Source organism: Sciurus carolinensis, unplaced genomic scaffold (genome assembly GCF_902686445.1).
Source record: "Sciurus carolinensis unplaced genomic scaffold, mSciCar1.2, whole genome shotgun sequence".
Lineage (NCBI taxonomy): Eukaryota > Metazoa > Chordata > Mammalia > Rodentia > Sciuridae > Sciurus > Sciurus carolinensis.
The window spans coordinates 442,591-514,679 of NW_025920209.1; the positions used below are offsets into that span (position 1 = coordinate 442,591).

General features: G+C 36.0%; 3 protein-coding genes and 4 pseudogenes across 4 annotated transcripts; 5 read left to right on the forward strand and 2 right to left on the reverse strand.

Moving 5' to 3' along the window:
• Nucleotides 1-890: 890 nt before the first annotated feature.
• On the forward strand, nt 891-1,853 carry LOC124975045 (olfactory receptor 8J1-like; annotated as a pseudogene).
• Nucleotides 1,854-19,479: 17,626 nt separating this feature from the next.
• LOC124975046 (olfactory receptor 8J1-like) lies at nt 19,480-20,443 on the forward strand (annotated as a pseudogene).
• Nucleotides 20,444-29,092: 8,649 nt separating this feature from the next.
• On the forward strand, nt 29,093-30,045 carry LOC124975047 (olfactory receptor 8J1-like; annotated as a pseudogene).
• Nucleotides 30,046-42,087: 12,042 nt separating this feature from the next.
• On the forward strand, nt 42,088-43,046 carry LOC124975048 (olfactory receptor 8U9-like). The gene is given in 2 exon segments (XM_047537934.1): nt 42,088-42,328; nt 42,331-43,046. Coding segments are annotated over 2 exon segments (957 nt in total).
• Nucleotides 43,047-44,610: 1,564 nt separating this feature from the next.
• LOC124975072 (histone H3-like centromeric protein A) lies at nt 44,611-45,677 on the reverse strand. 2 transcript variants are annotated; one of them, XM_047537949.1, is made up of 3 exons: nt 45,485-45,677; nt 45,043-45,108; nt 44,611-44,756 (listed from the first exon to the last, which is right to left on the reverse strand). In XM_047537949.1, the coding sequence occupies exons 1-3, from the start codon at nt 45,675-45,677 to the stop codon at nt 44,611-44,613; spliced, it is 405 nt and encodes a 134-aa protein (XP_047393905.1). The 2 variants fall into 2 exon arrangements, with proteins under 2 accessions (XP_047393905.1, XP_047393907.1); XM_047537951.1 differs by lacking the exon at nt 45,043-45,108 and having other exon boundaries at nt 44,611-44,746; nt 45,487-45,677.
• A 9,333-nt stretch (nt 45,678-55,010) lies between these two features.
• On the forward strand, nt 55,011-55,645 carry LOC124975049 (complement component 1 Q subcomponent-binding protein, mitochondrial-like; annotated as a pseudogene).
• A 3,576-nt stretch (nt 55,646-59,221) lies between these two features.
• Nucleotides 59,222-63,913, reverse strand: LOC124975063 (olfactory receptor 5L1-like). Its single transcript, XM_047537942.1, has 2 exons — nt 63,899-63,913; nt 59,222-60,145 (listed from the first exon to the last, which is right to left on the reverse strand). The coding sequence occupies exons 1-2, from the start codon at nt 63,911-63,913 to the stop codon at nt 59,222-59,224; spliced, it is 939 nt and encodes a 312-aa protein (XP_047393898.1).
• Nucleotides 63,914-72,089: the final 8,176 nt, after the last annotated feature.

Below are 72,089 nucleotides of genomic sequence, written 5' to 3' on the forward strand. Positions count from 1 at the left end.
TAAATAATTATTAAATAATAATTAAATAATAATTAATAATTAAAATTATGATGAAAAATAAAAATACAGGTAATTGAGTGGTAACTCAGTGATGCTTACCTAACAAGCATGAGGCACTGGGTTCAATTCTCAGCACATCAAAAATATAAATCAATAAAAATAAATATACAGTGAAAGAAAAATGTGAAAAACTATATAAGTATGTGAAACAAAATGGGAAAGAGTAATGAGAGAGAATGGGTAGGAAGAAATATTTAGTGAAAAATAATGTCAAGGAATTACAAGAATGATCCCGTGTTCACTGATAAAATATTAGAAAGACTGAAAGAGAATTTGTGGTTTGAAAGCTATTGCTAAGAACATAACTCCATGTGTATTTGTCTGAGTTAATAAAATGAAAAAATAAGAATGAAATGGTTAAGAGACAAGGGATGGTAAAATATGTAAGTCAACATATATTCAGCACAAGTTCCATAAAAGGACAGAATATAGAAAGTGGAGCATCAGGGTGTCTAGAATCATCTATACTTGAAAACAAAGAGGTTTCAAGACAAGTAATTGCAGAGAAACATTGGATTATTTAAGATAAAACTATTCATTGACCCTATCTCACACATCATAGACATGAATTAAGAATCAAGGCTTCAAATCCTTATAAGTCAATAACAGGAGGCCAGACTATCTCTTTAACTCATTATACTTACTTTCCCTGACTCTATAACATCACAAGTTTACTTCCTGGACCTAGAACCTGAATGGTAGTAACTAAACAAATCAATGCATGGTTGAAGGAAGGTTGGCTCCCACATTTAAGGGTAGTCATAGAAAATAATCTTTAAGGTTGTAACCACATGTTTTCTACCCCAAACAGACACCTTTCTGACTTCTACATGGCTCCTGAAAATATCACCCAGATCACTGAATTTGTTCTCATAGGTGTCTCCAATCTTCCAGAACTTCAGATTCCTCTTTTCTGTGTTTTCCTGGTCATCTATGGCCTGACTGTGACAGGGAACCTGGGCATCATCACCCTCACCAGTGTTGACTCCCGGCTTCAGACCCCCATGTACTTTTTCCTCCGACATCAGGCTGTCATCAATCTTGGCAACTCTACTGTCATTGCCCCTAAGATGCTGGTCAACTTCTTAGTAAGTAAGAGAACCACCTCCTACTATGAATGTGCCACCCAGCTGGGAGCATTCCTAGTTTTCATCGTAGCTGTGGTTTTCATGCTGGCAGTGATGGCCTATGACCGCTATGTGGCCATTTGCAACCCCCTGCTCTACATGGTGGTGGTATCTTGCAGGATCTGCCTTCTGCTGGTGTCCCTCACCTACCTGTATAGCTCTTCCACAGCTGTTGTGGTTTCGTCTTGTGTGTTCTCTGTGTCTTACTGTGCTTCCAATGTCATCAATCATTTTTACTGAGATAATGTCCCTCTGTTGGCACTGTCCTGCTCTGATACTTATTTTCCAGAAACTGTAGTGTTTATATCATCAGCTACAAACTTGTTCTTGTCTATGACTATAGTTCTCATATCTTATTTCAAAATTGTTTTGTCTATTCTAAGGATGCGTTCATCAGAGGGAAGGAAAAAAGCCTTCTCCACCTGTGCTTCACACATGACGGCAGTCACAGTTTTCTATGGGACTCTGCTGTTCATGTATTTGCAGCCTCGATCCAGTCATTCCCTGGATACTGATAAAATGGCATCTGTGTTTTACACCCTGGTCATCCCCATGCTGAACCCGATGATCTACAGCCTGAGGAACAAGGATGTGAAGGCTGCCTTAAGGAGGTTCATGGGGAATCTATGCTGTTTCCTTAAAGCAGTGCAGTTTTTAAAATTGTAGGTAAATAAAGAGATGGCTAAGGTTAAGTTACTCAAAGAAAAATTTATGTGAGTTACAAACTTTAAGGTATCCCTGGGAAATTAAAAGATCTAGGATATAAGGAGCATCAAATGGAGAAAGAAACTGAGGTTCATTGAGTTGTGAGGGTGATCTAAAACATATGTGTAATTTGATAACTTCGCCCATGAGTGTTGTTGGTCAATATGAAAGGAATTTTTACAGGAGACCAGACAGATACATATTTTTAAAAGTTAAGTAAATTTGAAATGAGCAAAAGCATTTGGAAAAGAGAAATGAAGTGCATCATTTTTGTTCTTTGACCTTTGTTGCTGTTTCTTTGGCTGAGCATAGTTCACATAATGAATTGCTGTACTTTAACAATCAATAATCACAGATAAAAATGTCATTTTTACAGCTAAGTAACCAAAATTGAACTGATTATTAAATTTAAAACTCCCTGTCACTTTCTTAATATTGCTTGAATGAATATTGTATTCTACTCATGAGTAGCATTCAGAACTACATGCTAAGATTGCATTTCAATGCCAGCCTCAGCAACTTAGTGAATCCCTGTCTCAAAATAAAAGTAAAATGAACTGGGGGTGTGGTCAGTGCTTAAGTGCCTCTCAGTTCAATCCCTGGCACCAAGAAATGAAAATAAAATGTAAAGTTTTGTTGTTCTCTGTGTTACTTCTTGATCAGTAAGCATGCACCTAAATCTGTTGTATACAACCTTAAATGTGTGGAGGATGACCAGGCTATATTTAAGAATTATCAAATCAGAATCATAAGCTCTGGGTCATAAAGGTATATTTAAAAAGTTTCAAAAGCATTTCTATATAAGACCATAAGAAGAAATTTTGGCAAATGTCAAAGAACTAAACTGGAATGTTAACATTCATTGAGTGGATTCATTTTACTCATTAAGGATTTTGATATTGAAGAGGTTTTTTTCTTAATTATAGATAGTAAATATTTATTCATAATCATTATGATATAAGAAAAAGAATATAATACTACAAGACATATTAGAATCCAAGACATAGAAAATTTGCAATGAGAATACATTCAGAGTTACCTTAATGTTAATATGTTCAGTTTATTTTTATAAAATAAATATCAGTTGCTATCTCTGGTTCCAGAAGTTATCTCACATTGCTGTTTGAAATGAACAGTTATACATTTTTTTGGCTAATAGGGAAACAGGTTTAAATAAAATTAGAAGTGCAGCTAACTTCACCTAGGGGATTTTTACTTACAGGGAATGACAATGTGTACACATAAATGCACATATACTCATGTTACTGATACTGTAGTCAAAATCATGCAAAAGGAAAATATTTTAAGTGTTTATCAAAAAAATAAAAAGACAAATTATGGCACATTGGTAAATGACGTACTACTCCACAACAGAATGAAATAAATCCCATGCATTCAGCAGTATGGATGGGCTTCAACAGCAATAACCAGACACAGACTTTTCCTGTTATTCCTTTTATATGATGCTCTGGAACAGGTGAACTGATCTGAAGAGAAATAAAGCAATTTTGGTCTGGAATATGCAACTGGGGAATGTACCACAAAGGCCATTTGGAAACGTATACTCTGAATTAGGAACAGAAATAACATTTACATATGCTGTGCATGTATGTGAATTATTATTGTTTTAAGAGAGATCAACAAAATATGACACTTATCCTGTTTTTGATTTGTAACTGTTAAATGAAAATATTATATACGTGAAATGTAAAACTTGATGTTTACATTGGTCTATCTCATTTACATCTCTATCAGCTCACTAGTAAATTTTCTGGTGGGCATAGCAAGAACAATTAATGTCTATGCTGCTAACATAATTTCAAATATACAGTCAAGTAACATTACCTAGCATCACCCTGCTGAGCATTAGATCCCCAGAACTTATTCACTCTCTGTGACTGAAACTTTTTACCCAGGGTCAAAATCTCTCCTGACCCCACCAAGTGGTTATTTGTTGATAAGCACTTGAGACCACCATTCCACTCTCTGATTCTATGAGTTTAAGTATTTTATACTCCATATAAAGTTTGATCATTCAATAAACTATGATGCTTTTAAAAGAATACACACTATATGTATATCTCAATTTATTACATAAAATCTCAAAGTATATATTTTGTTTGCAGTGTTTTACCACATTGAATAATAACCTTGTGAAGATTTTTATTCCTGTCTTTTAATAACCTGTAATACTTCTTCAGAACAGAGTTGTAGAAGACACCTCCACAAGTCCTTTATTTATGGATTTGTATTTGTTGTTGTTGCTGTTGTTGTTTTGTTTTGTTTGGGGGCGTAGATAATGGATTTAAAATATTTACATTTCTCATTTCATCTCATGCTAGATATTTCAATTTACTTTTTTTTATTTTTTTATTTTTAATTGTATACAAATGGGATACATGTTGTTTCTCTATTTGTACATAGAGTCAAGGCATACCATTTGTGTAATCATACGTTTATATAGGGCAATGATGTTTTTTTTTTTCCCTTCCCCCCCACACCTCCCACCCCTCTTTTCCCTCTATACAGTCCTTCTTTCCTTCATTCTTACTGCTCTCCTTATCCCTAACCTTAAACCTAACCCTAAACCTAATGCTAACCCCTCCCACCCCCCATTATATATCCTCATCCGCTTATCAGCAAGATCATTAGTCCTTTAGTTTTTTGAGATTGACTTATCTCACTTAGTATGATATTCTCCAATTTCGTCCATTTGCCTACAAATGCCATAATTTTATCATTCTTCATTGTGGAGTAATATTCCATTGTATAAATATGCCACAGTTTCTTTATCCATTCATCAACTGATGGGCATCTAGGTTGGTTCCACAATCTGGCTATGGTGAATTGAGCAGCAATGAACATTGATGTGGCTGTATCTCTGTAGTATGCTCATTTTAAGTCCTTTGGGTATAGGCCAAGGAGTGGGATAGCTGGGTCAAATGGTGTTTCCATTCCAAGCTTTCTGAGGAATCTCCACACTGCTTTCCAGAGTGGCTGCACTAATTTGCAACCCTACCAGCAATGTATGAGTGTTCCTTTTTCATCACATCCTCGCCAACACCTATTGTTGCTTGTATTCTTGATAATCGCCATTCTAATTGGGGTGAGATGAAATCTTAGGGTAGTTTTGATTTGCATTTTCCTTATTACTAGAGATGTTGAACATTTCTTCATATATCTATTGATTACTTGTACATCTTCTTCTGTGAAGTGTCTGTTCATTTCCTTAGCCCATTTGTTGATTGGATTATTTGTATTCTTCGTGTAGAGTTTTTGGAGTTCTTTATAGATTCTGGAAATTAGCGCTCTATCTGAGGTATGGTTGGCAAAGATATTCTCCCACTCCGTAGGCTCTCTCTTCACATTTCTGATAGTTTCCTTTGCTGAGAGAAAGCTTTTTAGTTTGAATCTATCCCAGTTGTTGATTCTTGCTTTTATTTCTTGTGCTATGGGAGTCCTGTTAAGGAAGTCTGATCCTAAGCCAACAAGTTGAAGATTTGGACCTACTTTTTCTTCTATAAGATGCAGGGTCTCTGGTCTGATTCCGAGGTCCTTGATCCATTTTGAGTTGAGTTTTGTGTAGGGTGAGAGATAGGGGTTTAATTTCATTCTATTGCATATGGTTTTCCAGTTTTCCCAGCACCATTTGATGAAGAGGCTATCTTTCCTCCATTGCATATTTTTGGAACCTTTGTCTAGTATGAGAAAATTGCATTTATTTGGGTTTGTGTCCATGTCCTCTATTCTGTACCATTGATCTACCTGTCTATTTTGGTACCAATACCATGCCGTATTTGTTACTATTGCTTTGTAGTAGAGTTGAAGGTCTGGTATTGCAATACCCCCTGCTTCGCTCTTGCTACTGAGGATTGCTTTAGCTATTCTAGGTTTTTTATTCTTCCAGATGAATTTCATAATTGCTTGCTCTATTTCTGCAAGGTCCATCATTGGGATTTTAATTGGAATTCAATTGAATCTGTATAGCACTTTAGGTAGTATAGCCATTTTGACAATATTAATTCTGCCTATCCAAGAACATGGGAGATCTTTCCATCTTCTAAGGTTTTCTTGAATTTCTTTCTTTAGTGTTCTGTAGTTCTCATTGTAGAGGTCTTTCACCTCTTTTGTGAGATTGATTCCCAAGTATTTTATTTTTTTCGATGCTATTGTGAATGGGGTAGTTTTCCTAATTTCTCTTTCTGAAGATTCATCACTTATGTATAAAAATGCATTGGATTTATGAGCATTGATCTTGTAACCTGCTACTTTACTGAATTCACTTATGAGTTCTAAAAGTTTTCTGGTGGAATTTCCAGGTTCCTCTAAATATAGAATCATGTCATCAGTGAACAGGGATAGTGTGAGTTCTTCTTTTCCTATTCGTATCCCTTTAATTTCTTTGGTTTGTCTGATTGCTCTGGCTAGAGTCTCAAGGACGATGTTGAATAGAAGCGGTAAAACAGGGCATCCCTGCCTTGTTCCAGTTTTTAGGGGGAACGCTTTCAGTTTTTCACCATTTAGAATGATATTAGCCATGGGCTTAGAGTAGATTGCCTTTATAATGTTAAGGAATGTTCCCACTACCCCAATTTTTTCTAGTGTTTTGAGCATGAAGGGATGCTGTATTTTATCAAATGCTTTTTCTGCATCTATTGAAATAATCATGTGATTCTTAACTTTAAGTCTGTTGATATGGTGAATGACATTTATTGATTTCCGAATGTTGAACCAACCTTGCATCCCTGGGATAAAACCCACTTGATCGTGGTGCACTATCTTTTTAATATATATTTGTATGCGATTTGCTAAAATTTTGTTGAGAATTTTTGCATCGATGTTTGTCGGGGTTTCGGCCGGACCCCTGGCCCTAGGTGTGGCAAGGCTAAGATGGCGCCTGGCAGTGAGCCAGAGCAGTTAACTTTTGCACAAACAACTGACATTATTTTGAGGAAGTTCCAGGGATTGGCTAAGCTCCCTGATGGACAGTACAGGTCCACTATATGCCTGCCTTTGCTGCCTGTATCTGTTAATGCTCTCCCCTCGTGCGAAAATGCTGATTGGTTACAAGTACTGTATATATTGGAGTGTAAGTTCCACAAAAAAAAGAGAACAAAGAAAGAACTATGAGGAAGAAGCGCGCAAAATAAAGAGCTCAAAAGAACCAGGCCTGTGTCTTATCTCTCTGCGGGCAGGGAGTGCGATAGCTGGTGCCGAAACCCGGGAATCTACAGATAAAGTAAGAGGTAATTATTTATTTTCATTTATGACCTTGAGTCCGTCATTGGTATTTCATATTAAGACCTTGAGTCCGTCATTGGTATTTCATATTAAGACCTTGAGTCCGTCATTGGTATTTCATTTTAAGACCTTGAGTCCGTCATTGGTAGTTCATTTATGACCTTGAGTCCGTCATTGGTAGCCGGCAGTGAAGGGTAAAGAACCCAGAAAAAATTGAGTCTACATAGATAGATGCAGTGGTACCAAACTGTGTGTGTGGTGTGTTATTTTTGTGTTTGTTGTGTGGCTTGTTTGTGTGCTTGGAGCTCTTAGTGCTGTAAGATTTAATCATAGGAACAGAACTGTCTAAGACTGGAATGAAGCAGCCTCTTAGGGAGTTGTTGGGGAATCACGGAATGCCGCTGAAGGCAGAACAGCTTGAGCATTCCTTGATACCATAAAAAAGGTCTCTCCGTGGTTTTTAGATAAGGGTTGTTAAATATATTCCTCAGTGGAAGCACCTGGGAGAGGATCTACACATAACAAAAAAACAAAAGCTGTTACCTGTTGGAACTTTAGCCATTTGGTCCCTGATTATATCTTGCTTACAACATAAAGATAAACAAAATCTAAAGGGACCCCTGGAAGAGGGAAGTCAGGTTTTAGAAGAGATTAAAGAGAAACGGTTCTGTTCTCAGAACTCAGAAAGAAATAATAACTCAGAAGGGGAAGATTCAAAAGAGGAATTTTCAGGGGAGGAGCTAGACAAGACATTTGGGAAGCTAACAATGCAGTCTAAGCGCCCTATTAATGATGACATTGACACCGGTGAAGACTCGAGACCTGTGGGCAATAGTTAAAAAAACACTCTTTTGTGGAGCCTCTGACTGAGGGCAGTCAGGTTTTGGAGAAAATATAAGAGAAAAGGTCTAAAACATCAAAAAGGGCATCAATAAGATCAGGGACAAACAAAAATAAAATAAAAGTGGGTGTAAGGAACAACTTGTTAGAAAGAGGGAAATCAGTTTAAGGGAGGGTCCCCCTAGGCAGAGAGCTCAGCAGCTCCATTCCTTAAAAGTAGTAAAAAGTAATGTTTTGTGATTTTCTGCATTCAAACCTAACCTGATTTCTCAACCAGGTAAAAAAGGGGTTAAAAAGTCCTGGGTGATCCTCCCTCCCCCTGCCACATTGGAATGTAACTACAGCGTCTCAAGGAGAAAAGGGGGGTAACCTAAAGATAAGAAGAAAAGAAGAAAAAAAGTGTCCGTTTTAAATTCCTGGGCCGCTGCATAAAACTGACTTATTCTTCAGGATTCTTGTTTTGTTTTGTTTTTTTTTCTTTAATGCTGTAATCCTACATACCTAGGTTAATGATTTTATTTTTGATCAGTTCTATTTTTTATTCAACTGAAGTTTTTTAAACAGCTGTTTCATTGCAATGAACATTTACCTATAAAGTTACAAGGCCTTTAATTTTGTGTTATATGTTATGTTGTGCTGTCTAATGTCATGTTTGTCTGCGTCAAGACTGAGAGCTCTTAAATTAAAATTTAAAAATAGATCCAAATACTTTTATTCACGTGATTTAAAAGGGTTCAATTTAAATTGGGTAAACTAATAAAAGTAAAATGTCTTTAAAAATAACTTATAAGTCTCCAGGTGGTCAAACTAATGAAATGTTAATGTTAAACAATGTCTAATATCAATTGCTTCTAGGACTTTTCTTCAGCAGGAAAGAGGCAACAGATCCTGTTCAGGACACTTGTCTGATATCTTGGTTTTTATAAAATAAATAAATTGGAGTTAACATGTATGGGATTACTCAAATGTGTTTGTAGAGACGTCTGGTTAATTTACAAAGTTAAAATGCTAATTGTTAAATAACATCAAGTACTCTTAACTCCTCAAATTCCATGGGGTATCATACTTAAACATTATTGGTGTTTTCATAGGTTGGTAAATAAAAGGGTTTAAACTTGCTTTGTGTCATCACTAAACTAAAAACAAGGTTACTAAGAGTTATATCCTAACAAGTGGAATTCTATATATAAAGGGTCCCAAAAGTTTCAACTGTGTTTCAATTAAGAGTACTATAAACAACAAAATATTTAATCTTATTAAAATAGGGTGATTTATCTAAATTCAAAAATTTCATAAGAGTTGTTTCAGTATGTGAACAAAAAGGGGTCAACAAATAGAAAAGAGAAAATAAAAGGTTCTGGGTTTAAAAATGTATTTAATAAAAAGGAAAAAAATATGTTTCTGGATAAGAAAGTCTATGTGTAATAAAGGACAAGTTTCAACAAGTCTGTGTGTAACTAAGTTGGTTGTGTGTATGTAAAACAGCTAAAGCTATTTAAGGTTTTTCCTAAGGTGAAATACTAATGTTCTGATATAAGCCAAAGTTTAATCTATATGGTAAAATGACATGGTAAAATGACAAGGATTTCTTAGAAACACCAATTCATTCTTAACTTTGTGTCTCTTAAGTTTTATTAAAAATAGGGGTTTATACAATTATGGTTAAGCAACTGTTAAAAATTTGTACTACGTTATAAAGTCTAAATTTTTCTTTAAAAACTAAAATTGGTAAGAACCAATTCCTCACTAAAATTAAAATAACTCTAACCACAGATGTACCTTATAACCCACAAAAACAAGGTATTGTTGAACATACACATCTCACCCTCAAAAATACTCTTTATAAACAAAAAGGGGGAATAGAGGAGACCTTCAGGTCCCCTAAAGATAAACTTTCTCTTTGTCTCTTTGTTTGGGGTTTTTTTTTTTTTTTAACTCTGGGTAATAAGGGTAACCCGGTGCTTTACTGGAGCTGCGGCTCAGTTTGTGTGTTTCCACGGAATAAACTAACTTACTACCTCTTTTTAGTCTCTTAGGAGGAACAGTTCAACTATGTAACAAAACAACTGCTTCTTTCAATTGTACTTTAGATTTGTGCTAAAATGCTTCTAGGTTCCTGCTGGCAGACTTAATGTGTGTTCCTACCTTCCTACCAGTCCCAGTCTCTGTTACAGATGCAAAATTGCCAGTGTTGCTATCAAGAAACAGGAGAGAATTTGACATCACAGCGGCTATGGTCACTGCAATAGTGGTTTCTGCAACAGCAGCACTAGCAACTGCCATACTTACAGCAACAGCAGTCAATCACTTGGCCGAAAATATAGCTGCAGCCTTACAGACTAAAGAGACCCTAAACCAACATCTAACAGCAGGCATACTCCTTATGAACCAGCGAGTGGACTTACTTCAAGAACAAATGGACATCTTACAAGAACTGTTAAACGTGGGATGTATTTATCGTCTGACGGGACTGTGCGTTACACCTGTAGCTTACCATAACCTTAGCTATGCAGCAAACTTGTCTAGAATCTTATCTGCTCAGCTACAAACAAACTGGTCTTATACATTTGATAATCTTACTGCTATTCTTAGATCTCAAATTGTTAGTCTCAATGCTACTAGAGTTAATGTAGCCCCTATGTCCGAAGTGCTAAGTTGGCTATCCTCTTCTTTCAGTTTTGTAAAACAATGGGCAGGTATGGGAGCCTTTTGTATGTTCATGGTTGTTGCTGTTGTCTTCCTCACACGCTTTATCATGCGCATGCGCCGAGATCAAGCTAGAGATCGTATCATCTTCCATCAGGCCATAGCTGCCCTAGAGGCCGGCAGTTCCCCACAAGTATGACTCACGAGGCTGGATCGCTAGCCAGACGGGTAAGGACGGTGGTTGACCACTCCGCCTAAGACAGGCACGGTCCCGAGCTTTCCTTTTCTTTTTAAAAGAGAAAAGGGGGAACTGTCGGGGTTTCGGCCGGACCCCTGGCCCTAGGTGTGGCAAGGCTAAGATGGCGCCTGGCAGTGAGCCAGAGCAGTTAACTTTTGCACAAACAACTGACATTATTTTGAGGAAGTTCCAGGGATTGGCTAAGCTCCCTGATGGACAGTACAGGTCCACTATATGCCTGCCTTTGCTGCCTGTATCTGTTAATGCTCTCCCCTCGTGCGAAAATGCTGATTGGTTACAAGTACTGTATATATTGGAGTGTAAGTTCCACAAAAAAAAGAGAACAAAGAAAGAACTATGAGGAAGAAGCGCGCAAAATAAAGAGCTCAAAAGAACCAGGCCTGTGTCTTATCTCTCTGCGGGCAGGGAGTGCGATAGATGTTCATTAAGGATATTGGTCTGAAATTTTCTTTCCTCTATGTGTCTCTGTCTGGTTTAGGTATCAGGGTGATATTGGCTTCATAGAACGAGTTTGGGAGGGTTCCCTCCTCTTCTATTTCATGGAATAGTTTGAGGAGTATTGGAATGAGCTCTTCTTTAAAGGTTTTGTAGAACTCGGCTGAGAACCCATCTGGTCCTGGACTTTTCTTTGTTGGTAGGCTTTTGATGACCTCTTCTATTTCATTGCTTGAAATTGGTTTATTTAAGTTGTGTATGTCCTCCCGTTCAGTTTAGGTAATTCATATGTCTCTAGAAATTTGTTGATGTCTTGGAGGTTTTCTGTTTTGTTGGAGTATAGATTTTCGAAATAGCTTCTAATTATGTTTTGTATTTCACTCGTGTCTGTTGTGATGTTTCCTTGTTCATTCTGAATTTTAGTAATTTGAGTTTTCTCCCTCTTTCTCTTTGTTAGTGTGGCTAAGGGTTTATCAATTTTGTTTATTTTTTCAGAGAACCAACTATTTATTTTGTTAATTTTTCCAATTGTTTCTTTTGTTTCGATTTCGTTGATTTCGGCTCTGATTTTAACTATTTCCTGTCTTCTACTACTTTTGGTATTGGTCTGCTCTTCTTTTTCTAGTGCTTTAAGCTGTAGTGTTAAGTCGTTTATTTGTTGATTTCTACTTCTTTTTTTGAATGCACCCCATGAAATAAATCTTCCTCTAAGTACTGCTTTCATAGTGTCCCAGAGATTTTGATATGATGAGTCTTTGTTCTCGTTTACTTCTAAAATTTTTTTATTTCCCTCCTGATGTCTTCTGTTATCCATTCATCATATAATAGTGTATTATTTAATCTCCAGGTATTGGAGAAGTTTCTGTTTTTTATTCTGTCATTTATTTCTAATTTCAATCCATTATGATCTGATAGAGTACAAGGTAGTATCTCTATCTTCTTGTATTTGCTAACAGTAGCTTTGTGGCATAAAATATGGTCTATTTTAGAGAAGGATCCATGTGCTGCTGAGAAGAAAGTGTATTGGTTCTTTGTTGGATGGTATATTCTATATATGTCCGTTAAGTCTAAATTGTTGATTGTGTTGTTGAGATCTATAGTTTCTTTATTCAATTTTTGTTTGGACGATCTATCCAGTGGTGAGAGAGGTGTGTTAAAATAGCCTAGTATTATTCTGTTGTGGTCTATTTTATTTCTGGAGTTGAGAAGGATTTGTTTGACGTACGTGGATGAGCCAATGTTCGGGGCATAGATATTTATGATTGTTATGTCTTGCTGATTTATGCTTCCCTTAAGCAGCATGTAATGTCCTTCTTTATCCCTTCTGACTAGTTTTGGTTTGAAGTCCACATTATCTGAAATGAGGATGGATACTCCAGCTTTTTTGCTGTGTCCGTGTGCATGGTATGTTTTTCCCCATCCTTTCACCTTTAGTCTATGGGTGTCTCTTTCCATGAGATGAGTCTCTTGCAGGCAGCGTATTGTTGGATTTTTCTTTTTAATCCAATTTGCCAGTCTGTGTCTTTTGATTGATGAATTCAGGCCATTGACATTCAGGGTTATTATTGTGATATGATTTGAATTCCCAGTCAATTGACTCATATTTGTTTTGACATGATTTGGTTTCTCCTTTATTTGGCTATTCTTTTAGACTAGCGCCTCCTGTTGCTGATTTGCATCGTTGTTTTTCATCTCTTCCTCATGGAATATTTTGCTGAGAATGTTCTGTAATGCTGGCTTTCTTTTTGTAAATTCCTTTAGCTTTTGTTTATCATGGAAGGATCTTATTTCATCATCAAATTTGAAGGTAAGTTTTGCTGGGTATAAGATTCTTGGTTGGCATCCATTTTCTTTCAGGGCTTGGTATATGTTGTTCCAGGCCCTTCTAGCTTTAGGGTCTGGATTGAAAAATCTGCTGATATTCTTATTGGTTTCCCTCTGAATGTAATTTGATTCTTTTCTCTCGTGGCCTTTAAAATTCTGTCTTTATTTTGTATGTTAGGTATTTTCATTATAATGTGCCTTGGTGTGGGTCTGTTGTAATTTTGTATGTTTGGAGTTCTATAAGCCTCTTGTCCTTGGTTTTGCATTTCATTCTTCAGATTTGGGAAATTTTCTGATATTATTTCATTGAATAGATTGTTCATTCCTTTGGTTTGTTTCTCTAAGCCTTCCTCAATCCCAATAATTCTTAAATTTGGCCTTTTCATGATATCCCATAATTGTTGTAGATTCTGTTCATGATTTCTTACCATCTTTTCTGTTTGGCCAACTTTGCTTTCAAAATTAAATAATTTGTCTTCAATGTCTGAGGTTCTGTCTTCCAGGTGTTCTATCCTATTGGTTATGCTTTCTATGGAGTTTTTAACTTGATTTATTGTTTCCTTCATTTCAAGTATTTCAGTTTGTTTTTTTTTCAGTATCTCTAACTCTTTATTGAAATGATCTCTTGCTTCCCGTATTTGGTCTTTTAACTGTTGTTTGGTGTGATCATTTAATGCCTGCATTTGCTCTTTCATCTCCTCATTAGCTTCCCTGATCGTTTTAATTACGTACATTCTGAACTCCCTTTCTGAGATTTCTTCTGCTGTGCTGTCATTGGGTTTTATTGATGTAGTATCTAGGTTTGTTTGGGACATTTTCTTCCCTTGTTTTCTCATATTGGTCAGCTGTCAGTGGGACCCTGAGATATTGCAGTTTTCCGCTATTGGCTTATAGTGTCCCGGTAGATTTCCAGTGTATCACCTCCCAGCCTTCAGTAGCCTGATGTCTTGGAGGAATCTGATAAAGCAGTGCATCCAAAGAAAACTGCCCCTAGCCCCCTACTGGTTCCACAGTTTGGAGCTGGTTCTGTGCGGAAATGCTCTCACTGTGGGCCTGCACCGTGCAGCTGGCCGTGTGGGAGGAGCCCACTGCCGGAGTGTGGAAGGCTACCTTGGGAAGAGTCTAGCTGCCCTGCCCTGCTCTGATAAGCCACCTCTATCTGGGCCTGCCACCCGGGCCAAGCTTTACCCAGTGGGCAGACTCACCTGTGGCTCTATTTCAGTCTGAGTCTCTCAATGCCTCCCCTTCTTAACTCCTGGGTTCTGGAGCGACTGGGGGTGCAGTCTCCCTCTAGGCCGCCATCTTGGATCGCCCCGTGAAGAGAGCCTTTCAATTTACTTTTAATTCCTCCAGTTATAGGCAGAATTTTGTCTTCCCCCAAATTCATATATGATAACAATTACTCCTAGTACTGAGAAGAAATGGTATTTGGAAATCGTCTTTCTAGAGGCAATTGAGTTAAAATGATTTCCTTAAACTGGACCCTATTCCAATACAACTGGTTCCTTTATGAGAAAAGAGATTAGGGTAGAAAGAGGGAGGTGCACCAGACACAAATATAGGCCAGGAGCAGCCACGCCAGGACACAGCTGAGGAAGCAGACATTTGCAGGCCAAAGGGGTGTAGACAAGAAATCTAACCTGCTGGGCATGGTAGTTCTTGCTGGTAATCCCAGCAGCTCAGGAGGCTGAGGCAGGAGGATCTTTCAAAGTCAGCCTCAGCAACTTGACAAGGCCCTAAGCAACTTAATGATAACCTGTCTCTAAATAAAACATTTCAAAAGTGCTGGGAATGTGGCTCAGTGATTAAGCACCTCTGCATTCATTCCCTAGTACCAAAAGAATAAAGGAAATCAAGCCTGCAGACACCCGGATCTTGACCTTTGAGACTCCTAACTGCATGAAAATATATTTACATTGTTTAATTCACTTATCGAATGGTATTTTGTTATGGCAGCTCTTAAAAATTAATGAACCTTGTTTTTTAATTTATTTACCCAATCCCAATCACCACCATCAGATAACCACCCCTGAGCATTTACTGTGAATGCGCCTGTTCCTTATTTTCTCACAGAGTATGCATTATTGTGCAATGTGCTTTTACAAAAAGCTCATCATGCCCTATATCCCCACTTGTAATTTAAATTAAAGTCTAGAGGAGACAAACCTGTGTTGTGTGTGTGTGTGTGTGTGTGTGTGTGTGTACAGTCAAATAAGATTAATCCACAAAGAAGACAATTTCCCCAATGCATATTGACTTTCATATATTTTTATAGACATTATATGCAGGAAGTGCACGTATTTAAGAATCATTTGTACATTAGGTCATTCTTAGTCATTTTCAACAGACCATTTTGCTCTTAAATGCTGTTTGACTCTGTTTCATTATTTGTCCACTGTTCTTTTATCACATGAACAACAAGCATAAAGGAGAGACTAAAAGAATAATTTTATTAAATTAGGACTGCTTTTTAGAGGGAGTATCCTTCTTTTAATATCCACTTTATATCTTTCCAGGAAATATTTTCAATTCCAATTATATTGTTGAAGCAGAAGGGATAAAAACCTAAAAGAGATGGTGGCATATAAACATGTCCCTCATAGATACAGATTGTTCTGATTTGATGGATAGACAACTAGTTCCTAGCTCTTATATATCCCATGTGTGAAATAATGAATTTCTACCTGGAGATGAGTTGTGATAGACACACTTTAATCACTGTATCCCTGAGATGTCATGGAATCGACAGTCTGTGGTTCAGACTGCTACATAGAATACAGAAGTGTTTATGGAGAATTCCTGGAGGAAGGCTCTGTTAAGGAACCAATCCTAGTTGGCGTCTTCCCTGAGGATGTAACAGGAAATATGTGGATCCCAGAGCCACCTGTGCCTCAGAGGTAGGATCCAAGGTATATAGGGCACATGGATCCTCATTGCTGCAATTCAGAGTCTCAAACCTGAAGCAGATTCTCCATTAGAGGTGGGTAGTAACTATTCATCTTATTTTTCATTAAGGACCTTAAAGACATCCAAACCATGACCCAAAATAACCCACTTCACTTTGATTTTGGAAGATACTGTTAATTCCTTAAAATCAAAAAACATAGTACTTACCCTAATTTGTTTGTGATTTTTTTAACTTTTTTCAGAGATACAGTGTGTCAGATAGGAGACATTTACATATGTTTCCAAATTCAAGCTGGCATCATGTCTCATTAAGAAAAGTAGATGCATAGCTACTCAAAGTCAAAATTAAACCCCTCTTTGAAAGCATAACTACAGACAACAAATTTCTTAAAGAAAATTAATAGTAAATTCTGATGACATAAATAAAATGTACATAGAAACAAAACGGTACCGATGCAATAAGGTAACATATTTACATAAACCTTGTATCTGTCAGGAAAATAAATCTGCTAACATTTTAGTACAATTATATAAAAAATGACTTTGTTTAGTTAAACAAACAAACAAAAAAGACTTCCATTTGAGCAGTGGCACTTGGGAGAGGACTTGTCTTCAGTTGAAAAAGAGGCAGATTAAATAAGGAACATGTTAAAATTTTCGGTAACTATTTCAATAAAAACTTTGAAATAGAAGTAAAAAAATATGCTTTCATGATTTAGACTGAAGTTTCTCAAATGCCTGTGAAATTAACTGCACTAATGTGCTCCAGACAGAAATATTAACATGCCCAAATGACTGTGACTATTTTATGAACACCTCAAAATACTGTATTGGAAGCATCACTTTGATTACTCCATTGTTTCGTATTCAAAATATCATCAATATCGACCCAATTGCCAAAATCATCTCACACATGTCTTCCTGACTAGCTCTGTCTTTTGCTTATATATCTCCCACATAATTCTTTGTAAGATTTATATTGAGAGTACCTTGTTTCTGTTCCTAATTGTTCCAATTATTAACCTCTAGGTCCTGCTCCTCCTTCTTGGCTCAGTCAGCATCTGGAAAATCCTATAACTGCTGCTTAACTCTTTGTTTCTTTGAATTTCACTTCTGCTCCATCATTTGTTTTCAAATCACTACAATTCATTATCTTCATAACAGTAAGAGAAATAGTCTTAAAACTTAAAGCTAATCACGTTGTTCATCTATCTTAAAATTTCTCCGGTGTGTAAAATTCACTTAAAATCTTAAAATGTACTATTAAAATCTATTACCGGTTTCTACTAATTCCCCTCTCCTTACTATATCCAGTTACACTCTCTTTCATTGACATCCTCCTCCTCACCACCACCAAAAACTAAGTTCTGTAAGTTATTTTCTACCCCAAAACCGCATTGTACATATTCACCGTGACCTGGATTCCTGAAAGTATTCTTCCTGTGTTTCACAGAAGAGCTGATTACTTCTGATTGTTTAGGTCTTATTTTTCAATTCCAGGATTACCTTGAAAGACCATTTCTTAATCTCAAATGAAATTGTTGTCTGAGGTTTTTTTTTTTTTTTTTTTTTTTTTTTTTTTTTTTAATGTTTTTGCATGACTGGAGATCAAACCCAGGGCATTATGCATTTTCTCATTACGCTTATTACACTCTATGATTATCTTCTTTCAATAATAGACTTTTTGGTCTTTTTTTCCTTTCTTCTTTCTTTTCTTCTTGGGGGAGGGCTTCCAGTGATTGAACCCAGGGGCACTTAACCACTGAGCCACATCCCTAGCCCTGTTTTCACTTGTTATTTTCAGACAGGATCCCACTAGGTTGATCACAATCTCACTAATTTGCTGAGTCCAGGTTTGAACTTATGATCCTTCTGCCTCAGTCTCTTAATCTGCTGGGTACAAACCTGTGACATGGGGCCTGACCTATTTGACAATTTTTTTGTCTGTTCCCTGTAATTGGAATGGCGAGTTCATGAGGTGAAGAGCAAATAATTATCTGAGTCTTGAGTGTTGTCTGGAACACAGTAGAAATTCACTAAATATGTGGTTAATAAATGAGAAAACAACACAAAGAACCTAGTGAGTGAGGGACAGTGGGTGTCAGAGACACACTTAGACAGTCAGCAATGCTGGGGTGCATTGTGGTTTTATTATTCTGATTTTTTGTGTCTTATCACTTCATTTATTTCAATGCTTAAAAATTTGCTCTTTTCCCCCTTTTTATTCCATAAGTTTTAGAGGGAGAGAACATGTCACATTGCTGATTAGACATTGATCAAAATATAGTCTTTGACTCTCATGAACTTAACTTCAAGATTTTAGGTAAGAATTCATAACACATCTTATTCTTTTACATTTCTCAATTGTCAATTGGGACTGTAAAGGGACTCTAATTGGTTTAATTTGGGGCAGGTTATCATCCTTAAGATAAATAAGTCTAGGAAAATATTTAATAATTGGAAATACCATGATATTCCATGGCAAATATAATCATTGCAACAATCAGAGTAAGTACTTAGAATAAAAACATTCATCAAAATCACTATAAAGATTGCAGTCAAATTGCACAAAAAGGTCAGTTAGAGGGATTAACTAAAATTAAGAGCAGAAATATTTTTAAATTATGAAAGCAATATTTTAATTGTATTAATAAAAAGATGATAAAAATAGAACAATGGTAAGAATGTAAGGAATTATACAAGTTTCTGGAACAAGAAAACAAAAGTAATGAGAAGGTAGAAGTAGGAAGAAGTACACAGTAAATCATAATGTCAAGATGTTACATAAATGATTAAAATTTTACTGTTATAATTTTTTTAAAGACTGAAAAAGGAAGCCAGTCATCTAAAAATTAGGTTTTAGGTCATTTCTCTCCATATTTTTTCTGAGTTAATAAAATGGAAAATGAAAAGAAAACAGTTAACAGACTTAAATAGTTAAATATGCAAGATAAGTTTTTATGTAATTCAAGTAATAGAAAAATAGAATACAGAGAATGGGAAAGGATAGGACCTGGAATCAAATATTTCTAGAGAAAGGACAAAAAAAAAAAAAATCCAGAAGTCTCAAATCAAGAGATTGTGAAGGATTCTTGGTTTACTTGGTCCTTCAGGCTCTCCCACACTCAGTATGAAAGACATGGTATAAATCCTGGCTTCCAATGTTTGCAAGTTAACACTCTGATAATTTCATTAGATGGCAAAGAAGTAAACCCTGAAAATGTTCCTCCATGCTGAAGCATCTTATAAGCTATAGGACTTTCTCTCTCCAAGTGGTTGCAAATTTTTAACAAATGAGTAAGATTGTCACATACTTTAAGGATATCTCACCCAAGGAATTGGACTTGCCATATAATGACAACCTTATAAAATAATTCCTGAAAGTTGTAACTACTGTTTCTTTACTTCTGCAGACAGTTGAATTCCACCACCCTCATGGCTCCTGGAAATCTCTCCCAGGTGACTGAGTTCATTCTCATGGGAGTCTCCGATCTTCCAGAGCTGCAAATTCCTCTTTTCTTTGTTTTCTTGCTCATCTATGGGCTGACCATGATGGGGAACCTGGGCATCATCAACCTCACCAGTGTTGACTCTAGGCTTCAGACCCCCATGTACTTTTTCCTCTGATATCTGGCCATTATAAATTTTAGCAACTCGACTGTCATTGCCCCTAAGATGCTGGTCAACTTCTTAGTAAGTAAGAAAACCACTTCATACTATGAATGTGCCACTCAACTGGGAGCATTCCTGGTTTTCATTGTAGCTGAGATCTTCATGCTGGCGGTGATGGCCTATGACCGCTATGTGGCCATTTACAACCCCCTGCTCTACATGGTGGTGGTATCTCGCAGGATCTGCCTTCTGCTGGTGTCCCTCACCTACCTGTATAGCTCTTCCACAGCTGTTGTGGTTTCATCTTGTGTGTTCTCTGTGTCTTACTGTGCTTCCAATGTCATCAATCATTTTTACTGTGATAGTGTCCCTCTGTTGGCACTGTCCTACTCTGATACTTACATTCCAGAAACAATAGTCTTTGTATCTGCAGGAACAAATATGTTTTTTTCTATGACTATAGTTCTAGTATTGTATTTGAATATTGTTTTGTCTATTCTAAGGATGCATTCATCAGAGGGAAGGAAAAAAAGCCTTCTCCACCTGTGCTTCGCACATGACGGCAGTCACAGTTTTCTATGGGACTCTGCTGTTCATGTATTTGCAGCCTCGATCCAGCCATTCCCTAGATACTGATAAAATGGCATCCATGTTTTACACCCTGGTCATCCCCATGCTGAACCCCATGATCTTCAGCCTGAGGAACGAGGATGTGAAAGCTGCCTTAAGGAGGTTCATGGGGAATCTATGCTGTTCCCTTAAAACAATGCAGTTTTTTAAATTTTAGGTGATGAGATGACTGTGACTATCTTAGTAATCTTAGTATTGTTATTGACTTAACAACTTAAATGTATTTCTAGAAAAAAAAAGAGGATCTAGGGTCCAGGAGTTTTTACGTATTACGACTAAGGATTTAGTCATAATAATTATGATATAAGAAAAGCAATGTAATGCTGTAAGACAAATTAGATTCAGAGACATAGGAATGTTATAATTAGGATATATTCAGAGTTGTATTAAAGTTGACATATTCAATCTATTCTTTACAAAGTCTTTCTTCATTTTGCTTAGAGAAAAAACAGCAAGAGAAATCTGTTGTGAGGTGTCATTGTGAGTTAATTGATTCATCTTCTTTAGTCCCACATTCACTTTCATTTTATTTTGTATTAGATTTCCATCTTATGTGTTTGCACAATACATACATATATATACTACATATTTATACATATATAAATACACTTATATGTCTTAAGCTTTCCCAGAATATTATTAAATGAAACACGTATCTAATAAGAATGCTTTTTTTGTTTAACAGTGACAACACTGGGTTCCAACAGTTAAGTTTCCATTTGCAATGTGGAATAATATGGTCACAAGCTAAGAACAAAATTTGTTACAACCTAGTAATCATTTTAGATGGATTTTTTTTTTTTTTTTGAGCAGCAGTGCTGGATGGCCCCCAAACCATGTGTATCCACGTATGGCAAATGAAATAGATTCAAGTTAATCAATACATTTTTAATGAGTTTTCAAGTCAAAATAAAAGGAATATTTCTCAATTTAAAAACAGTTTTTTAAAATTATTTATTTTTTTATTTTTTACAGACTGCATTTTGATTCATTGTACACAAATGGGGTACATCATTTTGTTTCTATGGTTTTGCATGATGTAGATTCATACCATTCCTGAAATCATACATGTACATAGGGTAATGATGTTTGTCTCACTCCACCATTTTTCATACCCTCATCCCTCCTCCCTCTCAAAGTTCCACCATTCTTCTTTCACACCCCACCCATTCTATTACTTTTAAATTTTTAAAATTTTTTTTCCAATTTGTTGTACATGACAGTAGAATGCATTTATACATTTTGATAGATCATACCTAAATGATTAATGCAGTAATAACTTACATTCATGGGTAACATTGAAAAATATTATTTCTGTTCCTAATTCAGAGTATTTTATCACCCTTAAAAATTTCCTAAAGTCTTTTTGTAGTACATTCCGCAGTTGCATATGTTAGGGCAAAATTGCTTATGTTTATCTTTGGAGATTCATTTGCCTACTCTAGAACATTATCTAAAAAGAATGACAAGAAAAGTTGGTGTGTGACTAATGCTATTGAGGCTCCTGCAGTTGCTGCCTGTGTGGGAGTTCATTTCCTTCTGTTGCTGAGTAGTGTGCTCTTTTACATACACCATAATTTATTTTTTACTTGTTGATGAGCAGTTAACATATTATTTTTTCTAGATTATTTTGTGTACAACTTTAGTAACATAAGTGTATGTATATTTTTCTAGATATATTGTGATTCCCTGTAAGTAAAAATCCATGAAGTTAATCCCTGGAGCATAAGTTATTTGTATATTTAACATTATTTTAAACCATCCACCTGTTTGCCAAAGAAGAGTATCAGTGCATGTCAAACAGCAAACTGAGATAACTTCAGGAACCAGAGGTAGTAAACGATAATTAGTATCAGCTTGAAACTAGGTCCTTGGTTAATGGGGCATTTTTTATTTCACTTGAAAAATGTGACTGGGAAAATGTTTTTCATTGTTATTGTTAGTTGATTTTCCAGATACTAAGGAAGTTGAGACTCTATCATGAGATTAATGATAAATTATATTTATAGTTTGATTTATATTTAATGTCTTTCCTATTTTTGCTATATTATCACTTTCATTATTGAATTATAGTTGATAAATATATGTTGCTGAAGTATATATGTGTGTTTATACATTCAAGATGTTTGCATATACAAACACATATCTTGCTATCATTGACATACATAAAATTCTTAATAGATATTTGTAGTCTTTGAATGTATTTTGACTTTAGGATCCACATAAAGCAAAACATTTTCTGGAAAATTCTAGTAATAGAAACATGGCTAATCTAGAATCCAAACTTTTTGTAGATAATTAATTTTAAAAATGGTAATTGTTCTCCTTTGTTAAAAATGCCACATATGGTCTCACACACAAGAAAAATAGTATTATATAAAGTCATGATTACAATGGGTTAAAAACAGTTTTTAGTATGAAAAATGGTGGAGTGAGACAGACATCATTACCCTATGTACATGTATGATTACATGAATGGAATGAATCTGCATCATGTACATAGAAACGAAGAGATGTACCCCATTTGTGTACAATGAGTCAAAATGTAGTCTTTAAAATTAAAAAAATTAAAAAATTAAAATAAACAAATAAATAAACATGCTATATAATTCACTTGCAAAATAAAAAATCAATAGAATATGAAGCTTTTAGTTTTCCAAAAGTTTAATTATTATTATCAAATTAAAATAGTATATGTGTAAAGCCTAAGTCATGTTTATGATGAGCAGTCTTTTTTACATATTCTTCACCTCACATAGCAAACTGTTTCAGGGAGTATGACAAGGAAATTTAATATCTGCTATTAGCTTGATTTCAACTATAGGGTTGAGTAACCTTAAGTATGGCCACCATGCTGAACATTAGCTCTGCGGAACTTAATTGTCCCCCATAACTGAAGTTTTTTCTCTTTGGTCAAAATCTCCAAAACGTCCCCAACCTCTACACCTTGAGACCACCATTCCACTCTTTACAAGTTTAATTTTTTTTTTTTTAGATTTTACCTGAAAATGAGATCATGTAGTAAAACATGACCCTTTATAAAGAATATATGCTATACTACTATGCATGACTACATTTTAAAATTTCCCAAAGTTATATATTTAGTTTTCAGTATTTGGGCATATTGAATAATGATATTATGAAGAATTTTTTTCTGTATTTTAATAACCTGTAATAGTTCTTCAGAATAGGTTTGCAGGAGCAGGTTTTCTTACCAGTGAAGACTTCCATCTTTACCTTTTTCTTTTTTATTTTTTTTTTGACCTGAGATGATTTAAAACACTTACAGTTCTCATTTCATCTGGCAATATCATCATTGGGCCAGTGAAGCACCTGCAATTTTAAATTATTTGTTAATCCCTGTGATTATAGGAAGAATCTAGTCTTCCCCCAGATTTGAATAAATTAGTGTAAAACCCTAACTCCTAGTACTGAGAAGGTGATAGCATTTGGCAATTGGTCTTTCAAGAAGCTATTGAGTTAAAGAGAGATCCTTAAATTGGGTCCTAATCCAAGAGAAAAGGAGATGAGGGCAGAGAGGAAGATGCACCAGACACAAACAGACTAGGAGTATCCATGCCAGGATGCAGCTGAGGAGTCAGCCATCTGCAGGCCAAGGGGTGGCGGATGAGAACGCAAACCCATGGATACCTGGATCTTGGACCTTGGAAATCTTAAATGTAAGAAAATAAATTTACATTATTTAATCCATTCATTGTGTGGTAATCTATTATGGCAGCTAATAAGTCAATCCCAAAAAACCAAAGGCCAAATGTTTTCCCTGATAAGTAGAGGATGATATATAATGGGGGTGGGAGTTGTGGGGAGTGAGAGAAGAATGGGGGAACTTTAGATTATGTAGAAGGAAATGAGAGGGGGGATATGAAAGATGGTGGAATGAGACAGACATCCTTACCCTATGTACATGCATGATTACATGAATTGTGTGAAACTACATCATGTACAACCATAGAAACAAAATGATGTACCCCATTTGTGTACAATGAATCAAAAAGCAGTCTGTAAAAATATATAAATAAATAAATAATTAAAGAAAATAAATAAACCTAGTATTTTTACCCAATCCAAACCACCACCATCTGGTAACTACCCCTGAGCATATAATGTGAATATTCCTCTTCCTTATGTTCTTACAAATTTGCATTATTGTGCAATGTGCATGCATTTACAAAAAGGTCATCATGCCCTATATCTCCACTTGTAAGTTAAAATTAACATCTACAGGACAATCCTGTGTAGCATGTGTGTGTGTGCATGTGTGTGTTTTATGTGCCCAAAGGGAGATTAATCCCCAAAGAAGATAATTTCCCCAATGGATACTGGTTTCTAGATATTTATATTAGACATTACATGCATGAAATGCACATATTTGAGATACAAATCTTTTTCAAAATCCATTCATGTATTAGGAAATTTGTAGTCATTTTCAAACAAACTGCTTAGCTTTTAAATTCTGTGTTTGATTCTTCTCCAACGTTTGTCCATTTTATCACCTGAAGTGTAAATATAAAGGAAATTTTAACAGAATAATTATATTAAATGAGAATCACTTTTGGGAATGGATGTCCTTCTTTAAGTATAAACTTTATAATCTTCCAAGAAATAATTTTAATATCCATTCTGTTGTTGAAGTAGAAGGGATAAAAACCTAACAGAGATGGCGGCGCATAAACATTTTCCTTAGAGATACAGATTGTTCTGATTTGATGGATAGACAACTAGTTCCTAGCTCTTATATATCCCAATTTTGCAATGATGAATCTCTACTGGGAGATGAGATTTGACAGAAACACTTCAATCACCGTATCTGTGAGATATCATGGAATTGACAGTCTGTTGTTCAGACTGATACACAGAACACAGAAGTGTTTATGGAGAATTCCCAGAGAAGGGCTCTGTTAAGGAACCAATCCTAGTTGGCATCTTCCCTGAGGATGTAACAGGAAATATGTGGATCCCAGAGCCACCTGTGCCTCAGAGGTAGGATCCAAGGTATATAGGGCACATGGATTCTCATTGCTGCAGTTCAGAGACTCAAACCTGAGGCAGATTCTCCATTAGAGGTGGGTAGAAACTATTCATCTTATTTTTCCATAAAGACCTATAAAGACATCCAAACCATGGCTAAAATATCCCACTTCACTTTGATTTTGGAAGATGCCATGAATTCCATAAAATAATAAAAAAAAACCCTAATATTTGTTTGTGATATTTTAAGTATTTTCAGAAATACAGGGTGTCAGCTATGACTCAAATATGTTTCCAAACTAAAATTGACTTCATGTCTCATGCTTTAGTAAATTTTATCACCACTGAAACAATGGACTTTTGCTCACTAATTGTGTTTCTATCACTGCTATATTAGCTAAAATGAAAATTCCATGTATACGGAACAGTGAAAGAAAAGTGGATGCATAGCTACCCAAAGTCAAAATCCTGTCCCTCCTTGAGAACATAGCTATAGATAACAAATTTCTTCCAAAAAATTAATAGTTAAATCTGATGACATACAGGAAAATATATATAAAGCATAATTTGGTAATCAATACTATAATGTAATGTATTAGCATAAACCTGTACCTTACACAAAAATTAATCTTCCAGCACTTTGATTCAATTATATCCAAAATGGCTTTGAATAATTATTTTTAAAAAATTTAAATAGAGAATTCCTTTTGGGTGCCCCTGCCCTCCTGGTACTTTCCAGAAGCATAGATTCTTGGTCTCAAGAATGAATCTTCTATGATATTTTCAAGGGGGAAATAAAATCCAGGAAGAAAATACACATTTCTTGAGTTGTCCTTAATTCAACACACCTAAAATTTTTAAATGTTTAAAAAATAAATTCACTTTCTTTGTATTTTTCTCCCTTAAACTAGAATCTCACAGAGGATTGGTCATTAGTGGGAATAGATGAAGAGTAAATGAGGAACACGTTGAAATTATTGGTTACTAGTTCTGTAAAAACTTTGAAATAGAAAAAAAAATACATTGTCATGATTTAGACTGAAGTTAATCAAAAGCCTGTGAAACTAACTGTACCAATGTGCTCCAGACCTAAATATAAAATGTTCAAAGATTGATTGTGAATATTTCATGAGCACCTAAAGCATACTATATTGAAATATCACTTCAATCACTCCATTCTTTCATATTCAAAATGTCATTAACATCAATCCACCCAATTGCCAAAATCAATTTACAGAAGTCCACCTGATCTACCTCACTTTCTTTCCTTCATTTATCTCTCATATAATCCTTGTAAGATTTAAACTTGTTTAAACATGCCCCTAACTGTTCCAAATTTCTGAATCTGTCTCCAGTTTCTCTCCTGGACTCAACCAACATTATCTTGAAAACCACTTTACTGTCCATTAACTAATTTTTTTTAATTCCACTCTTGCTCTACCTCTTACTTTTTAAAATCACTACAATTCATTATCTTCATAAGAGCAAGAGTCAGTTTCTTAAAATTTAAAGCTAGTCATATTATTTATCTATCTTAAAATTTCTGCATAGTTTGTGATTCACTTGAAATTGGAATGAGTACTGTGAGCACTCTAGTCTGATTGTATTAACACCCCACTTCCTTATTACAACACAGTTACACTCTCTTCCATTAAGTTCCCTCCTTTCTCTCCCCTCAAAAAATGAAATAAGTTCTCTAAGTTATTTTCTACTTCAAAGTAAAATTGCACACATTCACTGTGACCTAGAATCCTGGATCATTCTTGCTGAACATGTTCTTGCTTTACAGAATAGCTGATTGCTTGTGATTTTCTAGGTCTTTAGATTTCTATTTCAAGACCTTGAAAGGCCTTTCTTGAATGATGAATGTCTCTTGTGAAATTGTTGTCTAAGGTTTCATTCATACATATATACATATATATATATATCATACATATGTATGATATATATACATCATATATATATATATATATATATATATATATATATATGATTTTCTGTCATTTTCCTTTTCTTTTGCAGTCCTGAAGGTAAAACCCAGGGCCTTGTGCATGCTAGGCAAGCACCCTACCACTAAGCTATGTCCCCAGCACCCCCGCTACTTATCTTAATGTATTTTTTTGTTCTTGTTTAATTCACTTGTTACACTTAATACAAATCTACAGTTCTCTTGTTTTTATGTTTTTTTAAACACATTTTCTTTGCTTCCCTGTAATTGTAATAGTAGGACCAAGAGGTGAAGAGCAAGTAATTTCTCTGAGTCTTGATCATTGTCTGGTACCGAGTTGTAATTCAAACGACATTTGGCTAATAAATAAGAAAATGATGCAAAGAATGAGGAATATTTGGTGTCAGAAACAAACTTAGATACTCAACAGGTCCTGGGCTTATTTTGGTCCTATTTTTCTGATTTGTTTTGTCTTATAACTTCATGTCTTTTTTTTTTTTTTTTTTTGCTTTTTTATTCTATGTGTTTTAGATGGAAAGAAAATGTCAACAGCTCTAGGTTTTAAGTGCTTAGACATCAAAATACAGACTTGACTCTAAAGAACTTCCAGTTTTTAAGGTAAGAATACGGGATAGGACTTACTGGTTTATGTGAATAAATTGTCAATTGTGACTAAATAGGAAATCTAACTAGCTTAATTCAGAGAAGTTGATCAAACTTAAACTACCTGGGAAAACATTTACTAATATTAACGTAGCATGGCGATATATTAATTGTAACTATCACATCAAATAAAATAAGAATGTTTATTATAATTGCAACAAATAGAATTTTAAATTGTGCATCAAGACCACTTAAAATGATTAACTCAAGTTAAAAGCAGATATATTTTTTTCTCCCCTGAGACCATGATTTCTTTTGTTTTTTCTTTTTATTTGTTTTTTTATTTATACAGACTGCATTTTGATTCATTGTACACAAATGGGGTACAAGTTTTCGTTTCTATGGTTAGACACAATGCAGATTCATACCATTCTTGTAATCATACATGTACACAGGAATGCAACATTTAATAAATGAAAATGATGACAAAATAAAATATGATGGAAAGAAATATAGGACTTGTATAAGCTTCTGGAACAAGGAAACAAAGAGTAATGAAGGGAGGGAAGGAAGAAGTACCCAGTAAGTCATCATGTCAGCAAGTTACAGATGATAAAATGTTCACTGTCATATTGTTTTAAAAAATGAAAATGGAAACTAGCAATCTACAAAAGAGCTCTTAGGTCATAACTTCAAATGTTTTTGTCTGAGTTAATAAAATGGAATGTGTAAACAGTAAAAAAACTTAATGGTTGAAAACACAAGTTAAGTTCAGCTAAAACAAATAATAAAAAAAAATAGAAAACAGAAAATGGGGAAGGATGGGGCCTAGAGCCAACTATTCTAGAGAAATACACACACACACACACAAAGTCTCACATCAAGGGGTTGCAAAGGAATATTGGTTTATTCGGTCCTTAAAATTCCTAAGGCCTCCATCAAGTTCATGGAAAAAAGCATAAGTCTTTCAATGTTTTTATACTGAAGACAGTAGAATTCCATTACATTGCAAGGAAGGAAACAAACTGTTCTATGATGCTGGAGCACCTTATAATCTGCCATACTTTCTCTCTCCAAATGATTGCAAATTTTACATAATAGATCTGGAATTTTGAGGTTAATGACTGAGCAAGATTAATGCATAATTTAGGAAATCTCAACCAAGGAATTGGCCTTGCCATATAGTAACAGTCCCATAGAATAATTTCTTAAATTCATAACTATTTCTTCTTTACTTCCACAAACAGAAGAATTTCCCTCGAACTCATGGCTCCTGAAAATGCCACCCAAGTCACAGAGTTTGTTTTCATAGGAGTCTCTGATCTTCCAGAGCTGCAAATTCCTCTCTTCCTGCTCTTCCTGGTCATCTATGGACTGACTGTGATGGGGAACCTGGGCATCATCACCCTCACCAGTGTTGACTCCCGGCTTCAGACCCCCATGTACTTTTTCCTCCGACATCTGGCCATTATAAATTTTAGCAACTCGACCGTCATTGCCCCTAAAATGCTGGTCAACTTCTTAGTAAGTAAGAAAACCACTTCATACTATGAATGTGCCACTCAACTGGGAGCATTCCTGGTTTTCATCGTAGCTGAGGATTTTATGCTGGCGGTGATGGCCTATGACCGCTATGTGGCCATTTGCAACCCCCTGCTCTACATGGTGGTGGTATCTCGCAGGATCTGCCTTCTGCTGGTGTCCCTCACCTACCTGTATAGCTTTTCCACAGCTGTTGTGGTTTCGTCTTGTGTGTTCTCTGTGTCTTACTGTGCTTCCAATGTCATCAATCATTTTTACTGTGATAGTGTCCCTCTGTTGGCACTGTCCTGCTCTGATACTTACATTCCAGAAACTGTGGTCTTTATATCAGCCGCTATGAATATCTTGTTTCTATGACTATAGTTCTCATATCTTATTTCAACATTGTTTTGTCTATTCTAAGGATGCGTTCATCAGAGGGAAGGAAAAAAGCCTTCTCCACCTGTGCTTCACACATGACGACAGTCACAGTTTTCTATGGGACTCTGCTGTTCATGTATTTGCAGCCTCGATCTAGCCATTCCCTGGATACTGATAAAATGGCATCCGTGTTTTACACCCTGGTCATCCCCATGCTGAACCCCATGATCTACAGCCTGAGGAACAAGGATGTGAAGGCTGCCTTAAGGAGGTTCATGGGGAATCTACGCTGTTCCTTTAAAACAATGCAGTTTTAAAGTCTTCAGGTAAATGAAGAGATGCTTATGATTATGTGCTTGTACAAAATAAAGATCTAAAAAAATATAGTTATATAACTGATTTAGTGGCTCCATGGCATTCTTGGATTCATGTGAAATTATAAATTAAATAAAAAAACATTTTTGGGTTCTAAGGGTAATAAAAAAAACAAAGATGCTATTTATCCATTTTGCCCTGTGGGTTTGACAGGTAGCTAATTTGGAAGCAATGTTTTCAGGAGTAAGGAAAGCTATCAGTTAAAGAATTAAATAAACTTGAACGGAGAAAATGTATAATGGACTAGAGAAGTAAAATTGATCTTTTTTATTCTTCAGCTTTCCTTTATGTTTCTCCCCAGGTACAGTTTAGTGTAGTAGATCATCATATCTTGAAATTCTGTTCATTACAGATGAGTAAAATCCTGGATACAAATACGTTACAAAGCTGATCTCACAATTTTACTTAAAAGAAAATTATCCCTATCTTAGTAGTGTTTGTAGTGTTTGAATCAATAGATGATTATCACCACTTGACCTCACATTCTGAATGATAAGCATATTAAGATTGAAATTATTTAATCTAAACAATTTAATGTTACAATTTTTGAATTAAAGACACAATGTAGCACTTTTAATATTCTGGAATTGATCTGAAAGATAGTCAAATCTGTAAATATGTTTATCCTTACACTAAATATCATGTAAGTATCTTAAAGTATCTTGCTATGCAAAATAAATTTACTGTTTTTAATGTTCTTAGGCAATTAATTGACTGTCTTTGTGAAAGTTACTTATACTGTTACAGAAAATATTTCATTGTGCTTTGTAAAAATGTTGTCTTGTCTTCTGGAAGTTCTTGCTCAGTTAGTTTACACCTAAGTCTACTTGACAAATTTAAATTCATGGGGGTAGCCCAGCTGTGTCTCTGAATTATCAAATCAGAATTATAAGATAAAGCCTACACAGTCATATTTTAATAGACTAGATGGTGTATTCTGACAAAGTCTCTTAGGAATTAATATTGGCAAACATCAAAGTACTAGACTGACAACCATATATTAACATTCTGTGCACATGTTCACTTTTCTTATGACTGGGCATTAGTATTGAAGAATGTTAATATAGACATTAAATCTTCAGTCATAATAATTTTAATATAAGTAAGGGAATGTTGTATAACAAAAATATCTATACTCAAAGACATGCAAAGATTGTGATTGCATAACTTCATAGTTGCCTTAATTCTTTGAAGTTTTCGTGTACAAGTCTTACCTCTGGGCTTCTCAGACAGTATTTCTCTTGACTATTAGTTCTCTTTTGTGGATCACAATTTTCTTTTTCCTTGAATATCTACAGTTTTCAGAAGGACACTTCACCTAATATGATGTGGAACTCTGAATTCTGTTCCTCTCTCTCTCTCTGAGATTTGTTGCTCTTATTTTAGTCTGTGGGTTTATTTGGAAGTTCAGTACTAAGATATTTCTCTTGTATACCTTGCATCTGTAAAAGCCTATGCTCTTTTCCTGACTAGCTGATCTGCTAGTCTGTTACGAAATTTCCATTAAATTTATCAGCCAGTTCCCAGTATGTTGATTACTCCAATTACTGCAGTTACCTCACACTCTATTACGACTCCGACCTTTCCAAGAATGACCACTGAAGTAACTTTTGTTTTACAAACACTTCTCTGAATGAGTTTTTAAATGTTATACTCAAATCAATTCAATCCATATCTGAAAGCAAAGTTGTAGGTTTTCTTGGTCTACCTCACTCCCAGGCATTTTAATTTATCCAACATAAATTCCAAGGGTGGACATACATGCCAATTGTATGGATAATTGACAAACTTTGAAAGCAACCAATGTCCTTCAGAGGGCAATTTAACAAATGCATTCATACAAGGGGATACTATTAAGCAAGAAAATCAGTGAGCTATTAATACTACAAAGAAGTAGAAAACCTTCAGTGCATGTTACTAAGTGAAATAAGTGAACCTGAAAGACTACATCATTCCATGCCTAAGTCATTACATGTGAGGAAAACTCTAGAGATGGTGAACAGATCAGTGGTTTCCAGAGGCTTGGGGGAGAAGGTTTGGGAAGGAAGGGTTAAGTAGGAGAAGCCTAGGGTGCATTTTCCTATAGTGAAACTATTGGGCCCAACACTGTTATGGTGGATACATGACACTATGTCTTTTTCTAATACGTACAGAGTCTTACAAAACAAAGATAAATCTTTAATGAATGCTAATTTAGAAACAAATCATTTAAGAGATCCAGAGGACACTGGAAAAGAGTACAGAATGTGACAAGAACATTCTATGGTATTAAAAATATGTGGAATGATTTTTCTGAAGTAGGTAAGGAGAAACATGCTGACTTATTAAACATAGGAAGGACCAGAGAAGTGATACCAAAGTCAAGAGGCACTCTGTACAGCTTAGCACTTGGGCAATAAAACTGTTTCTCATGAGGATGGAGTTTAAAAATTCTAACCATTATACACAGATAAAAAAGAAGTGAACAATTAAGTACATGGTTGGCAGCCACATTTCATACTACTGTAGAAGGAGATTAGACTTTTAGGGAGTGTTCATGGTTGTAATAGATTAGAGGTAGAGACAGAATTGAGACTGAGACCTCCTTAGGACACAGAGAAAGTGAACTGGGCCTTAACTCATGGTCTGAACCACTCAAAGATACTGTGCAGATTCCCAGGATCATAACCTGCTGCTTACTGTGATCTATGCTCTCTTCCATTTCTACCCATGTGCTCTCTTAATCACTATAGGAACTCATCCTTATCACATGACAGAGATGTTTATACAGACTGAGGCAGCAATATGTAAAACTAACTTAGTTCCAGGATAGCCAACTGACTATGCATCTCTTGCAAACAATCCTTTCAGATGAATAAAATTCTCTCTTCCTCTTTCTGGGGAGCCAGTCATACATTCTGGTTAGTGCTTATTTCCCTTCTCTTAGGAGAAGCTCTAATTAAAAAAAACAAAAAAAAAAAAACAAAAACAAAAACAAAAACCCTTGCCTGTAGTTCTCTTGCCTCATTTGCTTTTGTTTCTACTGTTACCAAGTCAAAATTCCTATGTCCAGCATCATTTGGCAACTCTGACAGGAAACTGTAAGATGAATTCAGGGTGAGACCTGCCCAGATGGGGACACTGGATGTGATGCCTGCCGACTATGTTCACCTAATGTAGATGCTCTGAATTTACACACTGAGTTAGTTGTATATATGTTTATATACACATGCACACAATGCTCTGCCAGCTGACACATATTCTAGACACATATTCAGTCCAATAGCAACAAAAAAAACCAAGAACACAAATAATGTTTTCTAATAACATTCTTCAGTAAAAAGACCCAGAAATTCTTTGAAACATGACCAGGAGAGGGAGAGAAGTTTACATGATGATTCCAGAGAATGTTAATAGTGTCAGAGAGTTAGGAACTAAATAAATAAAATCTACCACACAAGTAGAAGAAAGTCGATAGCATAATTATTAAAAAAAAAATAAGGAAACAGGCAAATGTCCTCTACAGAAAAATTCACAGGAATTTATGTAGATCCTCTACCTTCAAGGAGATGAATGATAACTCCCTACTCCTTACATGTGAGTATCACATACTGACTTCCCTCCAAAAATCACAGAAGGGGAAGGAGCAGAGAGTCACTTTGGAGTGGAGAAATCTGACAAACACTACTAATACAGAACTGGGTCTTCCAAGAAGCAGAGGCACCCTGAAGTCCTGCCCTTCAATCTCCATTTCTTGTGATGGAGTCAGGAAGATTTCAGACCTATCCATCAGTGTAATAGGTATGCAATTATTAAAGGGATAAGAAAAGGCAATGGGGACACTCTCAAGGGAGAGTGTGGATCCTCTCATAAAGGAGGACAGCGTGCCTCTCTTGCACTCCAGTTTTACTGGGTATCCCAGAGTAATTTCCAGAGGGTCCTGCCCAGTCTACCTCTTGACTTTTGACTGACAGCAAGACAATTCTAGGTCACCTTGGCCAATGCTGACCCATTCTAACTGTATTCTTAACCATATGTTCCTACGGATGTTTTCATTAGTAGGAATTATCTTCATCAACTTGAATTTCAGGATCTGTTCCCCAAAGTCTTCTTCCTCCCCATTGACACTATCCCAGGTAGTGTTATCTACTGCAGATAACAGGTAGTTTGCTGAGGAATGTGACATATCCTGTCCATTAGCCCAAGCAGGGCTGCAGGTAAATCGCTTTTTGGAAAGGAAAGCATGTGGGAGTCAGCACAATGGGTCCATTTTATAGCATTCTTCTCTTAACCTCTTGTTCTCACTATCCTCGTCTGTCTGTCCCCTAACATACCTTAGCCAGGTGATCAAGATTAATGTAAGCAGGAAGTCACACTGATATTAAGGACAGTTAGTAACTACATTGTTGACAGATAGTGATCACATTTTGTAAAGATGCAGTTTTGAATGTCAGTTGATTTCTATGATTTTTCTCCCCAAGCTTCATGAGCCTAGTCTAATCTTAGAGGAAAAGATCATCAGAGAAGCCCAATTTAAGGCATTTTAAAAGATACTTGATTAGTATGCTCCTCAACATTGTCACATCATAAAAATTAAGGAAAGCCTAAGAAATTCTGACCACCTGGAAGAGTTTCAGAAACTGTGATTACAAGATGCACCAGTCTATTTTGGATGGGATATTCAAACATAAAGGGACATTGGGTGAAAACCTAGGAAATCAGAAAAGGGGATGAAATTTCTTTACAATGGCAACGAAAGTACTAGCACAGCCATCAGCATCAATCAGGCTGCCGAGAGCCACGGTGCTGCCTCACCTTCCTCTTCTCTGGAGTTAAATTGAATTTTACTTTAAAAAGTAAATCTCAACAAAAATCAGCTTATGGAACCAAGTTCAGAATTTTCTTTCCCACAAAAACCTGGGGTCTTTTTATTCTAAAATAAGACTGATTAACAACAAGCTGTCAAGAAGCATGGGCTTGATACCTGAGAAGACTGTAGACTTGGTGATGTTTGCTACCACTGGATCTAGGTGCTGGCAGCCACTAAGGTGCCACTGCGTCTGGCTACTTTCTGCCAATGAAAATGGGAATTATATTTATCTACAATAACAGATATAAATATGCAAATCTGTATTTACCTCTTTCTTGCTACCTACCTACCTACCTATCTATAGAACTTCCTATGTAGAGGAACTTGTGTAAATACTGATAACACTGACTAATCCACCTTCCCAGGATTCATGGAGTTTCCCCACAGATCACGTTCAACTCTTGATCTGACAGTAGAAGTCTTGCTTTTCTCATCTATAACCTTATCCCTTATCTGCTCAAGTTGATATAAAATATCGAAGTTGTCAGCCAGTGCTACCATCAAAATAACTAAAACCCAGCTGGGCGCAGTGGTACATCCCTGTGATCCAGGTGGCTTAGGAGACTGAGGCAGGAAGATCATGAGTTCAAAGCCAGCCTCAGAAACTTAGTGAGGCTCTAAGCAACTTAGTGAGACTCTGTCACTAACTGAAATATAAAAAAGAGCTGGAGATGTGGGTCAGTGGTTAAGAACCCCTAGAGTTCAATACCTGGTACCAAAAACAAAAAACCAAAAACAAAACAACACAAAACCAAAAAAAAAAAAAAAAAACTAAAACCCATCTCACTGCACCACCTTGAAAGTGGGTGATACAGTTTTCCATAGTCCCACCCAGTTCAGCAATTTTCTAAGGGTGCATATGGAAATTCTGCATGGTCAATAAAATGTTTCTTACTAAAACTGCTCTTTGACTATGACTGAATTACCATGAAAAAATTTGGGTACACTTATATATTAACTTTAGGGCCACTGATTACCTATAGAATCATTAGAATCACTCCTCAAGTCCTCAAATTTAACAAGGGTATGCAACAAATTTTAAATTTTGCCATTAAAAAGAAATTGGTTTAGCTGGCAAAATTTTGGAACTAGAAATCTCATATTTCTTCAATATAGAGTTGTATTTCTGACAATTTTAGAAAGATGTATTTTATCTGTAATAATTTTCCTAGGAGAAAATTACTAATAGTCATTTTGTATGCCTGATCTATGATATATAATTTATTTAATTATTAACATAACATTTATTTCACTGACTAACTTGGGATTCTAGGAAGTGCACATTTATTAGTGGTATCATAATTTTATCTAATTACAAAGACATATCTAAGAGATTTAATGTAATTACTTTGTGTAAATAGACCCTTCCATAAAGCTCTCACATAATTATCCTCTCTGCCAGCTCAGAAGGGAATGTGAGATAACTAACAGTGTCCCAGGAGAGCCTTCTCAGAAGATGTGGGATAAAAAGTACACTTTATTTCAAACCTCTCAGAGGTTTAAAATGAGGATTAAAACAAACAGATAACATTCAGAAACTCAGTCTAAATAGCCAAAGTGGAAAAACAAGTATTGAGAATATTCTGATTCTCCTTTAGAGGAGAGACCCCTGGACTTCCCTAGGAAGGATCAGTGGATCAGTGAGAACTCAGAGGTCCTGCAGGATAATGGGTTCATTAGGTAACCCCGTCTTCCAGTTCTGCCATCCTCGTGCCAGGGATGTGAGAACAGGTGTTTCTCCTGGATGACATCTTTGTCCAATTCCTCATCACAGGAGTTGAATTTGTACTGCAGTCACTGAAACACCAGGCAATGCTATTCCAAGAGGTCTCATAATTTTACCATTTAATGAAAAATAAATTGGTGTTTTGCCATTTCAAAAATAAAGCAAAGCCAAGAAATGGAAACTACCAAGTTGTTCTGTAGAGATTGCACAGAGATGCAACTTGTTAATTTTTGAAAGCAGGTAACATGATACCACATATGTGATATACTGATGGAGGGATTGTTGATGTTTTGATATCAGTACCATAATAACAATAACAATGTGGTTCCATCTTTGACAGCAAAATTAAAAATCAATCATCAGATTCATCTACACATGGATAGTCTTCTAATTTCGAGGAATGACATTTTCCATAGCTCCATTAAATATCAAGCCCTTGAAGGAATGCTGAACATTAATTCCTTTCTTTTTTTTTTTTCATGAATAAGGCAAAATTACAGAGTATCTAATTTAAGAAAAAGGCCAGAGGCTGTAGGCTATTTACATATTGCTCCCTTTCCAAAAGGTGTTCAGCAGGGCTTGTGATCATGTGGAGAATGAGAGTTCCTGGCAGAGGGAGTATCAGGTGCAAGAATCCCTGAGTGGAACAGCGCTACACTCCTTCAGAAACTGCCCTTACACCAGTGTGGTCAGGGTGTGGAGGCCCCGGCAGAGATTCAGCAGTGGAAGACAAAGCCATTTTAAACACAGAAACAAAGAACTGCCATACTAGTCTTGATCCACCAGAAAGCAGCTGAGTGAGCCTGGGCAAGTCATTACAATTCTGTCAAAGCCACTGAGTGCCATTCTAAGTAATTCTCCTGGAGACCAACACAAGTGTCAGCAATGTTGATCCCTATTCGAAGCAGCAGAACAGGGAACTGATAGAACCCTCACTTGGTCCTCACTTTCACTGGGGTATCTTTTTAGAGCATATAGATAAGAACAGATTAAACTAGGAATAAAAACTCATAATTAATAATTATTCTCCACACTGTTTTCCAGAGTGGCTGCACCAATTTGCAACTCCACAAGCAATGTAAAAGTGTTTCCCCACATCCACGCCAACATCTATTATTGTTTGTATTCTTGATAATAACCATTCTGATTGGAGTAAGATGAAATCTTAGAGCTGTTTTAACTTGCATTTCTCTATTTACTAGAGATGTTGAACACTTTTTCATATATTTATTAATTGCCTATATGTCTTCTTCTGTAAAGTGTCTGTCTAGTTCCTTGGATCATTTATTGATTGGGTTCTTTGTATTTTTGGTGTAAAGTTTTGCAAGTTCATCCTCAGAAAACTTGGAATGGACCACCTTTTGACCCAGTTATCCCACTCCTCCTTTTATACCCAAAGGACTTAAAATTAACATACTACAGTAATGCGGTGACATCAATGTTTATAGCAGCTCTATTCAAAATAGCTAGATTGTGGAACCAACCTAAATGCCCTTCAACAGATGAATGGATAAAGAAACTGTGGTATATATACACAATGGAATATTATTCAGTCATAAAGAATAATATTATGGCATTTGCAGATAAATGGAATTGGAGAATATCATGCTAAGTGAAATAAGCCAATCCCAAAATCTAAAGGTCAAATGTTTTCCCTGATAAGTGGATGATGATATATAATGGGGATGGGGGTGTGGGGAGTGACAGAAGAATGGAGGAACTTTACATTATGTAGAGGGAAATGAGAGGGAGGAGGGGGCGGGGCTGTGAAAAATGGTGAAATGAGACAGACTCCATTACCCTATGTACATGTATGATTTCAGGAATGGTATGAATCTACATTGTGCACAACCACAGAATCAAAAAGATGTACCCCATTTGTGTACAATGAATCAAAATGCAGTCTGTAAAAATTTAAAAAATTAAAAAATTATCTAATAACTAGAAAGTTAATCAGAAATTTTTCTTCTAAACATTGCAATGTATGGAGAAGAAATATGAGGCACCCCAGAGAAATTTTGTTTTATCAGTTCAACTCAAACTGTAACAAATTCTGTTGCTGATGCTGAGTATTTTCTCCTGCGTTTTATTATAGGATTCTTGGTGAATGGCTCCAGCTTAAGAATCAGCAGCTACAGTGCATGCTTCCATAAGTATGGAGACCCCATAGTTTCTCAGAATCTTTTTATTTCTCTGATATTTAGAAAATCTAATTATTATGGGAACTCATAGATCACTTAAAAGTAAAAAAGAATAGGATTATGTGATGTGCTTTGGTATACATCCACTCAATGTTAATACTTAATCAATGTTAAATACAAATATATCCATCCAGTTTAACTATACAAGAAGAAAAATCTTTAATTCACTATGCTTGTTTACCAGAACAGTCAAACTGTGTCCACTGGAAATGGTTTTATTATATTTTTACTTCCAGACACAATGTTTTATAAGCTTTGTGATGAGATGTAAGAGTCAGGAAATACATACTGCCATATGGACCAGCCCATGAGTTCAGAGCTACAACATCGTAAGCACATGCCCAGAGATTTACCAAATGTCTTATTCAGACAGTGTTGAGGATGGGCCCTTCTAAGAATTGGATGCATTTTTCATAGAAAGCTACTTTCAAGATTTTTACAAGATAGTTCCTGCCTTTCGAAGTCAAACTTGAAGAATAACACTAATAATTTAAGTAAGCAAAAATATTTAAAAATAAACTTATAATAATATTTTAAGAATTTGGAAGAGTTTAGCAATAATGCCACACTAGATGCAGAGTTACAAATCTAGCATTCTTTAAAATTAGGGACTCACATTAATAAAGGTCCCAAGGGAGGAGCGTGTATTTTAATTCGTTTTGATAATCTTGTTTCCTCCTTCTCTGAAGTAAGATCCTTTGGGACAGATGCTAACAAAATCACACAGCCAGACTCTATATGCACCCAGTATGAGGAAATAAAGAACCACATTCTACCTAGGTTGGTTGAAAGAATATATTTGACTTTGAAAGTAAAGGTAAGCATGACTTTTTAAATCAAATGCATTCCATGCACAAATTTCACAGTTTTGTGTTTTAAAAGTGGAAAAGAAAACTGAGGAAGAGATGAGAAAAACAAAGGAAGTTTGGATAAAGCTTTCTTTCCCTCTGGTCTAGGTTCTTGTGCTTTTCTGGGCTCTATATGCAGACTCCATGTACTGTTGGACGTTACTAGTTCTCACTACATATTATTGCATGATGAACACATGAATTAAAATTGCCTCCTAAGAAAGTGGCACACAGACATAATCAAGGGAAATGTGAGGCCCAGAATTTCTGCTCTCTTGATCATAGAGCAGCATGAGAGGTAACTTTGGGTACTATTTGTATGCAATGTGGTCACCTGCTCAGTGAAAATGGTGTGGTGTGTTGTAGATTAGAGTGCAGATTCAAAACTTTGCTTTTCACTACTAGTACTTCACACCTAAAAATTTTAAGATGCTGACAAGCATTCTTTTGGTTACATAGGACAGAATACCATAACACAAAGGAATATTTCTGTGCATTCTACGGAGTGAGTATTATTCTGGGTATATTTACTAGTTCCATGCCTTCTTAGAGGGAGTGTTATTTCTTTACCTGTGATAAAAAATGTTGGAGTCTGACAGTTATTGTTCTACAGAAGATTCTTGGTTCGAGCAGCAAAATAAACAAATATTTTATTATCATTTTGTCTCCCTTTTTCTTGTTTTTGTTTTTCTTGTTTTAGTTTTTAATTTTTACTTATTGAATTATTTTTGCTTAAAATTGACCTTCATTTTTTATTAAACATGAAAATTAGAGATTTGGAATTTATGGGTTCTTAGGTTCTTATTTCCTAAAATTTTCATGTTGCTAAAACTAGACATTAAAATGTGTATTAGTACTTCAAGAAGAAACATACAATTAGTTTAGGGTAAAATGAAGGTTAAATTAGTATTGCTGGTAAGTTATTACTCGCTAAATAGTGTTGCTCAATAAACATTGGTTAGAAAAATAAAAGTAAAAATAATTAAAATGTATTCTTGACAATGAAAGCAATAGCTATAAGTAAACAAAGGCTATTAGTATATTCTGAAGAGCTGTGAGGAAGCCTGAGATTTTATTTTATTTGTATATTTATTTGTGAGGTAAATTCATAGTATGTGAAGCAAATTATGAGTTTTTCTAAGAAACTCATCTTTATTTTTCAGAAAGAGAGAGAAAAAGAAAAAAGGAAAGAAGAAAAGGAGTATGGAAAATACAATATTTCAGATTATTTGAATATCCAATAATTCAATTGTGAAAATTAGCCAAAATCATTAAAAATAAATGTAGAAAGATATTAAACTTTTAACATAGTAGGGAAACAAAAAATATGTGCAAGATATGATTCAAACCTGTTTTCTTAACAAAAAGATAAAACACTGAAAGAGACACAACCTAACTTATAAATTAACTTATAGAAAAATTTCCAAATCTCTTTGAAAGCAAACATGTTTTATCCTAGTTTACAATATATTATAAGGTTTTGTGAGAAATAATTCCCTTTTATCTTTCCTTTATCTAGTGTTTTAAAGATGTTGGTGGAGTATTATATACACATAAAAATCTAGAAATAATTTAGTTTTCTAAAACTAGAATAAACAGAATATTTTATTTTGAGAACATTCTGACGAATGATGTGTACTCCAGAGTAAAAATCATGGATTTGAAACCAAACTGTACTTAAACAGGTTGTCTGATATTGTTGCTATTTATTCACCTTTGCCATTTGCAAAATGGGCGTGAATATATTAACATTAAGATATAGTAAGATTAAATGAAGTCTGTTAGATACCATGATGTGCCTTCCACAAAGTTAACTATCTTTAATATTTCAATTGGTAACATATCATGAAGATTATTTTGTAACCTAGAATGCCTATATTTAAAATATAATTAATGTAAGGTAGAAAAATACAAAACCATATTTCTGTCAACATTGGGATAATGAGTAGATTTGTTCACATGGACAAGATAACAAATCTTTCAGAGAAGATGAAACTTACAGACATCAACTTGTTGTAGATATCAATATCTGTTCAATAAAACTATAGCAATTTAACAAGTCGAACTGTACATTTAAAAAACTTGAGGCAATGGTGGCCACTTCACATCAGCTATCTCTGAATAAACAATGAACGTAGGGAAAATAAATAGTCCTTGTCCACAAGAATTTCTTTCTGCTACCCATCATATTTCCAGAATCTCAGAATGCTAGCAACCCCTAGTACTGGGAGAAAAACACAGAACAACCCCTTTGCAAGATATCAAAGTATGAAAACACCTTTTCGAGTAAGCATAGTATAAATACACAAGCTGGACTTAACTATTCTCTCTTCTTCTTCATCCTGATGTCCTGAAGACACATGGTTCAGAAAAATTGCACCCAAGTGACAGAGTTCATTCTCATGGGCCTCACGGATCGCCAGGAGCTGAAGATGCTCCTTTTTGTGGGATTCTTGTCCATCTATCTTTTCACAGTAGTAGGCAACCTGGGTTTGATCCTGGTCATTAGAACAGATTCCAGACTCAACACACCAATGTACTTCTTCCTTAGCAATCTGGCTTTTGTTGATTTCTGTTACACTTCTGTCATCACACCCAAAATGTTGGAAATTTCTTGTATCAACAAAATGTTATATCCTTTAGTGCCTGTGCCGCACAGTTAGGCTGCTTCCTCAGCTTCATGATATCAGAGTGCTTGCTACTGGCTTCCATGACCTACGATAGATATGTAGCCATTTGCAAACCTCTGCTCTACATGATCACAATGTCCCCAACTACCTGTATCCAGCTTATAGCTGTGCCCTATGGCTACAGCTTCCTGATGGCACTGTTTCATACCATCCTCACCTTCCGCCTCTGCTATTGCCACTCCAACACTGTCAATCACTTCTACTGTGACAACTTGCACCTCCTCAGGTTAGCTTGCTCAGACACTAGCTCCAAGCAGCTGTGGGTTTTGACCTGTGCTGGGGTCACATTCATTTCCTCTGTTCTCGTAGTCTTTGTCTCCTACATGTTCATTATTTCTTCCATCCTGAGGATGCGCTCAGCTGAGGGAAGACGCAAGGCCTTCTCCACATGTAGCTCCCACATGCTGGCAGTGACCATATTCTATGGCACCTTGATCTTCATGTACTTACAGCCCAGTTCTACGCATTCCCTGGACACGGACAAGATGGCCTCTGTCTTCTACACAGTGATCATCCCCATGTTGAACCCCTTGATCTACAGCCTCAGGAACAAGGATGTGAAAGAGGTTGTGAAGAAAATCATTATGAATGGACACCAGGCTTTTGTGTCCATGAAACTAAAAACATGACTTCAATAAACAAACAAACAAAAAAAAAGACTTTTCTTAGTTGTCTGTTTTCTCTGTTAATAAAACCAGTTATCCTGCCTTGGACAAATGTGATAATCAATAAAGATCAGTTCACTGTAAAGTATAATCATTCTCTGTATTTTTGTAACCACTTTTGACTTAGAATTACATTTCCCATAGAAAATGACATAATGATTTACATTGTAATTTTCACATAACAATATTATATTTTAAATTATCTCATCGGATAGCTATAAAACTAGATGCTAATCCACAATAGACAAAAGTGAAGGCACTCCAAATTATAAGGGTTATAAGAGTGCTTTAACATTATATTCAAAATTGAATTTGAATAATATATTCTAAATTAAATGTAATGATATTTTCTGATAAAATTATACAAATAATTTCCACTGAAATTTCTACCAGAATTTTCACTGAAGATATTTTTTTCCCTCAGGGTAGATTAGGAAATGCCTGAAATAATTATTGATTTTCATGTGAAGTGTGGAGTGAAAGAATGGTACTTCTACAGAGAGAGCGAGATCTGATTCGCCGAAAATAACCTACCAAGACCAGCATAGTCCTTTACGCAATAATTTATCAAGAACACAATGGTAACAGTGCCAACTTTGAGAAAGTCTGTCCTGAGCAATTATATGACTACCAATTGTTATGTGGTCAAGATGGTTGATTTTTAGTGTTGCTCAATTCTTTTAGAGACTTGTTGGTTTTTTCTTTCTTTGTTCTACCAATTATTAAGACTGACATTAAAATCCCAATTAAAAGTTGCTTAAACTGTTCTTGTCTGTCAATTTTTATTTCAGATATTTTGGGGTTTATTTGTTATTTGTGCATGAGTTTATAATTGCTAAATTTTCTTGTTTTCTCCTCTTACCATTGTTAAAAGTCTCTCTGTTTTCTGTTAGTGGTTATTGCCTTAAAGTCTTTTTTTTTTCACTGTCATTAGTGTAACCATTATTGCTTTCTCTTGGTTAACATTTGCATGGAATAATATTCCAAAGTCTTAGTATATTTGTGTTTTGGAGTATATCTGGTGTCTCTTAAAGATAGCAAATAACTGAATCTTGCCTCTTTAATAATCTCTGCCTTTTCACTGGAGTATTTAACCCATTATTATTTCTTTTTTTTTTCCATTCATACAATAGATGGCAGTGTTCTTTTATTTTTCCCTTACATTTTTAATAAAAGTACAAATATACTCATGGTAAAAAATGCCTGTAGTACAGAATGATCTAAAATAATAAGTAAATATCCTTTTCCTATAACATGGCAGATCTGATGTCTTCAAATTCCTTTAAGAGTCATGTGAGTAACACACCAACTAAGTCTTTTCAGGACTTTGGAACGGTGTTGATTGTCTCCTGTAACACCTCTGCTACAGAGGAAACATGCAGACTTCTCCTTCATAAAGAAAATTTAAAGGGCAACATGCACACACTGCTCAGAGACAGCACAATCCAGGTAGCACCTCAGACACCACTGGGTCTAGTTCTGGCTCCTGAGAGTCCCAGGTAACATCCAGAGACACTGTTGCAGGAGCTCAGCCAAGTCCTTCCTCAGTGCTGCGTATCCTCCTGGCCAGCTGCACATACATGGGGAAGAGAGTGACTCGCCCAGCATGTAAGGAGAGGAGGTAGGCATCCTCAAAGAGGTGAACTAAATATGCTTCTGCTGCCTGGGCCAAAGAGTAAATGACAGACAGACAGACAAAAGGCACAGGCTACTCTTTGGAGATCTGCTGCACTTCTGAGGGCTCAAAGGACTGAAGGAATGACTGTTCACAGATGGAACTGAACTCACTGCCACACAGAATCTCCTCCAAACTCTCAGGCATCAACGTGTCACTCTCTCAGGAGGCCAGACCCAGCCTGTGATATTTCACAGGCAGTTCCATGGAATTCTGGAATGTTCTTCCTCCCCCTTTCAGCACTCACCCAGTGATTCCTGGGCCCCTTCTTCCCACTTGAAGGAGCCAACAGGGCCTGGGCTTGCCAATTGAAGTCCATCCCACGTGTGAATTTCATACATATTTCTCTTGTCTATGGGGGAATGGGGAATGGGGAGGAGTAGAGTAACAGAAGAGAGATTAAGGGGAAGACAGACTCTCTCAAAGTGTCTCCCATGAATTCTCATCTCCATCATCCTGTCCTGGCCCTTAATCTTACAGCCCAACCAGCAGCAGGTATGGACTCCTGGGAGCTAAGGAAATGGCATATCTCTTATTGGTGGTAGGGAGATAAGGAGGCAAAATCCCAGGGTAGGAAAAGGGATCAAATAGTGGATGGATGGGAGGGTTCCATTTCTATAGTCAAAGCACACAGTTTCGAAGTGGAGGTGGTGGGGTCATCAATTCCAGAGAGAACTGCAAGGCTGGAGGGTCCGAGGAGGGCTCATGTTTCCAGAAGATGGAGTGCCCAGGTGGCTGAAGGGGCGCTTCCTTATCAAGAGGTCTGTGCTCTTCTGCAGCATTTTGACCTGCTTAAGCCAGACATTTCTCCGCCTCTGTGAGGAAGAACCTAGGGAGGCTCCCCGCCGCGGGGTACTGGGGGGCGGACTCGCGGGGTCTCTCCTTGGGGCCTCGGGCTTGCTCCGGCGGCGCGAGCCCATGGCCGGCCGCGTAGGGTCCTGGCTCGCGGCGCCCCATGGCTCCTGATCTGCCCTCGGGGTTCAGGATCTGAAGGCCGGCTACCGACAGGAGACGCGAGGGGGCCGGCACCGGTGCTCCACCGCTGTCAGCAATGCCTTCCGTTCACATCTCCGGCCCTGCCTACCTCAAGGCTGGCGTTTTTTAAAACCCCATTCTTATTTCTTATAACTATTGGTGCAATTGAATTTATGTCTGTTATTTCACTAACTGTATTCTAAATAGTTCATACCTTATATGCTTCTTTATTTCAGCACCTCTGGTCTCTTTCGTTTTGAAATATTTTACTTAGACACTTAATTCCTAATTTGTTAAATAAACAAGCACACACCTACACACACACATACATACACCCTGACACACAGCCCCACCATTTGTTGTTTTTGTTCACCTTATTTTATATTATTGTGGGGTTTGTTGCTGTTATTTGTTTGTTTGCTCAATAACTTTTCTGAAGTCATTCTGTAAAATCTGCCTTTCCTCTGGTGTGTGATTCTGTAGTTTAAATGTTGAACATCCCCAAAAGGCCCATGTATCCAAACACCACAGACTCTGCTGTTTAATATGGCTCATGAAGTTTTTCTTGAAGAAACAGTTTTCACATTATTTTAAAAATTTAATTCCAAGAGTTCTGGAAAATTAGATTTTCAAATGTGTGCCAGTGTTTATCTTGATTTTATGTAGGGATGAATTCATGGAAGTCCTTGTCCCACAATTCCAAAAGTCCCTCACATTTCTTTTTCTTGATCAAAACATCAGCGTTAATTAGTGTCATGGTTTAGGTATGAGGTGTCACTTCAAAGCTCAGGTGTATGACTGTGTAAGAAAGATTATAGAGGTAAAATGACTGGATTATCATAACCTTAACCTAATCTGTATGTCAATCCACTGATAGGGATTAGCTTAGTGATAACTGTAGGCTGGTAGGGTGTGGTTGGAGAAGATGGGTCACTGGGGGTTATGTCTTTGGGATATATATTTTGTCCTTGGTTAGAGAAGAAGTGTCTCTCTCTGCTTCCTGATTCCAGGTCCTGAGCTCACCCCTCTGCTATGAAGTTCTGCCTCATCTCAGGCCCGAGAAAGGCTTCGTCCATCTGTGAACTGAGATCTCTGAAACCATGAGCTCCTCAAAAAACTTTTCCTCTTCTATTACACTTTTCAGGTTTTTTGGTCACACAGTCAAAAATAGCTGACTAAGACAGAAATTGCTACTGAGAAGTAGGGTCATTGTTGTGCCTAAACTCCTGACTAGCTGATTCAGAAGCTTTTAAAGCTGTTTGGATTGTGTGGGGGAAATTTTGAGAATTTTAGAGTTGAAATCTGGAAAAGCTTTAGAATATTGAGCATAGCTGAATAGGTGACTCTGGTAGGAACTCAAAACACCAGAGAGCTAATAGGACTAAGGATAGTGAAGACTGGGCTCACAAAGTTTCAGACAGGGAAGACTCCATTGGAAACTGAACGAAATGCCATTTGTGTTACATTGTGGCTAAGAAGTGTTGCACATTTTACTCATGTTCTGAGATTTTCTGTGAGGCTGAATTTAAAGGTGATGGCCTTCTTGTAGTACAAAGCTGCTCCCCCGCCCTTTCCGTTGCATCACAACCTAGTTTGTCAGTCTGAAAGCTGCTCTCCCTGCCCTTTCCAGTGGAGCCATTTTCCCCACCCCCCAACTACTGTCAGTCTGTGAACATCCTAGCTAGCTATTGGTTCATCAGTCAGCTTGCAAGTATCCTTCTCCATTATTGGTCCCCTGTTAGACCAGGCGGGATTCTTAAAGATAGCTTCACTGCCATCTTTTCTCTCTTGCTTTTCTCTCCCCCTGACTTGTTTTCTTTCTCCTCGCTTTCCACTCTCTCTAGCGTGCGCCCTTTCTCTTGCCTTTCTCTTTTCCTCTCATTTTCTCTCTTGCCCTGCAGGGAGACACTCTGTTTGCTTAATAAACTCCCTTATGTGATCTCCTGTGTCCAGGGTGGTTTCCATGGAATTCCTTAGTCTTCTAAACCTGATAGAAGAAATTTCTGGGCAGCATAGAGTTCAGGCATGGATATCGCTGGTGGCTTTTAGCCAAGTTTATTTTGGTAATCGAGAGGATAAAGCAAAGCAGAAAGATTTGAAAACAATTGCATTTTGGCTAGAAAACTGTGAGTAAATCTGGGACTAAGAAAGCTGTGGTTGTTAAGGTCATTATAGCCACTAAGTAAGTGCTAAATATTTTACCTAGAAACATTAGGAGATAAGATTTGAGAGTGTCTCAGGAACTGGCAATACCACATCCATATCAGGCTCAAGTGTGCAAAAGTACCAATTCCTTTGAGAAGAGACCATGGGAGCACCCTTCTTGCCCAGGGGACCTAGAAAGTTGTTTCTCCATGCTCAGCCACCCAGGCATTCAGAGGCTGCTGCAGTCAGGGCCCCAGGTGTTTTCAATTAGACTATTGTAATTATACATAGTATTTGGATTCATTCTGACAAAATCATACATGAAAGAAATTTGATGTGAATCCACATTTCCCCATCTTTCCCTTTCCTTCTCCTACTCCTCTTCTCCCTTCTCTACTCTGTCAATCTTTGTTTCACTCCTTTATTTATTTATTTTTAATTATTATTTTTCTACATATACATAAAGGTGAAATTCCCTTTAGTACATTTACATATGTACATAAGAGGATTATGTTAAAAGTATTCCATATTTCTTCCCCTTTCCCCCCTTCCTTCTCTCCATCTGGATTTTAACCCAAGTTCCTACCATGGAATATTGATACTACCACCTCAGTAACCTGAAGATCAATTCTTTCAACCTAAAACTTTCTATTTGTATTTCATAGTCAAATATTCTCATTTCTCCTAAACATTTTCCAACTGGGAAAAACTCTTTGACATTAAGATTAAGAAATGAGAAGATAAAACATGCCCTGTAAGGAATCTTTGATAATTTGTTTTAAAATGATATTGAAATAATATTGTAACAAAAGAAAAATCCTAACAATTTCTTCCTCAATCCTTCCTCAATCCTAACAATTTCTGCTCATTGCCATTTAGATTTAATCTAATTTATTTAAGCATATAAATTTGCATAGAAGATTTCTTCTTAGTTGTTCAAGTCCCAATACCAGACATGAAGTCACAACACTTTATAACAAGACATAAATAATAATGGGGAATATTGCCATCTGTATAAGGCATGTTTGCAAGTTGGCACAAACTAACATACTGTATATTCATAATCATTATTATCTTAAACATACTTATATTGTCCAAAACCATATAAAAATTATTTAAGCTTTTATATGAAGCAGATAACACACCACTATATTCTCACAAAATCTATTCATCAACAGATCCAGAATCCCTGGAAATGTCAGCTTCTCTCAGGGTTAGCCAAATGCCTTGCTGGCCTTTCCACGTATGTATTTTAAGCTTTTTGTGTGTAAACTCATTTTTTAAAAGTTTCCTGTCTACTCTAGTTCCATAGAAGACATACTTGGACATATGGCCTATCCTGAGTTACATATTGACCTCCCTAAATTATTAGGAAGATGGTGGAGAATTCTGCTTTTGGAAAAACAAAAATTATTTCATAATTTATTTTCTTCCCTCCACCTGTTCCCCCACAAAATCTTTTGCATTATAGATAATTATTTTTCTTTCTCAGAGATATCCCCTTATTCAATTCAGGTTGCAATAATAAAATACCATACAAAGGGCAACTTAAATGATTGCAATTGATTTCATCACCATTCTGGAAGCCAGAAGCCCAAGATCAAGATTATGTCTGATTCAGTGACTAGTTGGGCCTCTCTTTCTGCATTTTAAGCAGTTTCTTTCTTTCTGTGTCCTCACACGACCTCTTTGTGGGGATACAGAAATGAGGAGATGGAGAAAGAGAGAGGAAGAAAGCACACTAGGTATCTTTTTTCATAAGGGCACTAATCCATCATGAAGTCCCACTCCCATGACCTCTTCTAATCCTAATTACCTCCCAAAGGCTCCATCTCCAAACACCATCACACTGGGGGGTAGGGGTTTATATATGAATGGGGAAACTCAATGCACTCATAGCTAGTGCATTCTTTCCTGATAAGTATTAAAAACATATACTTTCATTGCTATGGCTTCAATTGCTTAAGAAAGTAATCTTAAAGAGTACTCTTTAGACCAGATAAAAAGAAATTAAGTAATAATAAAAAACAAAGCACAGAAAGAAGCAGAAATGCATAATTCATGAGCATTTCAAAGAGGAAATCAAAGACAGTACATTTTGTCTTGATATACACAGGAATAGGATCTTAGGAGTTGGCTACTCGGTTTTCTGAAAGATACATTGTAAGAATATTCACAAAGCAATTATTTTCTTTTGTTCAAAGATAAATTCAAACCCTGTCACTAAGCAAGAACACAAGTATGAATGATAAAAAAAGAATCATTCAATAAACAGCATTCCCAAAATGGGAATATTAGGGCAACAATGTTATACTACAGGCAGAGCTGTGGTCTGTGGTTCATCCAAACCAAAGAACAATGATAATTCACTTCTAATCTATCTTGGGAATAGGCTGTAATTTTTAGGATGATCTCATTTGCATCGTTCTTCCTTTGGGACAAAGTGTCCAACAAAACCCTTTCAGTTATTTCTGCCCAAACACCTGTGGAGAAGAAATAGGAACAATTTCTACACAAGTAAGTTTGAAGAATATATTCCAAAATTGGGATCAAAATAAACATTTTACAATTGAAGTAGAATAGAATACAATAGACTGGATTAAAATATTTTAGGTGGCATTTTCTGAAATGAAGCTATACATACATGTCTTATTATATAAAATATATGTCTTGTTAGTTTGAACTAGAAAAAATTAGAATTCCAAGATAGTTTTTATTACATGATTTAGAAATGTTATTTAATCAACTAGATTGCAATCTATGTTAAAACTGTCTTCATTTTTGCAAAAGATAGACATTTTACCTCGAATGAGAACAGAATAGCTTTCTCAGCATCTATTGAAATAATCATATGATTCTTAACCTTAAGTCTATTGATGTGATGAATTACCTTTATTGATTTCTGGATGCTGAACCAACCTTGCATCCACAGGATGAACTCACTTGATTGTGGTGCACTCTCTTCTTAATATGTTTTTGTAAGCAATTTTCCAGAATTTTGCTAAGGATTTTTTTTATGTTCATCAAGGATATTGTTCTAAAGTTTTCTTTCCTTGATGTGTCTTTGTCTGGTTTTGGTATCAGAGTGATATTAGCTTCATAGAATGTGTTTGGAAGTTTCCCTCCTTTTCTATTTCATGGAATACTTTGAGGATTTTTTATTAGTTCTTCTTTGAAGGTCTTGTAGAACTCAACTGAGAATCCACCTGGATCCAGGCTTTTCTTGTTTGGTAGGCTTTTGATGTCTTCTTCTATTTCATTGCTTGAAATTGATCTTTCTAAATTTTGTATATCCTCCTGATTCAATTTTGGTGGAACATATGTCTCTAGAAACCTGTCGGTGTCTTCTAGATTTTCTATGTAGTTGGAGTATAGATTTTCAGAGTAACTTCTAATTATGTTATGTTTTTCAATGGTGTCTGTTGTGATATTTCCTTTTTCCATCACAAATTTTAGAAATTTGAGTTTTCTCTCTCCTTCTTTTTGTTACTGTAGCTAAGGGTTCATCAATTTTATATACTTTTTTCAAATAACCAACTTTTTGTTTTGTCAATTTTTTAATTGTTTCTTTTGTTTCAATTACATTGATTTCAGTTCTTATTTTAATTATTCCTGTCTTCTATGACTTTGGGCATTGATCTTCTTTTTCTAGGGCTTTGAAATGTAATGTTAGATCATTTAGTTCTTGACTTTTTATTCTTTTCTTGAATGGACTCCATGCAATAAATTTTCCTCTTAGTACTGCTTTCAGAGTGTCCCAGAGATTTTGGTATGTTGTATCATCATTCTCATTTACCTCTAAATTTTTTTTATCTCCTCCCTGCTGTTTTCTGTCATTCATGCTTCATTCAATAGCATATTAGTAATCTCCAGGTGTTGGAGTAGTTTCTATTTTTTATTTTATCATTGGTTTCTAATTTTATTACATTATGATCAATAGAATACAAGGTAGTATCTCTATTTTTTAATATTTACTAAGGTTTCTTTGTGGTATAAAATATGGTCTATTTTAGAGGAGGATCCATGTGCTGTTGAGAAGAAAGCATATTCACTCATTGATGGATGGAATATTCTATATATGTCTATTAAGTCTAAATTATTGATTGTGTTTTTGAGTTCTATGGTTTCTTTGTTTGGTTTTTGTTTGGAAGATCTATCTAGTGGTGACAGTGGTGTGTTAAAGTCACCCAGAATTATTGTGTTGTGGTCTATTTGATTCCTGAAATTGAGAAGGATTTGTTTGAAGTACAGGGATGCACCATTGTTTGTGGCATAAATATTTACTATCATTATGTCTTCCTGATTTATGATTCCCTTAAGCAGTATGAAATGTCCTTCTTTATCCATTCTAACTTTGGCTTGAAGTCCACTTCATCTGATATAAGGATGGAAACCCCTGCTTTTTTACTGAGTCCATGTGTGTGATGCTTTTTCCCATTCTTTCACTTTTAGTCTGTGGATGTCTTTTTCTATGAGATGAGTCTCTTGAAGGCAGCATAATCTTGGGGCTTTCTTTTTAATCCAACTGCCAGTCTATGTGTTTTACTGATGAGTTTAGGCCATGAACATTCAGGATTATTATTGAGATATGATTTCATTCCCAGTTATTTTTGGCTTATTTTTTTATTTGAAACTTGATTTGGTTTCTCCTTTGATTGCCTTTTCCTTTAGGATAGTTCCTCACTTTGCTGAATTACATTGTTGTTTTTTACTTCCTCCTCATAGAATATTTTGCTAAGAATGTTCTCTAATGCAGGTTTTCTACTTGTAAATTCTCTTAACTTTTGTTTATCATGGAAGGATTTATTTCATCTTCAAATCTGAAGTTTATATTTGTGGGGTATAAGATTCCTGTTTGACTTTCATGTTTTTTCAGAGCTTGAAATATGTTGTTCCAGGAACTTCTACTTTTTAGGGTCTGGGCTGAGAAATCTGCTGATATCTCTATTGGTTTCCCCCTATATGTAATCTGATGCTTTTCTCTCACAGTCATTAAATTCTATTTTTATTTTTGATGTTAGGCATTTTCAGTATCATGTACCTTGATGTGGTTCTGTTGTAATTTCATACATTTGAGTTCTGTACACCTCTTGTAGTTGATTTTCCATTTCATTCTTCAGATATAGGAAATTTTCTGATATTATTTTATTTAATAGGTTGTTCATTCCTTTCGTTTGTATCTCTGTGCCTGCCTCAATCCCAATAACTCTTAAATTTGATCTTTTCATGATATCCAATAGTTCTTGGAGCTTCCATTCATGATTTCTTACCATCTTCTCTGTTTGGTCAACTTTATTTTCAAGACTAAATGTTTTTTCTTCATTGCTTGAGGTTGTGTCTTCCAAGTGATCTAGTCTGTTGGTGATGCTTTCCTTTGAGTTTTTATTTGGTTTATTGTTTCCTTCATTTAGAATCTTGATCACTTTGTTGAAACAATCTTTTGCTTTGTGCAGTTGTTCTTTCAATTCTTTATTGGTGTGATGGTTCATTTCTGCATTTGCTCTCTTATCTCATCCTTTGCTTCATGAATCATTTTAATTATTTGTATTCTGAACTCCTTTCTGAAGTTTCTTCTACCATGCTGTCATTGGTTTCAATTAATACAGAATCTTGGTTTGTTTGGAACATTTTCTTCCCTTGTTTTTTCATGTTGTTCACGTATCAAAGCAGTGTGGATCTGGAGTATTGCAGTTTCCCCTCTATAGGTTTATAGTGCCTCTACGGGTTTCCAAAGCTTCCTTTTTAAGGGGGAGGTCAATATTAGCAGCACCTAGTATAGACAATATGCAGCCCAAACCACATAGTCCCTATGAACACATTAACAGTTTTATCATAATAAATATAGAGAAACAGTTTGATTTTTATCTACAGTATAACCAGTAGCTTTGCAGTGAGGTCTACAGTTTCTAATGGAGAACAAAGAGGATGGGGAGGGGTGTAGGATGTAACTGTTAATGAGATAAGCAAAGAGTATATAGAAGTATTAGATCACAGGAAGAATGAAAACAGAATCAAAAGAAGTTGGTTGTTAACATAGGAAAAGAAAGAAAGAGACTGTGAGGAAACCAGTAAACAAAAGGAAACTAGAGAGAGCAAGAAAAAAAAAAAAGAAGTAAAAACTTCAAAATTTTCAAAAAGGAGAAAAAAATCTATGCTGTAACAGTCATAGTCTATTCAAACCTCCCAGTCTTCAGTAGCCTGATGCATAAGAGGTTCCTGACAATCAGTTTCCAGTCTCTAGCAGGCGTCTCAGGATGGGATTTGCCCCACCTAAAGATGGCAGCTTTGGCTTCCAGGATAATTCAAGACAGCTACGTTGGCTTCCAAACATGTTGGTCAATGGGAAGCTGCAGGGCAAGGTGTAGGTGTGGACTTGATGTCCTGTGCCATTGGTTGGGTAGGGAGTCCTGGAGGCAGAGGGTGGTTGATCAGACCAGGGGTCTGGCAGGTCCTGGCTGTTGTCCCAAAATGACAGCAGCCATGTGTAACCAAACCTGCAGTACTGTGACAATGGACTTCCAGGCAACAATGGGCAGCAGGTCATCCACTGGTGCTTTGCTTGTGGTCTGCAGGCTACTGGCAGATGATTGGCAAGTGAGCCTCAGGTGGTTGATGATGGTTAGCTGAAAGCCAAGCAATGGGCAGGCAACAGACAATTAGACCAATGGCAGATGATAGGCGTCAGTCAGTGAGCAATCTGCACTCACAAAGTAGGAGATATGCTGCTAGACAGCAGGTGATCTTAGTGGACAAATGGGGTAAACAGCAGGGGATGGATAAGCAGCAAAGACTGCCTCACAGAGAAACAGATATTCCTCTGGTTGAAACCCGAGTTATAGAGAAACAAGGAATGCAGCCCCCCTCTAACCTGCCCTCTAACCTGCCATCTTCAAAAGGAATGGCCTACTTTTGACCCAAGTGGAGAATAGGCTGTATTAGGGTCTATGACCTAGGTGTTAGCTTCCATTTTAGCTTAGACACCAAAGAGTATTTTTTAAACATCTCACGATGTATTCAGGAAGAGAGCTCTCAAAATTAAGTAATTTTCATTTATCTAAAAATCTATATACCGATTTATGGTACATATGAGTAGTGTATAGCAATTTTTTCTTTTCATTCGGAAATCGTTGTAAATGGACCTGAAACCATATTTAAACGAGTTTCACATTTTTTCATGGATCAGAGGAGCACCACCCCTCTGCTGTGGCAGCTGCTGCAGTCGGCACCGCGGCTGTGCATTTGGTCCTTTGTACTGCTGTACATGGAGCCAGTTTCCAGCTTGGACGCGGTGTCCCGGCCTTCTGCAATGTCCGGGACCCTGCGGCTGCTGCTGAGGCTGATGCGCGCTGCACGTGGATGGAGAAAAAGCTTTTGTTGAATGCCTGACGGATGAAAGAGAGGAACAGGAGCCCAAACTGACATCCACTCGCAATTTCGTGGTTGAAGTTAGGAAGAGTGATGGAAAGAAGTCCCTTGTACTGGACGTCACAGGAGGAGATTGGACAAGAGGAGGAAGATGAGAGCGACATTTTCTCTGTTAAGAAAGTTAGCTTTAAGGCCACCGGCGAGTCTGAATGGAAGGACTCTAATTACACACTGGACACAGAGTCCCTGAACTGGGGCTGGTATGACCACCTATGGGTTTCCTTGCAGACTGAGAGGTGGACGACACTTTTGCAGATGAGTTGGTGGAACCCAGCACAACTCTGGAGCACCAGGAGTACATTACTTTTCTTGAGACCTCAAAAGTTTCGTCAAGAGCCAGTAGAGCAATCAGAGACACTGAAGGCTTTAATTTTATGGTGAGCTTTGACCAATGAACAAAATCTACTCTGACCGCAGACTATGTGCTTCAAAGTGCTTATACTTCTAACATTATGGGTAAAAAAATAAGAAAACTTAAATTATTGCTGTTATGCTCTCATTTACTATTCATTTGGGAGTTTTCCTGTACAAATTTATTATTTCTAGATTTCTGTATAACATAATGATGAGCAATAAAATTCTTTTATCTCCTCGGAAAAAAAAAAGAAAGAAAGAAAGAAAGAAAGAAAGAAAGAAAGAAAGAAAGAAAGAAAGCAGGGAGTCCATAGGGTTGAGAGAGGACAGCAGTAGAAGTCACAGGGGGAAAATTCTAAGTTTACTGTGTCCCATATGGTAGCACTTGCCACAGGTGGCTTTTGAGATCCTGAAATGTGACAGCTCTGAATTCAGGTGTACTGCATGTGTGAACTACACACTTTTTATAACTTAGTAAGCAAAAGAGAATGTAAAGTATTGCAAATTTATTTTCTGATCTTATGGTGACGTTATAATATTTTACATATATTAGTTTAAATAAATATCATTACAGGTAAAATAAATAAAATTTGTACTAAGTTGCAATTTCAGTGAATTCATTGGTTTAAAAAATAGTTGTAATATGCATGTGGTGGATTTCAAAAGCATCAAGTGTATTGGAAACCACATACCCACACTCACACACATGCACACTTACATATTCATGTATACAGACAAATAGAAATCTAAATATAAATAAAATTACATAAGTCATTTCTCATCATTAGAAAATTATGGAAAACAGATACAATTTTTCAAAACTGAGGTGAACAAATACCTACATACCTTATTCCTTTTACACAGTCAGTGTGTGTACTGATGTGGTTATATTTTCATAAATAATATTTGACCAGGGATGTGTGGTGTGTGTGGGGGGGAGAGAGAGAGAGAGAGAGGCAGAGAGAGATAGAGACTGAGAGACAGAGAGACTGAGAGACAGAGAGACAGAGAGAGGGAGAGAAAAAGGTGAGGGAGAGAGAGAGAGAGAGGGAGGGATAGATTTAAAACAACTAAAACATAAAACAGTTCACAGTGAGCCATTCTGTATTAGTAGATCTCACGTAATGGAATCATTTATAGTTTGCTTCCATTCTAGTGGAATTAGAGAAGAATACAATATTGGTTATCTCTAGATTCATGGATGAACTCACTGTTCTCTATTCTTTCATCTAATTTGCATAATGTATCCAAAGAGCTAATACATTAACTTTGCACAAAGCTGAGAACATTTTTTGCTGACTCCATGAAACCTGATCTTACTTTCTATTTGTTTCTGTGAGCTATTTTGTAATTCCTTCTAGACATTAAGTGATATTCTAAAGTACTTATTTTACAATTCAAACAAAGTTTTAAGCCTTTTTTGATTGATGATGTTGATCGAGAGATTTAGACTTCTCTGCAGTTTTCTGAAATGGTATGATGACTCCTCTCGGGTGTGACCACCACCTGGTGCTCTTCACAGGAACAGGGACTTGCTCCACACCTGCTTCAAGAGACCGCTCTCCACTTTCTTCCTGCTTTCCTGGGTTGAGGTCAGGCAGAGGAGTGGAGGGCTCTTTTTCCATCTTGTCATGGAATGGTAGGAGCAGACGCTCTTCCTCTCATTCAGGTCACCTGATTGGCTTGTGCTCTTGCCTCCTCTCAGTTAGTGGGTTCATCAGTGTCTTGACTAGTGCTTTTATTTACTAACATTCTGTGTGTATACCTTTTAGGAGTTAAACTTAAATAATGTTTATACAGTTACCATGCAATGCCAGACAGCAAGCACACCTGAACCTCTGATCTATTTCCTGATTACTTATTTTCTTCTTCTTTGCCCATTATGGGAGCAGTATAGTTACATATGTAATATGAAAATTCTGTTGAACTTTTGTACATTGTTTACTTCATACAAATAACCTTCATTTTAACATTAGCCAATTTTTGATGAATTAAAAAACTCACACCCATTGCTTCTCAATATTCATACAGTTCAACCTCTACTGTTAACCCTGCCATCAATTCAATAAAAAGAAAACTAAGAACATTTACCATATGCCAGAGGTAGTTAAAAAGATAAAAAGTTAAGTAGCATCAGAAATACCTCGATGACAGCATTGATACACACCTTATATATTTTCCAGAATTTTGTGAGTAAACACACATTATCAAAATTAAATTTGATGAAATACTGTGAGTTCAGTAATATTAGTCAAAATTAGGATGGAAGAAACTGAGGATTGAAGAAGTTAAATTTTGCCAAACTAAAAACTCAGAGTCAAAGTACCAATTCAGGCTTTCATGAACTCAAGCATATTGTATTTCAAACGTTATTATAGATAAAGGACACAAACTTCATTGAAACAAGTGAATGCAATTTAGAAACTAAAGTATTAATGCAGCTACAAAGTGTCAGTGGTATACATCAATCAAAAATGAATGAGTAGATATGATTTAGAAAAAGTTTCCCTATTTTCCTGGTGAATTATTTCAATGTGTGATTTTATTCAACCCAACACATGAAATATAGGTGAACATGATCACCAGATCTGTTTCAGTTATTTGTGCCTTTGCTTTGCCTCCTTCCCACATTCTAAATCACCCTTTCTATGCTAAATGAAATTTGCAAACAAAGAATATTTTATCAGACCAAAGATATAAGCAAAGAACTTGAACAGAGGTTAGAAATGCACTTGTTTCATCAATCATTTCATCTACAATGAATTGCAGCGTTAGTATGAACATAAAGAGAAATCATGAAGTGAAAAAAAGACAATTCAGAAATTTTGTTGCCCATAATAATGTTTTCTAAATGGTTACAAATATGTATGAGGGAGAGAGAGAGAGAGACAGACATAGAAGGAATAATTATCTACTAGGGATCAATCTAAGTTGATGCTTTCAAGCTCTATAATTCAATATCCCTAAATTACTTGTGAAATTATTACTATATTCTACATGAAATGAGATATTATCCCAGGTTCAAACAACACTGAACATCTGGATGACTGAAGTAAAAAGGAAAAAATAGTAAATAATGCATATATATATATAATAACAAAACAAAGCAAAAACATACACATATGAAAGTATGTACATATATATTTGTCATTCTATGGGCACACTCTCAATGCTATCATCTTCATTATAAAATTACAGAGATTCTTTTCTGACAAGAATCATAGTTTCATGAATCAAGGAAACTGCTATAATACTGTGATTCTTATATTCATCTTTAACTTGAGAAGATTTTATACCAAACCCGTTATGTGTGTCTTAGTAGGCCATTAACCATATTCATTTAAACCTTACTGAATATTTTAAACTTTAAAAAGGGGCTAATTTTTTTGAAGAATATTTAAGGCCACAGTTGTAAATTGAAAAGACACAAATATAAATAAATCAGAAAGACTCACTCGTGACTGTTTAACTCATTCCTCTTCTCTCCACTCCAATGCTACAGCCCACGTATCACCCCTCCAGTTACCCCTGCTTTGCAGCCTGAGTCCTGGCAAGCTCACATTCTCTAGGAATCTGTATTAGAGCTGAGAGCTTTTCTGAGAGCTTCCTTCACATCCTTGTTCCTCAGGCTGTAGATCAGCGGGTTCAGCACGGGGATCACCACGGTGTAGAAGACTGTGGTCATTTTGTCAATGTCCAGACTAGTGCCAGAACTGGGCTGGCAATAAAAGAACAGGATTGTTTCATGGAAGACGACGATGGCTGTGAGGTGGGAGGCACAGGTGGAAAAAGCTTTGCACCTCCCCTCTGCAGAGCGCATCTTCAGGATGGTGATGAGGATGAACAGGTAGGAGGTGAGGATGATGGTGATGGTAATGACCTCATTGAAACTGACCACAATGAAAAGCAGCAATTCATTCACAGTGACATCAGAGCAAGCAGATTTAAGAGTCGGGGATAGATCACAGAAGAAGTGGTTGATCACATTTGACTTGTAGCCTGGGATCTCAAGAATTAAGCACAAGTGAACGAGAGCAGACACTGATGCTAAGAGGTAACAGCCAGAGACCAGCTCTGCACAGAGCTTCTGGGACATGATGACCATGTACAGCAGTGGGTTGCAGATGGCCACAAAGCGGTCATAGGCCATCACTGCCAGCAGGAAGATCTCTGTGATCACACAAGTGCAAAACAAATAGAATTGTACCATGCAGGCTGGGAAGGAGATGGCTTTGTCCTTGGTAAAGATGTTGGCCAGCATTTTGGGCACTATGACTGAGGAGTAGCAGAAGTCCACAAAGGACAAGTGACTGAGGAAAAAGTACATGGGAGTGTGCAGGTGAGAGCTGAGCTGGATCAGTGCAACCATGCCCAGGTTGGCCAGAACCGTGACTCCATAGATGAGAAGGAACACCAGGAAGAGAGGGACTCTCAGCTCGGGGACATCTGACAATCCCAGGAGAATGAACTGTGTCACAGTGCTGAGTTTCTTCAGTCATGTACCCACTTTAGATGTGTCTAAGGAAAAGAAAACCTAAAAATTATTTATTTATTTATTTATTAATTTATTTTTCAGACTGCATTTTGATTCATAGTACACAAATGGGGTACATCATTTAGTTTCTATGGTTGTACACATTGTAGATTCATACCATTCATGTATTCATACATGTACATAGGGTAATGATATCTGTCTCTTTCCACCATTTTTCATAACCACCCCTCATTTCCTTCTACATAATCTAAAGTTCCTCCATTCTTCTTTCATTCCTCAATCCCTCACTCCCATTATTTATCATCATTCACTTATCATGGAAAACATTCAGCCTTTGGTTTTATTGGGGATTGACTTATTTCACTTAGCATGATAGTCTCCAATTGCATCCATTTATTTGCAAGTGCCATAGTATTATTCTTCTTTATGGCTGAATAATATTCCATTGTGTATATACACCACAATTTCTTTATCCATTCATCTGTTGAAGGACATCTAGGTTGGTTCCACAATCTAGCTATTGTGAATTGAGCTTCTATAAACATTGATGTGGCTGTGTTAAAAGTTATACTTTATTATGTGATCCAAATTTAGTTTAGGCTGGTATAAATAAATAAATAAATAAATAGATAATTTTAAAAAGCAGAAGCAATAGGAAAGTTAATATTATCCACAATGAAATAAAGCCTCTTTCATATGAAATTTATCAAAAGTTAAGCACAGCATAATGGAGATTCATAGCATCTTTATTTTAATTCTGAGATCACATGAAATCATTAATATTTATAAAAACTTTTATATATGCTTTGATTAGTTTTCAAAATTTCTAACTTGGTATTGAGTCAAGAGGGATCATGTCATAGTTTTATTTGATTGAATTTTTTTCTGTGTAATATTCAAAGCCATTTTACCTAGCTTATTCTATGATCAGTGCTCTAAATATTGTGATTGTAGGAAATAAATTTTATAATCTAGGGTAACATTTTCTGAGTTTCCACTCTGACAGCTGACAAGATAGGCTTCTTTGTGATTATTAACCCACAAGAGTTTATGTTTTATTGATTTATTTTATATGGACATCCTTACCTAATCACAATTGTTTTAAGAAATCTAACTATGTTGATGAGCTAATACAATGTTTAATTCCTTAATATATAAACTCTATGTGACCTAAGACTATTCTTATTATTCTTGCTGTTAAAGCGATAGACAAATAATCTCATGTGACCATTTCTATTAGGTTCCTCTGGTTAATATCTAAATTACTGAGTTAAGGGCTACAGGAGGGCAGTGGTCCCAATGGCTATTGTGTGCCAACATTTATTATAGGGGTGACATATTCTTTGTAGGAAGGAAGGAATGTTTTGGAACCTTATTCTCTTACCTCACCACCACACAAACAAAACCATGGTTAAAATTTAACCAGCCTGTTGGAGACAAAGGCAGATCTATAACTATTTTCTCCAGAGGCTTTCAGGGACTCATTGCATGGTTGTAAAATTATTTTTAATTTTGTTAATGAAAAAGACCCATTGTTTTTCAGATTGTAGGTAATATTTTCTGGAATTTTTGTTGTATTCCATATCATCATTCATTTTTTCAAAAATTAGCCTAGTGTTTCAGTTTAATAAGATTGTCTAATGTTGGTCATGGTTCAGGGAATTAGTACTCTTGAGAACAGTCTTCCTATATTGATGCATTTTCCACCTTCAAAAGATTTTTTGATAACTAATTTTACTTTTTGGACTGTATTTCAAGAACTTTTCAAAGATGTGTACCAGACGTAATCGAGAAAAATGACCAAAACATCACAGCATTGTTTATGATACAAAAATTTTAGGAATGAACAGTCAGGTAGAAGGAAATGTTCAAAATCATTATATATATATATATATACACACACACACACACACACATATCTGAGAAAATACACTTCTCTTTAAATGACCATGTCAAATAATTTTAATGACATAATAATTGACCCTGATAAATTAATACTTTGTGAACAATAAAACTGAGGGACAGCTCTAATATTATGTATACGTAATCAAATGCTTTTCTTTCTCTAAATGACCAGGAAAAGTGATTGTCTTTCTCTCAGTGCAAAGTAACACATAAATTTGAAAATGTTTTCCTGTTTTCAAGTTTGAACAAATAAATCAGGTGATTGTTTGCTCACAGAGCACTGCTTTTGCACTAAGAATGAATGCAACTACTATGTGACTTTGGTCGGTGACATTTTGGTTGTCACCTTGGCAGGTGGCATGTGCTGCTGACATCTAGTAAGGATCCTGCTAAACCCTCTACAAGGTACATGACCACGCCCTCCCTCACCCCCACCTCCAACACAGCCAAACTCCACCAGGATGTTACTGTAAGTCATTCCACAGTTGAGAAACCTGCCGATAAGAGATATTCTAATGTGCTTTATACAGAACTAATGTAAGTCTTCCCTTTTCTGCTTCAGGGATGATTCACTTGTATATGTCCCTCCATGGAAGTTCTCATGGGTGTCTCATTGCCACCCTCAGCATTGGGGTGACCGTCAGGATCCTCTCCATGCAGACTTGACCAGGTTGCACAGATGGACATGTTGTAAGAGAGATGTGAAGGGAGGGTGGAAAAGGCATTTATCCCCCTTGTTCACATTGATTTTTCTCTCACGCTAGCATTTCTTATGAGATATGTGCTTCTGCAGATTAAAGTGTTCCCATTTCCCATTGAGAATGTCCTTTACCTCAAAAGGAGAAGTATATTTTCTTAAAGGGATGCTTAAAACTTGGCATCTCTCAAAGGATTCTTCAGAGGGGAAGGGAATAGTACACAGATTTAAAACAAAATCTGTAATACTATTTTCCTCCTTTACACATCATTCTTCTATCATAAAAGAAATCAAGTTTCTAGTTCCCAGAAAATATTATTCATGTCCACACCCGACAAAGTAATGAGCATGTATTCCAACCCACCGAGGAGTAGATATTCAATTGCTTTCCCTGTTTCTGAAGATGTTATGATGGAAAATGTCATAGACTTAATGGTTCTGGATGTTTCTCTGGGATGCATGTTCCCTAAGCTTCTCAACACAATTACTGATCTCTGTGGAACATCCACAAAAAATCAGGAAAACTCTTGAGATTCAAACAATTTTTTCCACTGTGGGATATAAATGGGGAAAATAAATAATGTGGTACACTTTAGAGTTCTGTTTTTTTCATATGTTATTATAGATTAACACCATCCATTCAGAGTTTATGATGAATTTGAAACACTGCACCCCACATACAGCCATTGCATCTTTGAGATCTAACCTTGGCATTATGAACTGTATGAATAAATCTATTTATTTTAATTGTTTTGAATTGTATTTGCTCTTTTTAGTTATACATTATGGTAGAATGTGTTTTGGCATATTATACTACATAATTAGGATTCTATTTTTGTGGTTGTACATGATGTAGATTATACTGGTCATATATTCAAATACAAGTCTAGGAAATTTATGCCTGATTAATTCTCTGTCCTTCCTATTTCCCTCCCCACTCCTTTCCCTTTGGTTCCCTTTGTGTAATCCAGTGGACTTCTATTCTTCCCCTCCACCCCATTTTGTGGTTGAATATTTGACCTTTTTGTTTGGGGATTGGCTTATTTCACTTGGCATAATATTCTGTAGTTCCATCCACTTACTGGCAAATGCCATAATTTCATTTTTTTATGACTGAGTAATATTCCACTGTGTGTATATAATACATTTTCTTTATCCATTCATCCACTGAAGGACACCTACATTGGTTCCATAGCTTGGCTACTGTGAATTGAACTTCAATAAACATTCCTGTGACTGTATCACTGTAGTATGTTGATTTTAAGTCCTTTGGGTATAGACCAAGGTGTGGGATAACTGGAGAGAACTGTGGCTTCATTCCAGGTTTTCTAAGGAATCTCCATACTGCTTTCCATAGTGGTGGCACCAAAGTGCAGTCCCACCAGCTGTATGAGAGTAATTTCCTCCCCACATCCTCACTAGCACTTATTATTACTTGCATTTTTATTTACTGTTCTGACTTAAGTGAGTCAGAATCTCAGTGGTTTTAATTTGCATTTCTCTTAATTGCTAGAGATGTTGAACTTTTTTTCACATTTCTTATGATCATTCCTATTTCTTCTTCTATGAGATGCCTGACCAGTTCCTTTGCTCATTTATTCACTTGGTTATTTGTTTCTTTGGTCTTTAGTTTCTTGAGTTCTTTGTATATCCTGGAGACTGCTTTTCTGAGGTACAGGTGATAAAGATTTTGTTCCATTTTGTAGGCTCTCTCTTCACATTCTTGATTGTTTTCCTATAAGGTGCAGGGTCTCTGGTCTAATTCCGAAGTCCTTGATCAATTTTAAGTTGAGTTTTGTGCAGGGTGAGAGATAGGGGTTTAATTTCATTGTGCTACATATGAATTTCCAGTTATCCCTGCACCATTTGTTGAAGAGGCCATCTTTTCTCCAATGAATATTCACAGTGCCTTTGTCTAGTATGAAATAACTCTATTGATGTGGGTATGTCTCTGTGTCTTCTATTCTGTTTCATTGGTCTTTATCTTCATGTTTGTTCTTATGTCAACACCATGCCATTTTTATTACTATAGCTCTGTAGTATAACTTAGGGTCTGGTATTGTGAGGCCTCCTGCTTCAATTTTATCTCTAAGGATCGCTTCAGCTATTCTGGGCCTCTTATTTTCCCAAATGAATATCATGACTGATTTTTCTATTTCTGTAAAGAATGTCATTGGAACCTTAATAGGAATTGCATTAAATCTGTATAGTGCTTTTGGTTGGTAGTATTTCTGTTTTGATAATATTAATTCTGTCCATCCAGGAACAAGGTAGAACTTTCCCTTTTCTAAGGTCTCCTTCAATTTCTTTCATTAGTCTTCTTCAGTTTTCATTGTAGAGGTCTTTCGCCTTTTGTTAAATTGAATACATTTTATTAGTTTTTTCTATCTTATACACAACAGCTTCTTCCTGCAAAGTATAGAGTCTGAAGATACATCATTCCCCACAGAAAAAAATGGGGACAATGAACATTCATTAGTGAGAATAATAGCCATTTCTCACATTTACTGAGCAATTCCTACATGCCAGGTACTTTTCTAAATCCAACATATTTCTTCTCTATAAAAAAAAATGATATCAGTGATTTTATGTCCCTTGAAAATGAAGTGACTGAGGCATAGACAAGTATAATTTTCCCAAAGTCACACGGGGAATTCCTGGTGGAAATGGGCCACATGCTGCTTGTCAGTCTGCACCACCACAGGACTGTGGGAAGAGCATAGTTGCAAGGGCTTCGGGAGAGCAGAGTCCCTGTGCAATGCCAGAGGCTGTTGTCCTGGGAGCCTCACCAGCTCTCCATGACGGAGAACTCAATGTTCAAACTACAGTCTGTGCACCCCTTGATACAACAAAATTTAAGCATTATATGAAAGTAAGTAGGTACAGATAAGCCTTTCCTAAATTCTCAAAAAACTCTCCCTAGATTGATCTGAAGATTTTCTGAATTTAAGATATCTTGGGTTTCCTTTCAAAGCTATCATTCCCACAATACCTTTTCTCCTATTCTTCAAATTCAAGGACTTTCTTTATTCAGTAACATCTTCCTCTGGGAATTACTCTAATATGAAAAGAACAAAAACCAACAGCCAAAACCTAAGGCAAAAGGGCAACTTGAAATGTTATTCATGAGCTGAAATTCTTTCATCATGACACTTCAAGTCTTTTTTACCTCTGGTGTACACGAATGTATTTTCATGGAAAAGAACATTTTACATGTATTCTAGTTCATGGGGGAATATTTTGAAATTAGATATAAATTAGACAGATGAAAATATTTGCTTAATACCAATTCAGTGTGCTCCTGGTAAACCCAAAAACATTTGTCACAAAATTAATTACTACTGAATTGGAGGTTGCCTGAGAGCAAAGTTAAAAGAACACCCATAAAGACCATGTTTGAATATGATGCCTAATTCCTCTAACAAATGTCACACAGAAAGCTATTTGCTTTTCAAAATCTTTTACTTAAAGACACGTGAAGCATTTGTGAAAGTTGGGTGATTGTTGTTGCTTGAAGACAAATGTAGGCTCACCGATCCAACATATTGGAACAGGCATCAACTTCTTTAATGAGACTCCTACAGTGCAAAAAATAGAATCAAAACTCAATAAGTGAAATGGAATAAAACTAAAATGCTTTTCTTCACAGCAAAGAAAACAAGTAAGAGCATGGAGAGAGAGATTGTGGAGTGGGAGAAAATCTTTGCTACCTGCTCCTCAAGGGATTAATATTTAGAGTACATAAGGAAATCAGAAAAGCCTAACACAAAAACTACCAAAATAGTTCAATTAATAAATGGGCAAAAGGACTAAACACACACTTCTCAAAAGAGAAAATGCAGATATCACACAAATACCTGAAACAAAATCAAAATTTCTAGCAAGCAGGAAAATACAAATCAAAACCACACTGAGAATTCATCTCACTCAAGGCAGAATGACAATTATCAAGAATACAAATAATAATAATGATGATGAGGATATGGGGATAAAGGTACACTCATACATTGTTGGTAAAACTGTAAATTAGTACACATACACTCGGAAACAACTATGAAGACTTCTAAAAAAAGCTAGGAATGGAACCACCATTTGACCCATCTTTCCCACTCCTTGGTATATATCCAGAGGATTTAAAGTCAGCACACTACAGTGACACAGCATCACATCAATGTTTCTAGCAGCACCATTCACCATAGCCAAGCTATGGAATCAACCTAGGAGCTCTTCAACAGATGAACCGATAAAGTGTGGTACATATACACAATGGAGTATTATTCAGTCATAAAGAAGAATGGCTTCATGGAATTTGTCAGTAAATGAATAGAAGTGAAGACTATCATGCTAAGTGAAATAAGCCCAGCCCAGAGAATCAATCTAAAGTTCCTCCATTCTTCTCTGAGCCCCCACCCTCCTACCCCATTATACATCATCATCCAATTATCAGGGTAAGCATTAGGACTTTGGTTTTTTGGGATTGGCTTATTTCACATAGCATGACTATTCTTTCTACAGCATCAATTCTTTAGTTTTAACATATAGGTAAGAACCTGTAGTACATTTTCTGTACCAGTTTATTTCACTTAGTTTATTTTTCTCTTCCATCCATGTTGCTGCAAATTTGAGAAATTCATTCTTTTTATGGCTGAATATTACTCCATTGTTTTCTTTACACCCCCCCATCCATCAATGAATACTTAGTTTGATTCCATATCTTGACTATTGTACATGGTGCTGCAGGAAATATGTGAGTGCAGAGGTCACTTCCACATATTCAATTCAGTTTCTGATTTAACTTTCCAATAGTGGGATTACTCAATCATATGGTAGTTATATTTCTGGTACTTTTAGAAAACTCTATGATAATTTCCATAATGCACTATATTGATTTTGATTCCACCAACAGTGTATAAGTATTCTTACTTCTTAGGTTCATTAACATTTGTTACTTCTCCTCTTTTAGGTAACTGCCATTCTAAATGGGGTAAGATAACACATCACTGTGGTTTTAATTTATATTTTCTGATAATATTATTGAGCTCTTCAGATCATTTGCCCAGAGTTAATTGCACCATTTCTGGGGTTTGCTGAGTTGTTCAAGTCCCTCATGCATTGTGAATATTAATCCCTTTTTGGAGGGATAGTTAGCCCTTATTTTTTTCCATGTGGTAGGTTGTCTCTTTACTCTGTTGGTCATTTCCTTTGCTCTACAGATGTATTTTTCTGTATGTTATCCCACTGGTCAATTTTTTTCCTTGTCTTGCCTGTGCTTTAGGGGTCATACCCAAAAAACCTTCTGCCAGGCCAATGTCCTGATGCATGTCTCTAAGTTTCCTTCTACTACTTTCATAATTTGTGGTCTTTGTTTAAGATATTAATGAATTTTCAATTGATGTTGGTATATGGTGAATGATCAGAATCTGGTTTTATTTTTTGTTTCTGCACATGATATCCAGTGACCCCAGCACACCATGTATTAAAGATTTCCTTTCTCCAAGTTTTTTTTTTTTTTTTTTTTTTTTCGGTCTTTGCCAAAAGTCCATCAGCTGTAAGTATATGGATGTATGTTTGTGGTCTCTGTGGTGCTCCTTATGTGTCTACTCTCATTCCGGTAGCATTCTGAACATTTCTGGTACAATTCACCCATGAAGTCATCTATTTGATCCTGAGTGTTACTTCGCTGAGGAAGTTTATATTACTGACAAAATTAATATTGTTTTGTTCAGGTTTTCTATGTACTAATGGTTCAGTTTTGGGTAGTTATATGTGTTCAGAAATTTATCCATTTATTCTAGGCTTTCTAATTTGTTGGTGCGGAGGTGTTTATCACATTCCTAATGATCACTTGTTTTTTTTCTGTAGAATGAAGAATTTTGAAGAGTTCAATATTAAGAAATAGCAAAAGTTTGAGGAGACAGATACATTTAACCTGATTGAAACATTACATGATGTACACATTGTACCCTATTATATGTGCAGATTTTCTGTTTTTCAGTATAAGTTAAAAGTAATTTAAGTTGGATAAAATAACTATGATGTGGAGTGGAGGAGGATTGATTTTTTTTTTTCAATGAAGGACACGTGGCTTCATGGCCTTTGACACATAATAAATGCAAAGATTATTTATTCTCTTTCCTCAGACCACAGTGGAAATATCCATGGCTACGGGTAATGAAGCCATGATATTTCAGCATTTGTAGCCATGGAAACACAATCTGGACTAGAGACCAACACTTCCAAGTTCATCAACTGATTTCAAAGTTTTGCAGGAAAAGTACATTAATAAATCCCTGTTAGGAAAAACATATTTTTTTGATTACATACTTTTTCTAGTATCAAAAAGATAGGAAAGTAGGTTGTTTGGCTTTCCCTGAGTTCAATGCAGAATATATTTTTTAAATTTATTCATATTTTCAAGACTAAAGTTGGAGTATTGGGCTGCAGGTTCCCCATGGAGCACCACTCTTTCCCTGGAGAATTTGATTGCAATGGAACATTTTTCAGTGTCTGGGAAGAGTTTAGTTCCCACAACAGGGAGTAAGGGCTACTGATGCCAAGGTGCAAATCTTCCCAGCTCCTCACTATGCACTTCAGTTCCCTCCTGCTATACTATCTAGCCCAGCACAAACACATTTTCTGAATTAATTTCATGGTCCCTATCCATAAAGTGAATAATATGAAGGTGCAGCTTTAAAATTTCTCATTGCATTTCATTTTTGATTCTCACATTATATCTGTATGCATTTATGAGGTGCAATGTGAGGCTTTTATTCATGTGCATATTGGGTGAAGGTCAAACAAGCTAATGTTCATCTCCATTGCCTTTTATCATTTCTTCATAGTGAGTGCATTTAGAAACACTCTCTTCTAACTAGTTGGAGATATATAGTACTTTGTTTTTAATTATAGTCACTCTTTCATGCCAAGCGGCAATGAAACTTCTTCCTACCTAATGGTAAAATCTCCCCTCTCCCTACTCTCCCCAACAATGACAATTGCTCTTTTATTCTTAACTGCCATGAAATCAAATGTTTAATATTCTACACATGAATGAGATCATGGAGATTTTGTTTCACTGTGACTCCTTATTTCAATTAACAAAATTCCTGCATGTCTGATGGTATGAGATAAATACAGTTAAGTCACATAATATAATACTCTATTAAAATGTCTTATTGGCAACATTAAATTAAAAAACATGAATGTATCAAGAAAATGTGGTATGTATACATAATAAAGTTCTACTCAGCCATAAAGAAAACGAAATCATCATTTACTAATAAAGGGATAGAACTGGAGAATCTGATAAGTTGAAAAATTCAGACTCAGAATATGAAGGATCAAATGTCTTTTCTCATATGTGGAAGCTAGAGGCAATAAAGGATTATAAAATGGGTTATTCATGAAAATAGAAGGAGAACAGTAGAAAGAGGAAGGGGATTGTTGTTTAGGGAGGAGGGGAGAAAAAAGATAGGCACTTGGGAATTAAATCACCCAAACTATCCTGGGTGCAAAAATGAATATATTACAGTGAATCACATTTTTATATGTAATTATAAAATGATTTTTGAAATTAAATAATAGGAAGACCAGTAGAATAGAGGACGGGGATCAGTGGGAGGAAAGGGAAGGAAGTGAGATAAATTATGTATTTGCATGTATGAACATGTCACAAAGAATGTAACTATATGGAAAATTAAAATGCATTAAAGGTAATAAAAATGAATCATTAAATAAAGTGAAACATTATATATCTTTCACAGGTATGCCATTAGGCTTGAAAAAGTCTTTGTGACAGCTTCTTGGATTTGAGAAAGTGAGTGTAAAGACAATTACATAAGACCCTCCAAAACCCACTGGTTAGAAACAGCAACCATATATTGGATGTGTCAACTGGATAATTTAATGCAGATCTTGATCTGGATATGGCAGGTTATGACTTGGTTTATGTATTTGTATAAGACATAAAATATTCCTAACACTACTACATTTAAAATGTGTCTGCTCATGAGATTATTATTATTTTTTCATGTATGTGGTACTTGGGTTTGAAACCAGAACCTGCACAAACTGATATAACTGACACTTAGCTACATCCTCAGCCATATTTTAAATATTATTTTGAAATGTGGTCCTATGAAGTTCACCAGGCTGACCTTGAACTTGTGTGATTGTCTTGCTGCAGTCTCCCAAGTAGCTGGAATTACAAGCATGTAGCATTGTGCCCAGGTCACAAGAATGATTTGATTCCTTTCTAAGAGTGTATATGAAAGGAACATTTTTAGTACTGATAAAGTATGTAAAATTATATCACAATAACAAATTACTGTATTGAGCCCACATGAAAATATACCCCAGGTTATTTTTTCTCACTTAATAAATACGTGGAAATTTATATTTTGCATTGTATTGATGAATATTTGGAATTTTATCTGGACACATTTAGTAAACAGAGGAAAAGGCAGAGTAAGTTATTCAAATAGAAGTAGTGATAAACCGAATTTTGATATTTTAATTAGTTATATTAATTAGGTTGATATATGGTTTTTAAATTTATTTTGAAGATTATATACATAGTTTTTGATACATAAAATGAGATAAATGAAATTTTTCTTGAGAAGAATTAAGAGTTCATGCTCAGAACAAAAGTTTCTGTAAAATCGAGAATATGTGTGATATCTTCAAAGACAGAATAACAGCTCAAAATACATGCTAAGCAAGAACTCATCAATTCAATCATTTATGGCTTAACATAAGAGATTTTCTAAGAAGATCCAGATCCAGTCTGAGCTTCTAGTGGGGTCCATTATAGGTTATCACACTATCATACAGAACTACTTCTAAACTATGTCAGGCAATAGAACATCCTTAATTCAAATTTCTATTCATACAATGGAAATCATTTACAATACACACCACACATAGACACATAGGCGTACATACACAAATGTGTCATATTAGCTCAATAAAATATATGTTAGACCTTTGACTCAGTATTGCATTCTTACCTCCTTGGTATTCTGTTGATACAGTTTTCTTCTGACTGAAACTCTGTCATCAATAAACTATATCTCCAAATTCCTACCTTTCTCTTATTTTGGACAAGTTCACATGATGCTTATTTTACAAAAACATCCCTTTCAAATTCCTTGGTGCATTTAAACATTCCCATCTCTGAAGCTCCCCATGAGTGTTAATATCTGTTTTATGAATTGGCCACTTACTGCATAGGTTTTCTGAGAATGTAGTTCATGTCAGATATCTTGTAAGAAATAAATACAGAAGTAATATTTCTTAAGTTACAAACCATATCCTATATGATATGTATGTTTTCTT

What these genes read in the sequence shown, in the direction of transcription:
- LOC124975072 (XM_047537949.1), bottom strand. Translation starts at nt 45,677, where the DNA reads ATGGGCTCGCGCCGCCGGAGCAAGCCCGAGGCCCCAAGGAGAGACCCC. An exon ending in GCGCCCCTTCAGCCACCTGG is followed by an intron (nt 45,109 to 45,484) that starts GCACTCCATCTT and finishes TTCCCCCATAGA; the next exon opens with CAAGAGAAATATGTATGAAA. An exon ending in GCAAGCCCAGGCCCTGTTGG is followed by an intron (nt 44,757 to 45,042) that starts CTCCTTCAAGTG and finishes CTGTCATTTACT; the next exon opens with CTTTGGCCCAGGCAGCAGAA.